Raw genomic sequence first — 53,987 nt, 5'->3', positions numbered from 1 at the left:
CTGCGATGCATAGGAAAAAGGAAGGGAGTGGGCACCTGGCCAAAAGAGCCAATGGGAAGGCCAGAACTTTTTAAAATTGAAACAACACTCCCCTTTTGTCTGTCTGGGGTTGTTCTCCTGGGGAGAGGCAGACAGGGTAGCTATGCTGTAAGAAGAAAAGGAATACTTGTGGCACCTTAGAGACTAACCAATTTATTTGAGCATAAGCTTTCGTGAGCTACAGCTCACTTCCTCAGATGCATACCGTGGAAACCGCAGCAGGCTTTATATATACACAGAGAATATGAAACAATACCTCCTCCCACCCCACTGTCCTGCTGGTAATAGCTTATCTAAAGTGATCATCAGGTGTGGTCAGGTATGAAAAATCATCAGTATCATGCCTAGAAACTACTCATTTAAAACCCCAGATATGTGAGTAGATCAGGAAATGTCTAGGAAGACACGATTATGTTTATTCCTTTTATTTTGTTTTGGCTTGTGGATTCCTCTGTGCTAACCCCAGGTACTTTTGTTTTGCTTGTAACCTTTAAGCTGGGCCTCAAGAAAGCTATTCTTGGTGCTTAATCCTTGTAGTTGCTCTTTTAAAATCTAGCAAGAGCGAGTTCCCAGATGTATTTTTTCTCTTTTCTTAATTAATAAAATTTACCTTTTTTAAGAACACAATTGGATTTTTGTGTCTTAAGAGGTTTGTGCACATTGTTTAATTAGCTCGTGGCAACAGCTGATTTCTTTCTCAGCTCTTCCCCAGTGGGGGCTGTGTGAAAGGGCTTGAGGGTACCCCACGGGGAGGAATTCCCAAGTGCGCCTTTCTGGGTTCTCAAAAGGGGGTTTCTGCACTTGGGCGGTGGCAGCATCTACCAATCCAAGGTCAGAGAAAAGCTGTGACCTTGGGGGTTTAGTACAAGCCTGGAGTGGCCAGTATTAATTTTTAAAAAAAGAAAAGGAGTACTTGTGGCACCTTAGAGACTAACCAATTTATTTGAGCATAAGCTTTCGTGAGCTACAGCTCACTTCCTCAGATGCATACCGTGGAAACTACAGCAGACTTTATATATACACAGAGAATATGAAACAATACCTCCTCCCACCCCACTGTCCTGCTGGTAATAGCTTATCTAAAGTGATCATCAGGTGGGCCATTTCCAGCACAAATCCAGGTTTTCTCACCCTCCACCCCCCCCACACAAATTCACTCTCCTGCTGGTGATAGCCCATCCAAAGTGACAACTCTTTACACAATGTGCATGATAATAAAGTTGGGCCATTTCCTGCACAAATCCAGGTTTTCCACCCCCATACACACACAAACTCACTCTCCTGCTGCCCTCTTCTGCACTCGAAGTGCCAGAGTGGGGAATCAGCCTCGACAGTCGCACTGGAGGGTCAGTCCACCTGCTGCCCGAGCACCATCCCCCATCTCCCGAGAACACTGTAGAGAGAAGGCCCGTTACTGGTTACACAGCCAGGCTACGCGCCCCCTGCCCTGAACCCTGCTCCCAAATAGCTACATTGAGCTCTCCATACAGCTCCAGCACCCGCTCATTGCCAGAATTGCCCCCAACAGCCCACTAGGAGTGGGGGAACGGCAGGAACTGACTGGGCACCATGGTGGGGTCTGGGGGATGTCCCCTTCCTCTGTACCCTGATCCAAATGGCTTCTGGGGCTGGATCCCAGAAGGAATTGTTGGGCCTGAGGCCCTCCAAATTCACAAGGGGATGGCATGGAGGGAAGCCCCAGGGAGCAGAGTAACTGCCCCCATATTGCTGAGCTGTGGTTCCAAACTCTCAACAGTTAGGCAGGGCATTGCTCCCAGGTGAGCCCCCAGGATGCAGTGCAGTGCTGCTGCTTCCCAGGGAAAAGTGGGTGCTCCCAGGGGATGCAGCAGGTGGGTGGGAGCTCCCAGGAATGGGGGGTGCTCAGAGGGGCACCCCCAGGATGAAGCAGGTGGATGGGTGGGGGCTCCTGGGGAATGGGGTGCACTCAGAGGGGAGCCCCCAGGAAGCGGCAAGAGGTGTTGGCTCCCGGGGAATGGGGGGGGTGCTCAGAGGGGCATCCCCAGGACGCGGCGGGGGGATGGGGGCTCCTGGGGAATGGGGGGTGCTCAGAGGGGCGCCCCCAGGACACAGCGGGGGGTGGGGGCCCTCAGGGAATGGGGGGTGCTCAGAGGGGCGCCCCCAGGACACAGCGGGGGGGTGGGGGCCCTGAGGGAATGGGGGGTGCTCAGAGGGGCGCCCCCAGGACACAGCAGGGGGGTGGGGGCCCTCAGGGAATGGGGGGTGCTCAGAGGGGCACCCCCAGGACACAGCGGGGGGGTGGGGGCCCTCAGGGAATGGGGGGTGCTCAGAGGGGCACCCCAGGACACAGCGGGGGGGTGGGGGCCCTCAGGGAATGGGGGGTGCTCAGAGGGGCACCCCCAGGACACAGCGGGGGGGTGGGGGCCCTCAGGGAATGGGGGTGCTCAGAGGGGCACCCCCAGGACACAGCAGGGGGGTGGGGGCCCTCAGGGAATAGGGGTGCTCAGAGGGGCGCCCCCAGGACACAGCGGGGGGGTGGGGGCCCTCAGGGAATGGGGGGTGCTCAGAGGGGCGCCCCCAGGACACAGCGGGGGGTGGGGGCCCTCAGGGAATGGGGGGTGCTCAGAGGGGCGCCCCCAGGACACAGCTCAGAGGGTGGGGCTCCCGGGGGGGGGAGTCCAGGCTCTCTGGTCCGCAGGGCGTGGGCGGGGACTCGGCGCCCGGCCCCGTTTCGCGCCCGAGCCGTGTGGCGGGTAGGGCGAGAGACGACGTTAACCCCGAAGCCTAACGACAGCAGGGCAAGGCGACGTCTCGGCCGCCGGGGACCCCGCGGGCGCGCCCGGCACGTGGCCAGGGCGGGGGCGGAGCTTGTCTGGCGGGCCGGAGCGGGCAGCGCCCGCAGCAAAGATGGCGGCGGCGGCTCAGCCGCTCGCCGGGGCCGCAGCGACCGGAAGGAGCGGACTGCGCCTGCGCCACCCCCGCCACGGTGGGAGCCGATTGGCCGGAGCGCTGCGCGCGCTGCGTGTCGGGCGCGCGGCCTGGGTGGCTGCTTGTGGCGCGCGGAGCCGCGCTGTGGGGCAGGAGCCGAGCGTGTCTGGCGGGGAGTCCGCGGCACCCGCCATGTGGAGCAGCCACGGTGAGGCGGGGCGGGCGGGCAGGGGGATGAGAGGAGGCGGCGGGGGAGGGGCTGGCAGCGCGGTGAGGGGGTGTCGTGGGGGAGGGGCGGGAATGGGGCGATGAGGTGGTAGGGGGTATCAAGGTGGTGAGGTGGTGTCGTGGGGGAGGGGAGGGGGCGGTGGGGGGTATCAGGGCGGTGAGGTGGTGGGGGGGAGGGGCGGGGGGAGGGGCGGGGGCTGGGGTGATGAGGCGGGAGGTATCGGTGGTGTCGTGGGGGAGGGGCTGGGGTGATGAGGCGGTGGGGGGGTGTCGTGGGGGAGGGGAGGGGGCGGTGGGGGGTATCGAGGCGGTGGGGGGGTGTCGTGGGGGAGGGGAGGGGGCGGTGGGGGGTATCGAGGCGGTGGGGGGGTGTCGTGGGGGAGGGGAGGGGGCGGTGGGGGGTATCGAGGCGGTGGGGGGGTGTCGTGGGGGAGGGGAGGGGGCGGTGGGGGGTATCGAGGCGGTGGGGGGGTGTCGTGGGGGAGGGGAGGGGGCGGTGGGGGGTATCAGGGCGGTGAGGGAGTGTCGTGGGGGAGGGGAGGGGGCGGTGGGGGGTATCAGGGCGGTGAGGGGGTGTCGTGGGGGAGGGGAGGGGGCGGTGGGGGGTATCAGGGCGGTGAGGGGGTGTCGTGGGGGAGGGGAGGGGGCAGTGGGGGTATCAGGGCGGTGAGGGGGTGTCGTGGGGGAGGGGAGGGGGCGGTGGGGGTATCAGGGCGGTGAGGGGGTGTCGTGGGGGAGGGGAGGGGGCGGTGGGGGGTATCAGGGCGGTGAGGGAGTGTCGTGGGGGAGGGGAGGGGGCGGTGGGGGGTATCAGGGCGGTGAGGGGGTGTCGTGGGGGAGGGGAGGGGGCGATGAAGTGTGTGAGGAGCTGGCAGGTGAGATGGGGAGGGAATGGGGTGATGAAGTGGGGGAGTAGCTGGCAGGGGGTGATGAGGTTGGGTGGTGGGCTGCAGGAGGGGTGATGTGTGGCGCAGGTAGTGGGTTCCTCTCTCTCCTGGTTGTGGGGCTGGCAGGCATGTGTCTCTCCCTTGTGAGGTTCCTGTAGATGGCTGAGCCCAGGCTGCTGCTCCTCTCCATGGCCTGCTGCCCGGCATCCCCATGAGCTCAGCTTTCTGGTCCCTCCTCTGAGCTTTGATGGGGTTTGGACTTGGGTGCAGGTTAAAAATACAGGAGGCTGGGGAGCAAGGCTTGGGGTGGGCGGAGTGTTATCCTCCTGTCTCTCCTGATGGAACCACCTCAACTCCAGTGTGGAGCCTCATGTTATTTGTCGGTGGTGCCAGCACTCACTGTTTTATCACAAGTCGAATAACATTTGGAGCTTTTTTAAAGCTCCGGTTCCTGGAGTTATGTGAACATGTGAGAATCTCAGCTTTCTCTCTAGTGGACATGGTTGCTGGAAAAAACCTGAAATTATGACTCCAAAAGCTCAAAAATTATAATGTAAATAACCCCCCCCAAACTTACTATATTTTGTCTAATTTTAAGCCAATTGCTTGACTTTTTTGGGTGTAATTTATGGCTTTTGAACATTTGGGGTTGGCAGCACTGTGTTATTAACCCTGATTCTTTCCCCTCTTCCCCAGGTGGCTTTGAGAGTGGCTATGGAGGGTCTGCAATTAGTGGGGGATACACACAGTCCCCAGGGGGGTTTGGATCTCCCGCAGCCACCCAGGGAGAAAAGAAACAGGTATGTGGTGCTTCCTAATCCAGATAAGGATTTGAGAATGGGAGAGTAGGGTTTAGCCCACAGGTGCCTGGTCATACTGGGGAGGTCCCCTTGGGAGTTTTAGTCTCTGCATTCCTGTCATGAGAATGAGAAGGGTTATCTACACCTCCCCTAGCACAGAACAAATTGTGCAGCGTTAGGAACAAACTTCCCAATATAACATTTAATTGGGAAGCAGTGATGGGAGGAGTACAGCAGCCTAGGAGCTACCACTGATTTGTTTTGTGAGTTTGGGCAAGTAATTTATACTCTACTTTGATTTCCCCATGCAGAATAGCTATTTACCTCACTCACAGGGTATTGTGGCTTAATTAAACTTCACAGTTGTGCTATAGCTGCAACCATCATTTTATGACTACTGACCTGGTTACACTAAACCTGGCTGAGCTGTGTCCACTCTGCATCCTCCTCCCCCAACAAAAGAATGTATAAAATACTCCTTTGTCTTAACACCTACCATGTTGCCTACTGTGTTTGTATCAGGGAAAACTAGGAGAGCTATCCCATATGTTCTCAGCAGAGGATAATGGAGCACGAAGGACATGCACCTGGACCAATACCAAGAGTGCATAGGAAAAGCTGTAAGGAAGGAGGAGGACAGCCTGTTACAACCCTGTTACGCAAACTTAGTTAGGCTGTCCCTTCTACGTAGTAAAAAACAAACCCAGTGTTATTACTTGGAGGAGGAAGACGACCGTGTGCCAGCCTAGGCCACCAGGAAGGGCAGCCCATACTTAACTGTTGTGATTCCTAAAGGTATCAATTTGTGAGTGAACTCAAACCATGGTTAGAGCTGCCTGTGGCACTAACTGGTCACAGACTCAGTTAAAAAATCATTATGCTGACATGGCCTCAATATTTGTAAATCACTTTGAACATCTCAGTCTCAACATGAGTCAGCAATGCAATGCTGTTGCAAAAAAAGCAAATGCAATTTTAGGCTGCATTAACTGAGGCATAGCATGCAGATCACAGGAGGTGATGGTGCTGCTCTACTCAGGGCTAGTTAGGCCTCAGCTGGAGTGCTGTGTCCAGTTTTGGTCACCAGTGTATAGAAAGCATGTAGAGAAACTGGAAAGGATCCAGAGGCGAGCAGCAAAGATGATCAGAGGGGTGGAGTGCAAGCCGTATAAGCAAAGGCTGAAGATTTAGATTAAATCTCAGGAAAAATTTCTGAACTGTAAGAACAGGAGGACAATGGAATAGATGCCTAGGGAGGTTGTAGAAGCTCCTTCACTGGAGGTTTTCAAAAGGAGGCTGGATAGCCATCTGTCTTGGATGGTTTAGACAACAAATCCTGCAGGGAGTTAGACTCACTAGATGACCTTTGTGGTCCCTTCTAACACTATGATTCTAGCAGGACCTTTGGTCTGACCCAGTGGGGCTAGTCTTATATTCTTATGATCTAAAGTGCTTTGCTGAGAATTAACCACAACAGTGTTACTGGTTTATGCTGACTTCATAAGAAACATACAGAAGTTATGGAGACACAGTCTTACTCTTTGGGTAAAAGTGCTTTTAGTACCTAACTTAAGACTTTAAAAAGTGTATTTCAGTATTTACAATTTGTGGAAAAATAAAATTTCTAGTTTTGTTTTTTCTTTTCAAAGATCAAAAGGTGAAATTTTCAGTCTTCTTTAAATTCTCTTTTGCAGAGATCCCGATCCCAGAATATTGTGCCATGTACAGTGTCTCAGTTACTTGCTGCTGAGCAGATTGATGAGACATTCAAGATCCGAGAAGTAGAGATCTCGCAGGTAAGTGAAAAATGCTGCTGAGTAGGTTTTTGTTGTGCAAATGGGTGGGAGAGAAGGTGGTGGTGTGTAAGTGTTAAATCTTAAACTTCTTTGGTCCTAAGTTTTTCCCAAGTAAACTGATCTCAGTTTGTTTTTCAATGCAGGTTGTTATCATGGGGATAATCAGACAGGCAGAGAAAGCACCAACCAACATCCTCTACAAAATAGATGATATGACTGCAGCCCCAATGGATGTGAGACAGTGGGTTGATACTGATGTAAGCACCAACTGAGGTTTAGCGTTGAGACACTAAGTGTGAATTCTGATACTTTCTTTCCAGGAATGATGGAGGAAATAGTATTTACCTTGTAAATGTAAACTAAGCCCATAGTATAGCTGATCAGCAGGACTACAGACTGATGTCACAAGTTTAAACTCAATTAAATATCTCACTGACTGCTTTTTTTAAACTGAAAAGACACAAAGGCCCAGATTCACATAGGTACTTAGGAACTCATGTCATAGAATATCAGGGTTGGAAGGGACCTCAGGAGGTCATCTAGTCCAACCCCCTGCTCAAAGCAGGACCAATCCCCAGCCAGGGCTTTGTCAAGGCTTACCTTAAAAACTTCTAAGGAAGGAGATTCTGCCACCTCCCTAGGTAATGCATTCCAGTGTTTCACCACCCTCCTAGTGAAGAAGTTTTTCCTAATATCCAACCTAAACCTCCCCCACTGCAACTTGAGACCATTACTCCTTGTCCTGTCCTCTTCTACCACTGAGAATAGTCTAGAACCACCCTCTCTGGAACCACCTCTCAGGTAGTTGAAAGCAGCTATCAAATCCCCCCTCATTCTTCTCTTCTGCAGACTAAACAATCCCAGTTCCCTCAGCCTCTCCTCATAACTCATGTGTTCCAGACCCCTAATCATTTTTGTTGCCCTTCGCTGGACTCTCTCTCCAATTTATCCACATCCTTCTTGTAGTGTGGGGCCCAAAACTGGACACAGTACTCCAGATGAGGCCTCACCAATGTCGAATAGAGGGGAACGATCACGTCCCTCGATCTGCTCGCTATGCCCCAACTTATACATCCCAAAATGCCATTGGCCTTCTTGGTAACAAGGGCACACTGCTGACTCATATCCAGCTTCTCGTCCACTGTCACCCCTAGGTCCTTTTCCCAGAACTGCTGCCTAGCCATTCGGTCCCTAGTCTGTAGCTGTGCATTGGGTTCTTCCATCCTAAGTGCAGGACCCTGCACTTATCCTTATTGAACCTCATCAGATTTCTTTTGGCCCAATCCTCCAATTTGTCTAGGTCCCTCTGTATCCTATCCCTGCCCTCCAGCATATCTACCACTCCTCCCAGTTTAGTATCATCCACAAATTTGCTGAGAGTGCAATCCACACCATCCTCCAGATCATTTATGAAGATATTGAACAAAATCAGCCCCAGGACCAACCCCTGGGGCACTCCACTTGATACCGGCTGCCAACTAGACGTGGAGCCATTGATCACTACCCGTTGAGCCCGACAATCTAGCCAACTTTCTACCCACCTTATAGTGCATTCATCCAGCCCGTACTTCTTTAACTTGCTGACAAGAATACTGTGGGAGACCGTGTCAAAAGCTTTGCTAAAGTCAAGAAACAATACATCCACTGCTTTCCCTTCATCCACAGAACCAGTAATCTCATCATAGAAGGCAATTAGATTAGTCAGGCATGACCTTCCCTTGGTGAATCCATGCTGACTGTTCCTGATCACTTTCCTCTCATGTAAGTGCTCCAGGATTGATTCCTTGAGGACCTGCTCTATGATTTTTCCAGGGACTGAGGTGAGGCTGACTGGCCTGTAGTTCCCAGGATCCTCCTTCTTCCCTTTTTTAAAGATTGGCACTACATTAGCCCTTTTCCAGTCATCTGGGACTTCCCCCCGTTCGTCACGAGTTTTCAAAGATAATGGCCAATGGCTCTGCAATCACAGCCGCCAATTCCTTTAGCACTCTCGGATGCAACGCGTCCGGCCCCATGGACTTGTGCACGTCCAGCTTTTCTAAATAGTCCCTAACCACCTCTTTCTCCACAGAGGGCTGGCCATCTACTCCCTATGTTGTGATGCCCAGCGCAGCAGTCTGGGAGCTGTCCTTGTTAGTGAAGACAGAGGCAAAAAAAAGCATTGAGCACATTAGCTTTTTCCACATCCTCTGTCACTAGATTGCCTCCCTCGTTCAGTAAGGGGCCCACACTTTCCTTGGCTTTCTTCTTGTTGCCAACATACCTGAAGAAACCCTTCTTGTTACTCTTGACATCTCTTGCTAGCTGCAGCTCCAGGTGCGATTTGGCCCTCCTGATTTCATTCCTACATGCCCGAGCAATATTTTTATACTCTTCCCTGGTCATATGTCCAACCTTCCACTTCTTGTGAGCTTCTTTTTTATGTTTAAGATCCCCTAGGATTTCACCGTTAAGCCAAGCTGGTCGCCTGCCATATTTACTATTCTTTCGACTCATCGGGATGGTTTGTCCCTGTAACCTCAACAGGGATTCCTTGAAATACAGCCAGCTCTCCTGGACTCCTTTCCCCTTCATGTTAGTCCCCCAGGGGATCCTACCCATCCGTTCCCTGAGGGAGTCGAAGTCTTCTTTCCTGAAGTCCAGGGTCTGTATCCTGCTGCTTACCTTTCTTCCCTGTGTCAGGATCCTGAACTCAACCAACTCATGGTCACTGCCTCCCAGATTCCCATCCACTTTTGCTTCCCCCACTAATTCTTCCCGGTTTGTGAGCAGCAGGTCAAGAAAAGCTCCCCCCCTAGTTGGCTCCTCTAGCACTTGCACCAGGAAATTGTCCCCTATGCTTTCCAAAAACTTCCTGGATTGTCTATGCACCGCTGTATTGCTCTCCCAGCAGATATCAGGAAAATTAAAGTCACCCATGAGAACCAGGGCATGCGATCTAGTAGCTTCTGCGAGTTGCCGGAAGAAAGCCTCATCCCCCTGGTCCGGTGGTCTATAGCAGACTACCACACTACATCACTCTTGTTGCTCACACTTCTAAACTTAATCCAGAGACACTCAGGTTTTTCTGCAGTTTCGTACCGGAGCTCTGAGCAGTCATACTGCTCCCTTACATACAGTGCTACTCCCCCACCTTTTCTGCCCTGCCTGTCCTTCCTGAACAGTTTATAACCATCCATTTAGGTGCCACTGACATTCTTAAAACTATTGTCCAGCTGCTGCCTAACCCTGTAGGTGCTTATGTTTCCACTGGTGAGCATGTACAAAGCCACCCAGTCCTGACACTACCCCATGGCTAATGAGCAGCTTGGAGCCCTCGTTCAAGCCAAAACTGCAGAGCAATTCTCAAATTAGGCTTTCCCCCACCTATCTTGCCAGACGAGCCCAGTCTGGCAGGTGTGCTCAGAGTATGTCTAACCCTCACAAAAGACTGGGGGTGGGGAAGGAAGCAAGTGAAGAATGTTCCAGGCTCAGGTGTGTGTGTCTGTCTGTCCCAGAATACCCAGTAGTTAGGTTAGGATGTGGGAGATACAAGTTTGAATCCCCACTTTGCCTGGTGTGAAGCAGGAAATTGACCCTGACTTGCCCACTATTGGTTACAACACCCTCCCAGTTATATCTCTGGCTTTTCGTGAAAGGGCTTATCTGACCTGGGGGGGCTAACTCCAGGAGAGGGCTCATGGCTGAAGATCCTGAGCGGAGACAGGTGCTTCCCTCTGGGCCATAAGCCCTGCCTCTTTCCTTTGTATTTCACTCTTGGCTGGCTTAGACATCTCCCTGCTCAGCTTACTGGCTTCTGAGAATCCCTGTCTTAGATGTGTAACTCTCCATATAAGATGTGAGAAGCCTGGGTGTCTAACTCAGGGCTGAGAATATCACTAAGTAGCAGGGATCTAGGAGTCCATCATTGCAATGCCTGGGCAATTCCTTTGTGAATCTAGCCACGAATGCCTGATCTGATCCCAGATATGTTGAGGTACTTCTTAGTAATACTTCCTTTGAATAGGTCTATTATTGAGCACTGGAAAATTCTCCTTTACCTATTCTACATGTACTTATTGCATGGGAGTTTTTGTGTGTTCTGAGAACAGAAGAGATCCCCCAGTGGATAATTTGGCTGTATCAAAAGAGACTTGTTATCAGTGCTTTATCTGACCTATGTAAACCTAAAAGAGCATCCCTCTCGCAGGGACATTTAGTGTTCCTGGGGAATTATTCTCTTGCACACCCAACATTGTAGTATATATGCTTCAGGATGTTGATGATGGGGCAAGGTTCTTAAAGAATGTTGTTCCTTAACCAAACTGAAGAAGAACATGAGCACGTCTTCCTCTTCCCCTTCCCTTTTTTAAAAAATAAAAACACTCCTGGTGCCTCTGGGGACTTAGTTTGATTACCTACTGGTGTCATACATGGCTGTGCTTAGGCAAGCCTAAAACATGTACACTGATGAGTTGCTTGTCTTATTCTCACATACACTAAGCCGGTTGGTTCTCAACCAGGGGTATCCTTAGCAGTACCAGGCGGTATATCAGCTCATCTAAATATTTGCCTAGTTTTACAACAGGCTACATAAAAAACACTAGTGAAGTCAGTACAAACTAAAATTTCATACAGATAATGATTTGTTTATACTGCTCAGTATGCTATACACTGAATGTTCCAGGCTTGGGGGGGGGATGTCCATCTGTCCCAGAATACCCAGTAGTTAGGACACTTATACAGGATGTGGGAGATACAAATTTGAATCCACACTTTGCCTGATTGGGTATAACTGGGAGGGTGTTGTCTCTTTGGCTTTTCATGAGAGAGCTGAAATGTAAGTACAATATTTTTATTCCAATTGAATTATAATTATATGGTAAAAATGATAAAGGAAGCAATTTTTCAGTAATAGTGTGCTGTGACGCTTATATTTTTATGTCTGATTTTGTAAGCAAGTAGTTTTTAAGTCAGGTGAAACTTGGGGTATGCAAGACAAATCAGACTCCTGAAAGGGGTACAGTAGTCTGGAAAGGTTGAGAGTCACTGTACTATGCTTATCATTTGAAGAGATGGAATCCCTCTCTATCCTGAAACCACTTTATCTTAAACTAAGGCATGTTTCTAGTTTCCTTAGACTCTCCCATACCAATATAGTAATGTAGGCTGGCATTGACTGACGCTTAAAAGAGACGTTACAACATATAACTACAGGCAATACCTAGCCAAGGTGAGCAAGTTTGAGACAATTAGACGCTGTAAACTTGAAGTGCAGTCAGCAGAATGAAAGGCGGTTTTATGTCTTCCCCAAGACCTGCAGTCAATGTATATGGCTGTACAATTGAATCTTCTTGTACAAAACATTTTTTCTCTCCTGTTGCTATATGAAAGACCGTCGAAATGGGGCAAACTGACTGTATGAAGGACATAGTGTAACTGACTAAACAAAGTGCTGTGAAATGCACAATGTAAACAAATAGAGACATGTTTTCTCCTACTGTTTCAGCTACAGTGATCATTAGGGTTACTTGTAACAACAGTAGTTGATTTAGTTGGGGATTGGTCCTGCTTTGAGCAGGGGGTTGGACTAGATGACCTCCTGAGGTCCCTTCCATCCTTGATATTCTATGATTCTATGAGTAGGTAAGAAAACTTCCAAACAGGAATGTGTAGCTTTTTTAAAAAAGATGGGTGTCTCTCTTTATGTAACTTAATGCTAATAACTGAGAAAGGAACTGCAAGGACCAAGCAAATCTTTTCTCCTTTTCTCTCCCCCCCCCCCCCCTTTGTAAGGAGGCAGGGAGTGAGAATGTTGTGGTGCCCCCAGGAACTTACGTGAAAGTGGCTGGTCATCTTCGATCATTCCAGGTAGAATCCTGTTCTTTACTTGTATGACTTCTTCTAAATAGTGAGGCTGAAGTGATTGCTGAAGGCTTGGTGCTCCCTATCTGCTGCTTCTAACAGGGCCTGCTTAGGGATTCTATTGCATCCTGTCTGGGAGCCTGATTGTGTTCCACCCAAGTCTCTAGCAGCTCCATTGGCTTCAGTGAGGCTTGATCAGGTCCCTGGTGAAACACAGTTCAGAGGCAACATTTAATTTTAGACAAACCTTGTCACCTACCAGCACAGCCAATGCCTGCCTTCAGGAATCTGTTCCCAGCTTGGCTACTAACTATTCTGCCTTCTTACAAATGTTGCATTAATAGGTGCCCATTCCAGACACCCTGATAACAATTCATATCAACAAACATATTGCCATCCAACATGACATGCACACGATTCATTTTTATCATAGATTAGTAACTAGTTACACCCACCCCTGCCACTGTATCTGCAATAGTAAACGTAAGGGGAAAATCTCTCCCCTCAAACTGTCCCCTTCTCAAATGCAAGAGAGAGGAGAACCTTCAAGTCATGCTGCATGGCTCAACAAGTTGTTTGCTACTGACTAAAGTAATTGGCGCCAATATCTAATCTCTCAGCATCACTTTGACCTCTCATAATGTCGCTCATATGATGCCTTTGTTTGTATGGTAGTAGTTTCCAGAGGCTCCACTCAGGTTACTGGGGAACCCATTGTTGTAGGCACCACACAAATGTATGGTTCCTGCCTCAGCAAGACTGCAGCCGAAGAAAGGAGCTGAGCAGTCGTCATTTCAGTAACATAATAAGCACTTATATGGCACTGTACATGTAAAACACAGTACAGATACTAGTTTGCTTGAAAGCAAGCCTCTGCGGTTTTTTTCCCCCTCAAACTTCTGACTTAAAAGAAAAGGCATTATTTTGCCCCTCTGTTAATACAACTTTAAAAAGGGGATGAGTTCTAATTCTCTATATAGTATTAACACTGCTTTTAAATGGGCACTGGTATACTGGACTTTCCAGGATTCTTTCTCTGCTGTGGACAGCCGCTGCCACCTTGACTATACAGTGCTATTGGGATGGGGTGGTGGTATATCTTTGAGATAAATTACTCCCATGAAGGTCTGTCACATTCATATAATGTGAATCTGTTCCTGGGGAAGTTTCAGATTAGGGCTAACTTCCATAACTTTGTCACTGATTTTATGGAAACAAACACCATTCTCATCACTGTCCCTCTGCTCTTTAGGGCTGTGGTTGCAATGTGTTTTTGCAGATACATTAAACACGTTCCTAGTGTTGTAATCTCCCCAATTGCTTTTTTTCCTCTCCAAAAGAATAAGAAGAGCCTGGTAGCATTTAAGATCATGCCTCTTGAAGATATGAATGAGTTCACCACACACTTATTGGAAATCGTCAACGCACATATGGTCCTCAGAAAAAGCATCATGGTATGTCCTTGTATCTCTTCTCTGCTCCAGCCCTTATGCAGAAAAATGTTCCAGGCTGCCTCCATAAGAGGTTCTTGGAGGAAGTGGGGTTTAATGTGGCAGCATAGATAACTTCAGGAAGTAGGAGGTTGCTGTGATCATGATGCAGTCACCCTGGCTTTCCCAGAGAGATTTTTGCCACTGTGGTATAGCCAACCTCCACTAGTCTCTATTTGGGATCACTCTGTCTTATTACTGTGGCCTTGAAGTAGCTTGTGACCACAACTGTTTTATTCTGTAATTTTAGACAACATCAAAAATGCCTCAGTCTCTGGGCTCCTTTGGAATGGGTGATATGGCAAGCTATGGATGTGGTAGTAGTGTGCCAGTGAATGGACTTACAGCACATCAGAGTCAGGTATGTGTGAACAGTAATTTGCCATTACAGCAATACAGCAATCGCTGAGTGATGATGAATGCAATGTGATATAGGACAAATCAAAGATTGGTTATTACATAAAGGTCATATTCTAGCCTTCATCTTTTTTGTAACCCTTCCATTGACTGGTGGGAGTTCAGCCATAGCCTGAAGGTAGTAAGTTGTGCTAAACTTATGGCAGACTCATGAGCTGCAACTAGAAATGGAATTCGCCTCTCCCTGTGGAAGGAATGTCTCTTCAGACTCTCCAGTAATAGGAAAAGTTGCAAGCATTCTGCAAATGGAGGCAATAAATTTGTGCTCAGTAATAGCAACATGCATGGAGTGGAGGCAATGCTGTCTAGAGTTTTTTACCTAAGTCTGTGGGAACATGAAATGGAAGAGTCTGATGTGCTCTTGAGTCTACTGCTAACCATGTCTATAACTTCTTACTTTGTCAGGTGTTAAATTTGATTAAAAGCTGCTCTGATCCAGAAGGCTTGAGCCTGAAGGAGCTGAAATCCCAACTACATAACATCAATATAATAACAATCAAGTAAGTATATAGAGACAAAGGATGTTCTGGAAACCAAAGCTGTCTTCGCTGAACCTACTTAGTAGTACCTGACAAACAGAGAGTGTGATAAAGAAATGCACTGGCTCACTGTAACATGCACTAGTGCTGGGACTCCAGATGTAGCCTCACTTAACTTGATGGATGGAACAGCAGTGAGTGTTGGGGCATACATCCCATTAATTCTTTCAGGTCAAGAATCTTTTTCCTCAGCATATCTGTGTAGAATTAATGGTGCATTGCTATCACCAAGGTATTAAATCATAGAATCATAGAATATCAGGGTTGGAAGGGACCCCTGAAGGTCATCTAGTCCAACCCCCTGCTCGAAGCAGGACCAGTTCCCAGTTAAATCATCCCAGCCAGGGCTTTGTCAAGCCTGACCTTAAAAACCTCTAAGGAAGGAGATTCCACCACCTCCCTAGGTAACGCATTCCAGTGTTTCACCACCCTCTTAGTGAAAAAGTTTTTCCTAATATCCAACATAAACCTCCCCCACTGCAACTTGAGACCATTACTCCTCGTTCTGTCATCTGCTACCATTGAGAACAGTCTAGAGCCATCCTCTTTGGAACCCCCTTTCAGGTAGTTGAAAGCAGCTATCAAATCCCCCCTCATTCTTCTCTTCTGCAGGCTAAACAATCCCAGCTCCCTCAGCCTCTCCTCATAAGTCATGTGTTCTAGACCCCTAATCATTTTTGGTTGCCCTTCGCTGGACTCTCTCCAATTTATCCACATCCTTCTTGTAGTGTGGGGCCCAAAACTGGACACAGTACTCCAGATGAGGCCTCACCAATGTCGAATAGAGGGGAACGATCACGTCCCTTGATCTGCTCGCTATGCCCCTACTTATACATCCCAAAATGCCATTGGCCTTCTTGGCAACAAGGGCACACTGCTGACTCATATCCAGCTTCTCGTCCACTGTCACCCCTAGGTCCTTTTCCGCAGAACTGTTGCCTAGCCATTCGGTCCCTAGTCTGTAGCTGTGCATTGGGTTCTTCCGTCCTAAGTGCAGGACCCTGCACTTATCCTTATTGAACCTCATCAGATTTCTTTTGGCCCAATCCTCCAATTTGTCTAGGTCCTTCTGTATCCTATCCCTCCCCTCCAGCGTATCTACCACTCCTCCCAGTTTAGTATCATCTGCAAATTTGCTGAGAGTGCAATCCACACCATCCTCCAGATCATTTATGAAGATATTGAACAAAACCGGCCCCAGGACCGACCCTTGGGGCACTCCACTTGATACTGGCTGCCAACTAGACATGAAGCCATTGATCACTACCCGTTGAGCCCGACAATCTAGCCAGCTTTCTACCCACCTTATAGTGCATTCATCCAGCCCATACTTCCTTAACTTGCTGACAAGAATACTGTGGGAGACCATGTCAAAAGCTTTGCTAAAGTCAAGAAACAATACATCCACTGCTTTTCCTTCATCCACAGAACCAGTAATCTCATCATAAAAGGCAATTAGATTAGTCAGGCATGAGCTTCCCTTGGTGAATCCATGGGAAGGTGTGTGCTCATCCTGAACAACTTTGTTTCCCTTGCAACTGGGCTTGCTGTGGAGGAAGGGCTGCTGAGTGGGCTGGGATTCTGTATTGGTGGGATACTCACTCTCATCCATTATTTACAATAGAGGTTAATTTGAAAAGACTTCTCTAAAACAAAGGTGCCCTTTTAGCAGGTAGCTGTCACAGAATGACTTCATCTGAGGACTTAATAGGCTTAAAGGTGAATTCCAGAGATCTTGCTAAAAACTCAACTTATCTGAGAAGATTCTCGGAAAGGGATGAGTCTATCCCAGACAGAACAGCACTGTCTTTAAACAGTTTGATATCCTGAAATGTTTGTTTACTATGCACTCCCTGGCTTCTCTGCCACAGCAATATTGTACCCCCTGCCCTTCCCTCCCTCCACGTTAACATAGAGCAAGATCCATTATCTTCCCACACTTTCCTTTCACACTGACCAGTTTCTCATGCTTGGTGTCAGCCCAGATCTAAACATTTCTTAAAACTTCAGCAAGATGAGCTGAGTAGCTGGGGTTGAGTGGGACACCGATGAGCTGTATCACCTTGTAATACTGTTTTTACATTTGTGTAAGTTACTTGTGACTGAAAGTAGTATGGACAGTATGTCTGTTTCTGTTACGTATTTGAATTTGAAGCCCATCTTGCATATCCTGGATATCAGGCAGAATTTAGTGAGAATTTAGTGGCTTCTTTCTTCCTTACTGTCTCTTACCCTCTCCTCGCCTGACCCAGCCTCCCTGAGTGTTGGGAAGGTGGTGGGGCTCAGCATGTCATTTTAAATCTTGCCATTTTCCATATCCCATCTCAGTTTGCAACAGGTAGCCATAGCTACTTCCTCTAGCTGAACAATGTTAAAAGTGGTGGTGTTTTCCTCCCATAGATGGCAGGGGCTGGAAGCTATTGGGTGGGCCACGTAGGCTTGCCCTTGGGAAGGTGTGTGCTCATCCTGAACAACTTTGTTTCCCTTTGACACACGGAGCAACTGGGCTTGCTGTGGAGGAAGGGCTGCTGAGGCATTTGCATGGGATGCTGGAGGAGAGCAGTGGCAATGATCTGAGGACATGCACCCCAAAAAGAAGCTGTCGATAATGAAATGGTTGTTTTTTCTTCCTCAGGCAAGCGGTTGAATTTCTTAGCAGTGAGGGACACATCTATTCCACTGTGGATGACGATCACTATAAATCTACAGATGCCGAATAAAGGTGCTTCTGAGAGTTGCCCTATCTTGCTGGGTTTGGTTCCATGCAAGCACCAATCTATGCTGTAATTACAGTACTATGTGTACATATCTTAAAGTAGCTCTACCAAGCTTTTCTCTGCAGAAGGTGATCTCTGCTACTTACATCTCTTGAAAGTTGCAGTTACTCTGTGAGCAGCCAGAATTCTCAAAACAAGAGCAGCAAAGTAAATGTACAGTATTCCCCTAACCAGACTCAAATAATATAATGAGACAGAGTGACTAAAGCTTAACCAGGTGTTCGGGGGAGAAATGACCTCCGTGTGAAGAACTGGAAGCTTCAGAGCCTTTGTTCATCTAGTATCCGTCTCATACAGCACCACTGGTAAGAAGGGGAGAGAGTGGGTCTGCGCAGCCTTGTCACTGGCAGATTGTTCTGAAATGGCTTCTCAGCTTGGCCAGCCTTCAGCCTGTTTAGTTGATAAAGGTGGGATATTCTTAGCCTGCCCGAATAGTCTACTTTCTGCACTTCTTACATCTATATTTGTATTACAGGATGATCCTGTTAATGAAACTTTTGATATTCCAATAAAGCTTTTTAGTTTGTGATGGATGTGCTTGTGAGCAGTGGCGGATTAATGATTTTGCTGCCCCAGGCCCTGAAATAATTGCCCCCTTCCCCCCACCCCCCGCAGCTCCCGGCCCCCCCCGCCACAGCTCACCTCCAGTCCGCCTTGTCCCCTGAGCACGCTGCTGGGTCCTGCTCCTCCCTGCCTGTGCTTGTGCACGAAACAGCTTCGCGAAGGAGGGGAGAAGCGGGGGGAACGTGGCATGCGAAGGAGGGGAGGTGGGGCCGGGGTGGGGGTTTGGGGAAGGGGACCAATAGGGGCAGGGAGGGGGCAGGGAAGGGGTGGAGTTGGGGCAGGGCTGGGGGTGGAGGGTGCAAACAGGTGCTGGGGGGAGCAGCCTCTGGCTGCTATTATAAATTTGCCGGCCTAGGCGTTAATACGCCGCTGCTTGTGGGGGGGCATTCTCAAAGGTAGAAAAGCTTCCACCTTGATGGAACTTACCCCTGGCATATTCCCTGAACTGAATAAACAGGTTCTGTACTTTCTCCCACTGCAATGGAAAATGCATGAGGCCTTTGGAGTAAACTTTTTTTAAAGGGTTAAACTTTCACAAAAACTGTGAACACAGTAGAAAGTTCAGAAACTAAATGTAACACTCCAGGATTTTTGTCTTTATTAAAAACAAAGACAACTTAAAAAGTTCCAATTCTGCTGATGACCCATGTGGTGCTCACTACACAGTTCATCATGTTGAACTTTTTTCTCTCTTAAAAAAAAAAAATTCCTACTTTAAAAACAAAAATAAAGCACTAATATTTAGGAAATGCCAGAATTAAGGTTGCCTATATAAACTCTGCTTGAGCCCCCTGGTGCTTATGCATCATCAGAACTATTTCTGTGACCATTTCATTTTTTTTTTTTCCACAGGGCCTGATTTTTCTTGTTTTTCAGCACTTTGTGTATTCACAGCTTCCCCCTGACTTCAGTAGCAAAAATGAGTGCTTGTCAGGGCCCATGTATCTCATGTTGGGCACCCAGAACGTGAGGAACACATAGTGACCCTCTGGGAGAAGTTTGGTTTAAATGACTTGCCCAGCATCAGGAAGAGCTATCTGGTGGAGGCTAGAATGGAATCATTTTCCAGGGTAGCATTCAACTGCTGTAACTATGAGTCCCCTGCCTCATTTGCTACTACCCACCTTCCAACTTCTGCAACAAACAAGGCTGGGATGCTATAGATAATAGCGTCCTTCACTACACAACCCTGATTGAGTCTCTGAGCAACATCTGTCCTGTGCACTGAATGAGGCAAGGGTCCTGTGACCAAAAAAAAAAAAAAAAAAGGGGTGGGGGCATGTGTTCATGTATTACAGACTATCATGATTGAACCTGGGTTGTAATTGGCAACCTTAAATCTGGCCGTTCTACATTTCAGTTGCTTCAGTTTGCAATGTTAATGTTTTCGATGTAGGCCTTTTGTATGTAAACGAGAGCAAGATTTTACTGTTCTTTTGGCACCTCAGAAGCTGTCCAGCTTCGGGAGCTGGATTCTTCCTTGTTCACACATCAACAGAACTGGCTTTGCCCTCTAGTGTCTTCAGATACTGCTCTCAGTTACACCTGTGCAAGCCCACTGAATGCAATATTCTGTTCAGGTTATTGTAGCAGCAGAGGTGTAGCCAAGGGTATAATTTTGAGGACAAGTGATGTACAGGTGTAACTGGCAGCTTTTGGGGTATGGAATCTAGTGATGCACAAACCAGAAGCACTAACTTGACTTTCGTATGTCTGTACTGCAATAAAAAACCCACAGTGCTGAGTCTCAGCCTGACTCAGCCAACTCGGGCTCACGGCTTGGACTGTTGAGCTAAAAATTTGAGCTTCAGCTGGAGCCTGGGCTCCAAGATCCTCTGCCCCATCACCTAGCCCCAGATCCCAGTATGCGTTCATAGACTTGCTGGAGAGTAGACAAGAATAAATGTGGAGCTCTACGATGATGATGACATTGTTAAAGTCACACTACAGAGTATAATCCTCCCTTTGGCTGGATGAATAGCAAAAGGGCCTTGCTTTCAGTCAGGTGGAGGGGTTAGGTTTCAGATCTCTTTAGATTTCTATTTCTACCTGTTCCTCAAAGCAGTCAGCAGGTGTCTTCCAGCCTTTCTTCCACTAAGCCTGTCATGCCTGCATTGTGCCCAGATACCAGGGGGATGTGGAAGGTGGGGAAGTGTTCTCTTGCACTGCATGATGCTACCGTTGAATAACCTAAAGTTTTACACCATTAAAATCAAACAAGCCATCCAATTATTTCTCTTCCCTCTGCCTTGTGACAGATGCATTTTGTTGCATAGAGAATATTGATCCTGAGGCTTCAAGATATTTTACCAAACTAAATAAAACTGCTGGGCTTGTATTGTGACACTTTTTATTGTGTTTTTTGCCACCTTATAAATGAGAGCCAAAGACCAAGGGCGCAGCAGGGTCATTCACAAGCATCACACTGGGCATGCCAAAGGAAGACAGGGCAACAGGCTTGCTCACAAGCACACGGTACCCTGTGAGCTGAAGGACAGGTGGAACATTAGCACCAGTTGTCTCCAGCTGTGATCAAAGATGTAGCCTCTGGCTGTCTAAAAATGGCTGAGACAAACCAAATCACTGAAAATAATGGGGGAGGGGGTTCACAACTGCAGCTTTTTACAGTGTTCGCAAAAGGAGAAATGAGTTCAGCGGGAGCTGTAGAGTGTCTGTTAATTCCAGCCCCTGGAAGTGTTTCTCCATAGTGCCTTGGTGTTTGAGTTGTGTCCTCAGAGAGCCAGGGCAACCTCTCCAATTACGTAAATGTGTGAGTAATTTGTGTGGGTCCCAGCTGTAGCCAGCACTGCACTGTACAAAATATGCTAAACAAACCCTAACTAACCCAGTTCACTGCATGCTGGCAGCTGCACTGATTCTCATCCAGGAGATATTCTGAGGCTTACATTGCCAAACCTGGATGCCTAAAGTTAGGTTTCTAAATCAATAGTGAGGCACCGAAACAAAGTAGCCCAATTTTCAGCAGGGTCATGTCCCCACATATCCCACTGACAGCAGTGAGAGCTGCTCAGCACCTTCCATAATGAAGCTGCTTCTATTGAGTCTAACTTTAGGCACACAGGGTTGAAAGTTTTGGCCGGCCTTGATGACCTACAATATTAAACCCCACCCAGAACAGCATGCAGCAGCTGCAGAAAAGTCGTCTTTGTTATCCATGCAGTGAGGGTGAAAGATCACTCAAGCGCTACCCCACCTCCTGGTAGATGGCTGCCTATGGGCCTGCTCAGGGTGTGAGTGCACTCAGGTGAGGCTCCAGGGGTGACGCGTTTCCAGCCCCTTACAGATCTGAATCAAGGTGATTCAGATCAAGTATAAATGCAGAAAGAGAGCTCTAGCACCAGCACCCCATCCCAGAAGTTTACAGTGGGGTATACAGGGGTAAGAACAAGTGTTTTCCATCATAAACAGGATTTACAGTTTGATTCAATGGCTCTCAGCACCCCCACTATACAAATTGTTCCAGCAACCCTGGTTCCAAACTACACAGCTAAGGACAGCACTCCCCTTACCATAGGACCAACAACACCAGCCCTCTGCTTTAGTACATAGAGGACAGGGCAGGTCTCTGAATGTGCAGGCTCGCTTGCTTGCAGCACAATGGAGCAGTGACTGCTGGAACCCAGCTGTCTCTTCAGGCTGCACCGGAAAGGGCAGTTGGAAGCCACTTCATAGGACTCAGTGCTGCATTTAGCTTTTGTGAGTGCTCATCTCTGAGTTGAAGAGCTGGAAGTGGCTTTGGCGTAGGCCAGCATCTTTTCATGTCCTGTGGGCTGGAGTCCTAGTAGTGAAGAACAGCCTTCTGCATTTTATCAATTGTTTTTATAAGGTCTTCATCAATTACTTCATAGTCATGGTCAGAATCCTCGCTGACATTTGCATCTAAAAGGAAGAGGAAAGAGAATACCATGCAGGTGCTGTGACAGCGTTTGGGATGTCCTGGATGACTCCATGTGCTAAGATACTAGGGAGGTACGGACTATAGAAACCCTTTAGAGAGGCAGATTCTTGATCTCTCCTTCTTCCCTGCCAGTGTTGAGAGGCCTTGCGATGCAAGAGTAATACTTTTATCTGAGTACAACACTAGCAAAGGTGACTAACAGCAAATATCCCAGGAGCAAGAGCATAAAAAGCCATGAGCAATATAGTGAGTTTGCATGTTGCTAAGAACGCAGCATGTGTTGTGCTCAATTAGACCAATAACCTATCCAGACTGGTGTCTGGCTTCTGTCAGTGGCCAGTATCTAATGCTTTGCGGGGGATGACAAACAAAACCATTCCATGAACCTAGAGCCAGTTTTAGGGTTAGTGGGAGGGCTGTTAGTGGGAGGGCACATACTTTCCAGCCCCTGCGGAGATCGGTTCACACCCTCAAGCATGAGATTTGTTTTTATGACCGTAGCCTACTTCTCTGTATCTGCACTGGCATGAGGGTTACCCCTTGCTGCATGCGCTCCCTGAGTGAACAAGACAGCCTGATTTCTTCCTACATTATATTAACAAAACTTTAAAGAATATGAAAGTTGCAAAATTGAGCACTCAAAAGTTAGGAAGCATCAAAATTAAGGTTGTGTGCCTGGACAGCCTCAGTGAGGTGAGGGGTGGGTGGGTGTTGTTCCTGTTTTACACATAGGGACCAGAGACACAGAGAGGTTAAGGCCAAAATTGTTATCTGGTCCACTAATTTTGGGTGCCCAATTTGAGATGCCTAGACCCTGCTTTCCTAGAGTACTGATATGCATTTTATAGTACCGTATATGTTCAAGCACAGATCCCACTGACCCTAGATCAGATCAAAAATTTCCTGCTGAAAATGGTGTTTTCTGAAAAATGACTATATATTCCCATGAAAAATTTAATTTTTGTCAGCAAAAATTTTCTAAACAAAAATTGTAATCTAATTTCTTTTCAAATTAAATTTTAATTTTAATTTTTGAAATAATTTTTTTTGAGCCTTCAGGTTTTTTCCCCCTTTCTCACTCTTTTGTTTGTTTGTTACTGAATGCAGTAGAATGAATAAGGTCTAGAATTTTTTTCCCTCCCTTTTCTCCTCTGTAAGTTGTCAAATCTTTGCCAACTTTAGAAAAGTTACCAAGGGACAAAAGGAGAAATGAAACTGTCATTCTATTACTTGGCAGCTTTTTCAAAGTTGAAGAGTGCCCCAAGGGTCGGTCCTGGGGCCGGTTTTATTCAATATCTTCATAAATGATCTGGAGGATGGTGTGGATTGCACTCTCAGCAAATTTGCGGATGATACTAAACTGGGAGGAGTGGTAGATACGCTGGAGGGGAGGGATAGGATACAGAAGGACCTAGACCAATTGGAAGATTGGGCCAAAAGGAATCTGATGAGGTTCAATAAGGATAAGTGCAGGGTCCTGCACTTAGGACGGAAGAACCCAATGCACAGCTACAGACTAGGGACCGAATGGCTAGGCAGCAGTTCTGCGGAAAAGGACCTAGGGGTGACAGTGGACGAGAAGCTGGATATGAGCCAGCAGTGTGCCCTTGTTGCCAAGAAGGCCAATGGCATTTTGGGATGTATAAGTAGGGGCATAGCGAGCAGATCGAGGGACGTGATCGTTCCCCTCTATTCGACATTGGTGAGGCCTCATCTGGAGTACTGTGTCCAGTTTTGGGCCCCACACTTCAAGAAGGATGTGGATAAATTGGAGAGAGTCCAGCAAAGGGCAACAAAAATGATTAGGGGACTGGAACACATGAGTTATGAGGAGAGGCTGAGGGAGCTGGGATTGTTTAGCCTGCAGAAGAGAAGAATGAGGGGGGATTTGATAGCTGCTTTCAACTACCTGAAAGGGGGTTCCAAAGAGGATGGCTCTAGACTGTTCTCAATGGTAGCAGATGACAGAACGAGGAGTAATGGTCTCAAGTTGCAGTGGGGGAGGTTTAGATTGGATATTAGGAAAAACTTTTTCACTAAGAGGGTGGTGAAACACTGGAATGCGTTACCTAGGGAGGTGGTAGAATCTCCTTCCTTAGAGGTTTTTAAGGTCAGGCTTGACAAAGCCCTGGCTGGGATGATTTAACTGGGAATTGGTCCTGCTTTGAGCAGGGGGTTGGACTAGATGACCTTCTGGGGTCCCTTCCAACCCTGATATTCTATGATTCTATGATTTGAAACACGACAGACTGGAAAAAGAAAGAAAAAAAGGACTGTGTGAGGAAAACCCTGGACCACATTCATTTTATTGCACTCTGGCAAAAAGGGGGAGAACTAAATTTTGAATATTCAAATTTTTTAGTAAAACAATTTAAATAAAGTTTTTACAAAAAGTGCAAAATGGGTCCATTTCAACCCTTTGAAACAGGAAGAAATTCCAAACGGCCCAATGTGTTGCAAAGTGGTTTTTCCATTTCTTGGTCAAATCTAATCTCTATGCAGGCTGATAGGGGCTGGAATGTTGATGCTGCAGAGGCAGGGGAAACCCCCTAATAACGAACTTCCGGGCCCCTGCAATGGTCAAACACTCCCAGACCCACTCTCCAGCTCCTGGCTTCTGGTTCCCACTGCAGGAAGCAAGTAATTGTTTCCCACTCGCCTTTTTAGAATTGTATCCAACATTGCGTCCCAAGCAATGGGGGCATCATGTCACAGCCCAGTAGCTCGCACCATCAGAAAAGTTTCCAGCCTAAGTTTTCCCTTAGCTTAATCAGATTAGTCCTAATAATTTTGCCACAGTGCATCACTCTGTGCACTTCCTTTTCATCCTTTGTGCTACAGCAGCATGTCTATTGGACAGTCTTACCTCTGGCCTCTTTGAAGGGTTTAGTAGGCTTAGGGGCCATCTGCGAGCCAGTGTGATGTAGCGAGTACTCATTCGGGGAGCTCCGGACAATCGGCCGACTCCTCGCATTCCTAGGCTTGGAGGATGGCGGCACAGACTCCTCGGGTATGCACTTTGACTTGGACAAAGGGGGCAGTGGCTAATGGGAAGAGGAATAAGATGGATTTTAAAAATGAAAGGCTGTAGTCCCGTCTGTTGAAGATGCTGGTAGCGGGGTGTGTGGACTGCAAGCAATGGGATAGTTGCCAAGAAAATCCAGTCCCAAATGGACACCAGAGAGCCGGGGTGCAGGATTTCTGCTAGAATTTCTGCAGGGAAGTGGGGTGATCAGCAAGGACTCCAACCTCTGCAGGGGTCACAGAATCATAGAATCATAGAATATCAGGGTTGGAAGGGACCCCAGAAGGTCATCTAGTCCAACCCCCTGCTCGAAGCAGGACCAATTCCCAGTTAAATCATCCCAGCCAGGGCTTTGTCAAGCCTGACCTTAAAAACCTCTAAGGAAGGAGATTCTACCACCTCCCTAGGTAACGCATTCCAGTGTTTCACCACCCTCTTAGTGAAAAAGTTTTTCCTAATATCCAACCTAAACCTCCCCCGCTGCAACTTGAGACCATTACTCCTCGTTCTGTCATCTGCTACCATTGAGAACAGTCTAGAGCCATCCTCTTTGGAACCCCCTTTCAGGTAGTTGAAAGCAGCTATCAAATCCCCCCTCATTCTTCTCTTCTGCAGGCTAAACAATCCCAGCTCCCTCAGCCTCTCCTCATAACTCATGTGTTCCAGTCCCCTAATCATTTTTGTTGCCCTTTGCTGGACTCTCTCCAATTTATCCACATCCTTCTTGTAGTGTGGGGCCCAAAACTGGACACAGTACTCCAGATGAGGCCTCACCAATGTCGAATAGAGGGGAACGATCACGTCCCTTGATCTGCTCGCTATGCCCCTACTTATACATCCCAAAATGCCATTGGCCTTCTTGGCAACAAGGGCACACTGCTGACTCATATCCAGCTTCTCGTCCACTGTCACCCCTAGGTCCTTTTCCGCAGAACTGCTGCCTAGCCATTCGGTCCCTAGTCTGTAGCTGTGCATTGGGTTCTTCCGTCCTAAGTGCAGGACCCTGCACTTATCCTTATTGAACCTCATCAGATTCCTTTTGGCCCAATCTTCCAATTGGTCTAGGTCCTTCTGTATCCTATCCCTCCCCTCCAGCGTATCTACCACTCCTCCCAGTTTAGTATCATCCGCAAATTTGCTGAGAGTGCAATCCACACCATCCTCCAGATCATTTATGAAGATATTGAACAAAACCGGCCCCAGGACCGACCTTTGGGGCACTCCACTTGGTACCGGCTGCCAACTAGACATGGGTCCCCTTCTTTCCCAGCTCTTCCTGTGCTCTGCTGCCTGGCTGAGTACCACTGTGGTGGAGTAAAAGAGCTGCTCTGCCCAAAAGGAGGATAGGCAACAAAAGCATATATCACACACACACACACACACACACACACCGCCCACCCCCTCCCTCGTATAAGAAGAATCAGATCGGTACCTTTGGTTTCTCAGTGACCTCTTTGGCTCCAGGTAGCTGGGTCCCTGCTTTGTCCCTGAACTCCTTTCTTTTGGGGGGCCGTGGTGGGGGAGCCTCATTGCTAGGCATCAGCTTTAGCAAATGATAATAAAAGGATTCTGTCAGCTCTTCGACTTTTGACCTGTCTGTCAGGGGTGTCTGTGGTGGGGCAGGCTCCTCTGTGAAGAACAGGGCCATGTCCAGCCACTGAGGGGGGATCTGGAAGCTCACTGACGGCGCCTCGCACAAGCTGGTCACTAAGAAGGGCTCAGTGATTCGCGCTTCCAGCCGCAGAGCGGAGAAAGAGCCCAGAACATCATTGGCAAGGGAAGAATCCTTGGTTGTCACCTTGACCTCGCAGGGCAGCTGAAGCTGCTCCACTATCTCGGGGAGGCTGTATCTCCTGCTGTCGCTGACCTCTTCCACAAAGCCGCCTTCCAGGTGCAGTGGCAGCATGAGCTCCTCGCTCTCCTCGTCCTCGCCGCTGCTCCTGCTGCACAGGAGGACGTTGATGGACTTGTGTTCTGCCTGCCTGCGGACCTGGGTCTTGGCCAGGTGCAGCACCTCCAGCCGGTCCCCCATGCTGAGAGATGGCAGATCCTCCTCGGTGCTCTCACAGTCTTTAGTCACCACCACCCGCAGGCACTTACCCATCCCCAGACTCGTTGTCAGGTCAAAGACTGTGGGGAACTCCCGGGGGCGTCTTCGAAATTTGCCCTGGTAGGTGCTGGAGAGCAGGAAGTGCCGGGAGCCCCTCCTGCCCTTGCTGGACGAGGCGAGAATCCTCCAGGCACAGCACTTGCCATGGATTTGGATCTTCTGCCCCTTCTGCAGGCGGGGAATCCAGTCATTCTCGAAGATAGGCAGGTTCTCAGGACCCTCCAGGATCTCAGCCTGCATGGGGAAGGCCCCCTCCAGCCCCAGGACCTCACTCAGCATCAGCGGCTTGATGAAGTGGATGTGTTGAGACTCCTCAGTGACATCCTCCACATCCACTTCCAGGGTGGAAGGGATTTTCACCACCTCCTTCCGCACTGCAGGGGGGAGACGCGCATCAATGAGAGCCAGCAGTCCCAACCCCAGCCAGTGTCACCCCATTGACCCTGGTGATGGACCTGGGAATCAGGCCCCAGACGCTTTTGCAGCCTACAATAACCAGGGGTTATCTCCCTGCCAGGGAGACCCTGGGTCTCCACTGCTGCTCTTGTCCAGGCTGAGATGCTGGCAGGATGCACTGACCCTGGCTCCAATACTGGTTTAAACTCAGCATGGCAGCTGCCATCTTGATACCCTGGGGAATGAATAGGGGACATCCAGAGCTGAAAGCATGAGCTGCTGTAGCATGAGCTAAAGTTTCTACCTGGGCTAGATCAGAAGCCTGTCCTCTCTGGATCGGCACAGAGAGGTCCTGTAACACATTGATCAGTGGGTACAGAAACACAGTGTCTAGTTGCTTGCCCCCCTTGGGACAGAGTGCGTGTGTGTCTAACTACCTAGCCAATATGGACAGAGATAAATGTGTTATGTCAGCGGTTCTCAAACTGTGGGTTGTGACCTGATTTTAATGGACTAGACGATTACATAGTCCCTCCTGGTCTTGGAATGTGGGAATCTATGAATCCAGGCTGGCAGTTCCTAGGTTCCCATGTAAATATCAGCATCATTACCATTCCATTGCTCATGTGAAAAAGGAGAGTGCGGGGTACAATTTACTGTGACTGCTCAGTTTGATGCCTTACATGGGTGGTGCTTGGGAGATGCCATGACTTATCCCACCCCCCAATCAAGAAGAAGCTGAGCCCAAGGAGCCCCATCAAGGTGAGCCAGGGCCAAGGAGCCCAGAGGAACCCAGGGGCAACACCGTCATATTTTGAAGACCTGCGCAATTTACTGTGGGCAGCAGCATCACATATTGGTTACACACACAGATGGGGCTTGGGAAAGTACTTCCATCTGGCTATCCAGTCTGGCCCACTGGCTTAGATTGGCTGATATGGACTATTTGGGTTCTTAATAGCTTCAGTTAATGATTTAAATAAATGCCTCAGTTCACTGAAAGGAAAGTTCTTCCCCCAACAAAGTCACCCAGAGACAGCAACACACACATTGAGATGGGCACACACAAGGGGGACCACCTTTGCTGAATGGAAATAAGGAAAAACGACAACTTTAGGGGACACTAAGGGACATTTTAGGGAAACACCATTTCCCTTTGCACAGCATGGATTGTTCTCTCAAGTGTACAATACAATTATCATAAGCTTCAACTTAAAGTTTAAAACGTACTAATGATCCGTTTTAGTGCATTTCAGTACATCTTACAATAAGGGCTGGGTGATTGCCTTAAAGGACAAATCAATGAAATAAGGGGCTGCCCCTTAAAATAAAGGATGGCTGGTCACCCTAGCACACATTGAGACTCCAGGACACACCTCCCCCACAAACTGACCCAGAGGCACGGAGCCATACACACATCACTCCATCCAGCTCTCTCTCTCTCACATACCCGCCCCCCGGCTGCATCTGTACTCACTGTGCATTATCGCCTGCACCTCGTACACGGGGCAGAGGAGCAGTGAGTGCCTGCCGAGGGCAGAGCATTTCAGGCGCTGGCCCCTCAGGGCTCCCGACTCCAGTACCTGGCTCAGCGTGTAGCTCGGCTGCCCGCTGCACTCACAGAACTGGCCCTGGAAGGAGAAGGGGAGGCAGAACGAACGCTGCCCGTTCTGCCCCGTGGTTGTGCAGTTGGCAAACTCCTGGCCCTCATGCCTGGCCACTGAAAGCAAGGAAATGGGCTGGCCCTTGGGAATGAACTGCCCATCCACGGTCAAGTCAACTGCTGAGGCGAAGGTGAAGGGCATGTCCTGGAGCCCTGCTGGCCTGCTCCTGGCGAGCTTCTTCAGGCTCATGTATGACAGCTTGTCTCGGCTGGGCTGGAAATGCCCTGCAGGAGGGCCAGAGGGAGCTCACTGTTAGTGGGGAGGTAGGGTTGCCGCGTCTGGGATGATCCTGAGCCCATAACACTGGACAGTTGGCTGTGAGCACTGGAACCCAGGCAGGCTCCCCAGGACGGCTGCCTCAACAAAGGGATGGTGCTGGGAAACCCTGGCCAGGCAACCCTGAACCAGGGACCACAGGTGCCAACTTTTGTCGGCGCCAGAGGATGTTTGCGCCCTCCCCGCACCCCCACCCCATTGGATCCCTCCCAAAATCCCCACCCCAGCCCCGCCTCCGCCCCCAAGCTTGCCACGTTCCCCCTCCTCCCCAGGCTTGCCGCGCGACACAGCTGGGAGGGAGGTGGGAGAAGCAGGACCCAGGGCGCGCTCAGGGGCGGAGGCGGAGCGGAGGCAGAGGTGAGCTGGGGCGGACGGGCGGGGGGGGGGGAGCTGCCGGTGAGGGCTCTGCACCCACCAAATTTTCCCCGTGGTGCTCCAGCCTCAGAGCACCCACGGAGGTGGCACCTATGCCAGGGACCCTGGGAATGAGGAGCCTCAATGGAGCCTCGTCTGTACGCAAGCCTGAGCCAGGCTCAGATCCCAGCAGCGCCTGCGTGAAGGCCTGCCCCACCCCACCACCCACCCCACCAGGGCAGCGGGGCTGGGGATTAGCCACACCCGCCTCCGCAAGTGCGGCCAGAGTGGGGTGTGGCCTGGAGGCGATGGGCATGTGGGTGGGGGGCCGGTGCAGGGGCGTGGGTGGGCGCCCCTGGGTGAGGTGGGGGGTGTGGCCTGCGTGTGGTGGCCAGGATGTGTGTGTGGCTGGGGCATGTGTGTGGGACCTAGGGTTGCCAAGCTTCCGTTTTTCGACAGGAACATCCGGTCAAAAAGGGAACCTGGTGGCTGCTGACTGGGCCATTGAAAGTCCGCTCGGCGGCGCAGCAGAGCTAAGGCAGGCTCCCTACCTGGCTCCGCGTGGCTCCAGGAAGCAGCTGGCATGTCCCTGTGGCCCTTAGCTGCATGGAGGCTCCGCGCACTGCCCCCACCCTGAGCACCGGCTCCGCAGCTCCCATTGGCCGGGACCGTGGCCAGTCAGAGCTGCGGGTCTGTGCCTGCGGGCGAGGACAGTGCGCAGAGCCTCCCTGGCTACCCCGGCGCGTAGGAGCCAGAGGACATGTTGCCGCTTCCAGGAGCCGCCTCAGGGAAACAGTGCCTGGAGCCCACACTGTACCCTGAACCTCCTCCCCCAGCGCTGAGCCCCATCCCACACCCCAGCTCCCTCCCGGATCCACTCCACACTCCCTCCCCCAGCCCTGAGCCCTCTCCTGAACCCAAACTCCCTTCCAGAGCCTGCACCCCCTTCCACACTCCAAACCCCTTGGCCTGGTGTGGGTTCTGGGCTGGGGCAGGGGTTGGGGTGTGGGCAAAGGGGGGAATTCTGCTGCTTCCGGGAGCTGCGCGGAGCCAGGGCAGGCAGGGAGCTTGCCTTGGCTCCGCTGAGCCACCGACTGGACTTTCAAAGGGCCAGTCAGCAGTGCTGACCGGAGCTGCCAGGGTCCCTTTCGACTGGACACCTGGCAATCCTAGACAAGCGTGTTCGGTTTTCTGCAATCAGAAAGCTGGCAACCCTTGCAGGGCCTGTTTGTGGTGGGGAGGCACTGTTCGGTTACATGTGGCTGGTGTGTGTGGGGGAGTGACGCCTATACGTCATGGCAGGATGCGTGTGTGGTCTATATATCCGGGTGGGGTGGGGATGGGAAGAGTGTGTGTGTGCTTATGGCTGGGGTGAGGATGGCCAGTAGATAATGGCAGGGGTGGGGGTATGTGACGAGGCTGGTGTGTGTGTGTATGCTGGGGTGCGAATGGCCTGTAGGTAGTGGTGTGTGTGTGTGTGAGTGTGTAAGGGGACTGTTGGCACCTCACTAACACTCATTGGGGGGTTTTGGTTGATCGCTCCCAGCACTAAAAGAAAGGGGAAGGGTGGATGGGAAATCAGGACCCTGAGACTGACAGTCCCCAGGAACAATGAGGAGAGGCCAGTGCTCCAGGTCAGCCTGATTAACAGGGTGGGCAGGCACATAAGGGAGTCAGGAGGCCGGGGGGTCCCGGTCTCCTGTGAGCTGGAATTGCCTGGAACAGAGTGGGGCCGAGCTAAGGGGAGAGCAGCGGCCCGAGCTGAGCAGGGGAGCAGAGCCGGGCCAGCCAGAGAGCCGGAGAAGCAGCCCAGGGAGCAGATCCTGTGCTGGGAGCAGAGCTGCAGCCACAGAGCAGGGTGTGGTGAGCAACTGGGGCCAAGCAAGGGGGGCCTTGGGCAAAGGGCCCAGCGCAGAGAGACACCCCCAGCCAAGGGTCCTTGCAGGCCAGACTGGGAGGGGTATCTGAACCCGACGGGGGGCTGACCCTGGGAAGAAGGGTCCCACCACCCAAAGCCTGGAGGTGTGTGGCCAACACCATTGCAAGCGTCCAACCCGCAGCATCCCTGCAGCACGGCCGGGGCCTGGGACTTACAAGGAACAGACTCTGAACTGCCCTGACATTCCAGAGACACTGTTTGTGATGTTCCCTGCCACAGAGCGGGGTGTGTTGGATCATATTAAAGAAGTTCTGTATTAAAATCACAAATGAGTTTGATTCCCCAGAGTTTAAATTCCAGGGTATTACTAATTAAGAGGTCTCTTGGTTTTTGGTGCTGTTTCTCTCCCTCTATGTGTGAAACTTGCAATGTGCTAACTGTGTTAGTACATTCTAAGACAGAGTCTGTTCTCAAAGCAATTCACAGAGAGAGAGACTCAAAGCAATACTCTGTAACAACAGAAACAGCACCCAGAGACTCCCCACCCTTTTGTTGTATTAACAATTGTGATTAAAATAGAGATAGAGGATGTATGTAGATGGATGCTTGGTGTGGATAATAACTGAATGATCAGGGAGGTTCCAGACTAAGAATCCAGTGTCCATCAGCTGAAGAAGGCGTCAAGTGGAAATAACCAGACGACCCCCCCCCCCCGGAGGGCAGACTGGAATCCACCCAACAGCCTCAAGGATGGGAGAACCAAAGAACAAGATAACATCTTGGAGCCGTCAGGAATGTGCTATCTGCTGATTGATTCAGCAACAGCATGATGAAGCAATTCCCATAGACTGGCATAGGAAGAAATTCCTATAAAAATAGACTCTAAAAAGTGAGAACTTTGGGGTCTGATTCTGCAAACCAACTTCCAGGAGCATCAGATGAGCATCTGACAAGGCCCTGCTCCCTCCTCATGTCCAGGCCACCTGGCCAGTGACTTGGCATGAGCAACTCTAAGGCTGGTAACTATGATAACAACCTTGCAGAACCTGTGTGTGTGTGTGTGTGTGTGTGTTTGTATGAATGAATGTGAGAATAAATATGAGATTGAATGGAATGTTATAGCTATAACTAACTGCTTACTATGATTCTTTCTGTATTCACAATAAATGTGGTATTTTGCCTTTTTCCCTTTAATAAGATCCTGCTGGTTTTTATTTTATTGGTACAACATTTTGGTGGAGAATTGCGAAAGGGGGAATATTAGTAAAAAACCTCAGTTATTGTAAATATTGGTGTGCACACCGCCAGCTCTAGTGAGCTAGGCATTTCTATTAGGTTAACCAGACCTGCTGGCCTCCGAGAAGGTAGCAGGGGACCTGCTGGCCTCCGAGAAGGTAGCAGGAAAAACAGATTAAACCAGACCTGCTGGCCTCTGAGAAGGTAGCAGGGGACCTGCTGGCCTCCGAGAAGGTAGCAGGAAAAACAGATTAAACTAGACCTGCTGGCCTCTGGGAAGGTAGCAGGGGACCTGCTGGCCTCCGAGAAGGTAGCAGGGAAGAACAGGTTAACCGGACCTGCTGGCCTCTGAGAAGGTAGCAGGGAGAAACAGGTTAACCAGACCTGCTGGCCTCCGAGAAGGTAGCAGGGAGAAATAGGTTAACTGGACCTGCTGGCCTCTGGGAAGGTAGCAGGGGACCTGCTGGCCTCCGGGAAGGTAGCAGGGGAAAAACGCATAGATTAAGCTATGATTTCAGAATCTAGGCTGTGTCACTTGCTAAGTAATACCAGCAGTGAGAAAGAGATTGAAATATCCATGTTAAGATGTTTAAAAGAAAACAGGGTAAGCCAGTACTAGAGGGAGGAATGGAGTCAGAAGGAACTCCAACCTCACCTTTTGTTAAAGAAATTACACCTTTTAAACAAATCCTTCAAAAATTTGGGCACAGTCCTTGGACTAAACAAGCCCTAGTTGATGTCTGCACTATTTCGGACCTAGAGGATAGATTGGCTCAGTATATCCTCATATACAAACCTTCTAGTGCTGCCAAAAGAGATGCAGCAGCAATTTGGTTGTTGTGGGAGGCATGTAAGGATTCTTCCCTCCGCTTGTCTTCATGTAAAGAGGAAAAGGCACAAATGGAAAAGGGAGCAGACAATTGGAAGGTGCTGGCTACAAATATCCAAAGCCAGCTGAAAATAGTGAAAGAGGCACTTCAGGAATACAAAAAGAGCAAAAAAGTTAACTCTGCAGAGGCTGGAGGGAGGCAGGTAAAGGGGGAGAAGGTCCTATGTACGGCACCCCCAGGCATAATTACAAAGAGAAAAGAGAGTAAAAAAAAAAAAAAGTTAACTCTGCAGAGGCTGGAGGGAATTAAGCAGTTAAACTTTGTATTTCACCCAAACAACTTTTAACCAAAAATGTTAAAAAGGAAAAGTGTTAGAGCATTCTTGGTTTCTTTGCAGCCATTCTGAAAGAAAAATGGGCCTTTTTCCAAAGGAATGTCTGTAAATTAGCCAGGCAAAAATAAACTATCTGATTAAAATCATTTGACTGGACAATTTAGTCAAATTTGCTAAAAGAACATAAGAGGGTTCTATTGGAACTTAACTGCCTCAAATGTATAAAGGGAATGTAAGATGTAAAAAACAGAGCAGTGTGGAAGGGATGTTAAGGAAAAGAAAATGTGTATGTATCTGTCTGAGTGTGTGTAAATATGTAAAGTTCTAAGGACCAGTTAGTTTTGTTTTTGTTTTAAATAATGCCACTAAAAATCCATTTGACTCTTTAATTCAAAGTTGCAAAACTGACAGACCTTTTTGCTAGACACAGGTAATTAGTGTTGTTTGGCTTTGGGATTTGGCATTTAACCCTTAAAAGGTAACTCAAATGCTTTACAAAATTTAAAATGTTTTTAAGTTGTGGCTGCAGCAGGGCAGTCAAAATCAGGAGAATATAAAAAAAAAATTTGGATTCTTTTTGTTTGTTTTTTGTTTGTTTGTTTTTGTAACAAAATAGCAGATGAGAGTTGTAGTAAAAAAAAAAAAATTAAAAAAAGACAGTGCCTCTCTGAAGCAACAGCAGGGGTGAGGTGCACAAAACAAAAAGAAGCAATGTTAGAAACACTGAGTCTTAAAATGGCTCTGAGTAATCAGACTGTCACTTTGATAAAGGTACATGAAAACTCTGTAAGCAAAAAAAGAAATAGTGACACCTTATGTAAAAATGGATCTGGATAATGTTATAGAAGTTAAACTATGGAAGGAATGTGCATTTGCCCCAGAACATGTGCAGGGTATATTGTAGAAGGGGCAAAAGAAATGCAAACATACCATGCTACTTAATTGAAATGCTATTAGGGCTCCAAAGGGAGCCACAATAGGTTGGGTTTTCTTTTTCAGATTGCTGTGTGTTTTGGAAGCAGAAGTTAAAAGTAATCAAAACTCTGGTGAAAGTTGATTGTGTCCCTTTTAAGATAGAGTCTCTGAGCTGCTGATGGCTTTAAATCCAAAAGCAGGAAGTTTCTGTGAAAATGCAAATTACCTAAATGATAAAGGAAGGAAAGAACTAGCAGCACAAAGGAGCTGCAGATAAAGGACATACCTGGTCAGCAAACAAATTGTCTAAATAAAAGGCATGGGATAACAAGATAATTTTAATAAATTTAATGATAATAAGTATCCCTGTAACAATGTATAGTGTGTATGATTTTTGGAAAAATCCTTTAAGGTCGTATGGTAATGATGCTTCTCAGTTATTACCTGTAAATAAAACTTAAAGCTTAACACAGCAGGAAAAACATTATAAACTTGGTCTGCTGTATAAGAAGGAAAACTCAGGGATTTAATGACTAAACAGTGGGATAATTTCCCCATAACCCTTAAAAGATAAAAGCCTTTGAAACCTGGCCTGCCTATAGAACAAAAACAGGAAAATATGGGGGCAATTTCTCTGTTTTGCCTGCAATCAGCAAGGGTATTTGTAAAAGAAATATTTTAAGCAATAATCTGCCACCCCAAAAGGGGTAGAAACATGTTCTTTTTGTCTGTCAGAAAATCAGGAAAAGCTGCCAGCTGAAAAGCAACCCAATACCATGAATCTACTGTCACAATAGAAATTGTGTTCTGTGTTCTATGTTTTGTCTTGTGTTTTGTGTTGTTGCTAGCACTGTTGTGTGTTTAAAAAAAAAAAATACTGAAGACCTGCAGGAACTTAAAAATAAATTAAGCTTTCTGTCCCAGCTACAGGACAGCCTGATACAAAAACAAGTACATGCCAATGTAGACTTGGTCCAAATTGGTCTGGGTAACCTAGAAGGCCGATGGAATCTTTAGTAATGGCTTAATACTACCACATGGCTTATCCATAAGAAAAAAAAATATTAGAAATAGGAAACTACACAGCCATAGCTATGGGATGCACTGAAATGCAGATACTTGCACTAGCTACTTTGGAACACAAAATGTTCTGGGTCCTATTGGGAAATATTAAGGGTTTGGTGCATTTGTTAAAACAAAGAAAGAGATCATTGTTTGACACTTATCAATATGAATGGATGCAATATGTTTCCAGTATTGTAAACCAGACTTGTTAATGGGAGAAATTGTTGTCAAAATTGCACACCAACAGTCCCTGGAGGCAAAGGTATTGAAGGTTAACCCACTCCCCATATTACACATGGGATCCTTCTGGCTACCCTGGACCTTGAGCCAGTGGGCTGGGGAGGGAAGGAAGCTATTGGACACTAGATGTTGTATTGAATGGACTCCTCAAAAGTGGGTGTGCCTCACCTTGCCTGTTGCCCCAGAACCTTGTAGTAAAGATACATCACTAGGATCATGTATGTGGCATGAATTGGAATCACAAACTCAAATTGCCTCACAGTACTTTCTCTTGAATAGGCTACATAGAAAGTGACACTGACGATTATAAATCTTAGTGTCAAAAGGGGGATTATGTTGGATCATATTAAAGAAGTTCTGTATTAAAATCACAAATGAGTTTGATTCCCCAGAGTTTAAATTCCAGGGTATTACTAATTAAGAGGTCTCTTGGTTTTTGGTGCTGTTTCTCTCCCTCTATGTGTGAAACTTGCAAGCTGCTAACTGTGTTAGTACATTCTAAGACAGAGTCTATTCTCAAAGCAATTCACAGAGAGAGAGACTCAAAGCAATACTCTGTAACAACAGAAACAGCACCCAGAGACTCCCCACCCTTTTGTTGTATTAACCATTGTGATTAAAATAGAGATAGAGGATGTATGTGGATGGATGCTTGGTGTGGATAATAACTGAATGATCAGGGAGGTGCCAGCCTAAGAATCCAGTGTCCATCAGCTGAAGAAGGCGTCAAGTGGAAATAACCAGACGACCCCCCCCCCCCCCCGGAGGGCAGACTGGAATCCACCCAACAGCCTCAAGGATGGGAGAACCAAAGAACAAGATAACATCTTGGAGCCGTCAGGAATGTGCTATCTGCTGATTGATTCAGCAACAGCATGATGAAGCAATTCCCATAGACTGGCATAGGAAGAAATTCCTATAAAAATAGACTCTAAAAAGTGAGAACTTTGGGGTCTGATTCTGCAAACCAACTTCCAGGAGCATCAGATGAGCATCTGACAAGGCCCTGCTCTCTCCTCATGTCCAGGCCACCTGGCCAGTGACTTGGCATGAGCAACTCTAAGGCTGGTAACTATGATAACAACCTTGCAGAACCTGTGTGTGTGTGTGTGTGTGTGTGTGTTTGTATGAATGAATGTGAGAATAAATATGAGATTGAATGGAATGTTATAGCTATAACTAACTGCTTACTATGATTCTTTCTGTATTCACAATAAATGTGGTATTTTGCCTTTTTCCCTTTAATAAGATCCTGCTGGTTTTTATTTTATTGGTATAACAGGTGATGTGTTTCCTTTAACCGTTCCCATTTTTCCTTATTCTTTTTAAAATTAATTGTTGATTAAACAACTTGTGTTTGTTTTAAATTGATGTAATGATCAGTGAGGCAGGGAAGTGCCCAGTGCAGAGAGAGTACCCCGGGGTGGGGACACCCTAGCCCCTGTCCTAGGTGACCACAGCAGAGTTGGGGGTCGAGCCCCCCAGGAATCCTGGGCCCATCCTTGTTGGGGTTGCGAGGACTCTGCCAGGCAGGAGAGTGGAAGGGGAGTCCTCAAGGGCAGGGAGGCCTCTGGGTAAAGGAAGTGGGAGCGAGGATCCTTTTGCTAGCCCACTTCACTGGGATAGTGCAAAAGCCACGAAAGTTCCCCACAATAGTGGGACCAATCTCCCGCTTACATATGGCTGGGGTGCGGATGGCCGGGAGGCAGTGGTGTGTGTGTATGATTGGGGTGTGGATGGCCGGGAGGCAGTGGGGTGTGTGTGTATGATTGGGGTGCGGATGGCCAGGAGGCAGTGGTGTGTGTGTGTATGATTGGGTGTGTGTGTATGATTGGGGTGTGGATGGCCAGGAGGCAGTGGGGTGTGTGTGTATGATTGGGGTGCGGATGGCCGGGAGGCAGTGGGGTGTGTGTGTATGATTGGGGTGCGGATGGCCGGGAGGCAGTGGGGTGTGTGTGTATGATTGGGGTGCGGATGGCCGGGAGGCAGTGGTGAGTGTGTGTGTGATTGGGTGTGTGTGTATGATTGGGGTGCGGATGCCCGGGAGGCAGTGGGGTGTGTGTGTGTGATTGGGTGTGTGTGTATGATTGGGGTGCGGATGGCCGGGAGGCAGTGGGGTGTGTGTGTATGATTGGGGTGCGGATGCCCGGGAGGCAGTGGTGAGTGTGTGTGTGATTGGGTGTGTGTATATGATTGGGGTGCGGATGCCCGGGAGGCAGTGGGGTGTGTGTGTGTGATTGGGTGTGTGTGTATGATTGGGGTGTGGATGGCCGGGAGGCAGTGGGGTGTGTGTGTATGATTGGGGTGCGGATGGCCGGGAGGCAGTGGGGTGTGTGTGTATGATTGGGGTGCGGATGGCCGGGAGGCAATGGTGTGTGTGTGTATGATTGGGGTGCGGATGGCCGGGAGGCAGTGGTGTGTGTGTGTGTGATTGGGTGTGTGTGTATGATTGGGGTGCGGATGGCCGGGAGGCAGTGGTGTGTGTGTGTATGATTGGGGTGCGGATGGCCGGGAGGCAGTGGGGTGTGTGTGTGTGATTGGGTGTGTGTGTATGATTGGGGTGCGGATGGCCGGGAGGCAGTGGTGTGTGTGTGTGAGGGGGAGGATGGGGTGTGGCTGGGTGGGTGGCTGGGTGCCTACCTGCAGTAGGCTAAGTGGGCATGGGGTGTCCCAGTTTACCTGTGAAGTTCAGAGGCAGCTCCGTTGCTTGCCCAGTCTCTGGATCCTCACAGGTGATCTTCTGCAGGCGAAGGCCAGTAATCTTTACCAGGTCCCCGGTTGATAAGCAGCACTCTCTGCCGCCCATCTCGTACACAGACCCTGCAGGGGAACGGGGAGGCGTTCACAGGTGTGTCTGTGGTTGCGGTCAGACTGCACTGGACCCGCACTGTCACCCAGCAAGGCCCTCGCCCCCCAGGAGGTACCACACCCTGGAGAAGGCCCCGCCGGAGAGGAAGGACAGCCCAGCCCTGCTCTGCCACAGACATCCTGCGAGACCCAGCGCCTCCGAACTGCTCAGGTGCCTAACTCCCATTGATTTCAGTGGGAATCGGGTGCCTAGTTACCTCTGGGGTTCTGGACCTTAGTCTCTCTGGGCCTCAGCTCCCCATCAGTAGAGTGGGGCTAGAGCTTTGTTGCACCACACGGGGGCAAACACAAGAAAGACTGTGAGGTTCCCAGATATGCCAGTGCTGGGCCCGCATCAGTTCCCACCCTCGGCAGCCAGAACCTGTTGGCTAACCAGCGATAGCCGGCGGAGGACGGCCACCAGGCCCGGCAGGAGGGGGGCGGCTGCACAGGCCTGCAATCCAGGCCAGGGAGCATGCTCCTGGGTGGGGCAGGGGACCCCTCCAGCCAGCAGTAGGACTGAGGAGGGCTGAGAAGGGGGTGGGTGTGGAGCAAGGGCAAGAAGGTCTCCCTGTGGGCAGTGACTGTGATCCCGTGAGCCTTTCCCCTCCGGAAAGAGGGACGTTCACATTAACGGGCAACACTGGGGCCGTGGCTGCAACACGGCAGCTGGGGGGAGAGGCGGCACTTCCTGAGCCGGAGAAACGGCGAGCTGGGAGAGCACCCTGCAGAGACTGCCCCACCCAAGGGTGCGGTCACTGCAGACAGCAAGGCCATGGGAGCACTAGGCCCAGGCCTTCTGCGGCTCAGGGGTTGAGGGGCCCCACTGCAAATGATGCCGGCTCCCAGGACCTGGGTACCAGCCCGACCTGGCCTGGACACCAGCAACTGTAACAAAAGTCTCGACCTGAGCGGGGAGACAGCTGACAGAGAACCCCCAGGCTTCCAGGATGGAGCCACCTGTGGCGGACCGGTCGCACCGGCTGGAGGCGGGGGTGGGGGGCCAGTCGAGCCGGCTGGAGGTGGGGGTGGGGAGCGAGTCGTGCTGGCTTGAGGTGGGGGTGGGGGGGGACAGACGAGCCATCTGGAGGCGGGGGTGGGGAGCCAGTCAAGTTGGCTGGAGGCGGGGGTGGTGGGGCCAGTCGAGCCGGCTGGAGGCGGGGGTGGGGGGCCAGTCGCACCGGCTGGAGGTGGGGGTGGGGAGCGAGTCATGCTGGCTCAAGGTGGGGGTGGGGGGGGACAGACGAGCCAGCTGGAGGCGGGGGTGGGGGGCCAGTCGAGCCGGCTGGAGGCCGGGGTGGGGGGCCAGTCGAGCTGGCTGGAGGTGGGGGTGGGGAGCCAGTCGAGCCGGCTGGAGGCGGGGGTGGGGGGGGCCAGTCGAGCTGGCTGGAGGCGGGGGTGGGGAGCCAGTCGAGCCGGCTGGAGGCAGGGGTGGGGGGCCAGTCGAGCCGGCTGGAGGCGGGGGTGGGGGGCCAGTCGAGCCGGCTGGAGGCGGGGGTGGGGGGGCCAGTCGAGCTGGCTGGAGGCGGGGGTGGGGAGCCAGTCGAGCCGGCTGGAGGCAGGGGTGGGGGGCCAGTTGAGCCGGCTGGAGGCGGGGGTGGGGGGCCAGTCGAGCCGGCTGGAGGCGGGGGGGGGGGGCCAGTCGAGCTGGCTGGAGGTGGGGGTGGGGAGCCAGTCGAGCCGGCTGGAGGCGGGGGTGGGGGGGGCCAGTCGAGCTGGCTGGAGGCGGGGGTGGGGAGCCAGTCGAGCCGGCTGGAGGCAGGGGTGGGGGGCCAGTTGAGCCGGCTGGAGGCGGGGGTGGGGGGCCAGTCGAGCCGGCTGGAGGCGGGGGTGGGGGGGGCCAGTCGAGCTGGCTGGAGGTGGGGGTGGGGAGCCAGTCGAGCCGGCTGGAGGCGGGGGTGGGGGGGGCCAGTCGAGCTGGCTGGAGGCGGGGGTGGGGAGCCAGTCGAGCCGGCTGGAGGCAGGGGTGGGGGGCCAGTTGAGCCGGCTGGAGGCGGGGGTGGGGGGCCAGTCGAGCCGGCTGGAGGCGGGGGTGGGGGGGCCAGTCGAGCTGGCTGGAGGCGGGGGTGGTGGGGCCAGTCGAGCCGGCTCGAGGTGGGGGTGGGGGGGAGCCATTGTACCTGCTGGAAGTGGGGGAGAGGAAGTGGCGAAAGTAGCTGAATTGTGGAGGCTCCTGGGGGGCACCTCTTGTTACCCCGCAAGGTGAAGGCAGGGCTGTCGCAGCCTGGAGGAAAGTGCTGGAGCGGCCAGCAGGCTGGTGGTGTGAAGGGGCTAGCACCCAGCCACCATGACAAGGCTCCCTGTTGCTAGAGGCCGGGGGTAAAAAGGTGACTCACAGTCCTGGGTACCTCAAGAATTGTCACACCCTGCCCTCCCCCAGAGCTGCAGGCTGCCGGCCAGGCGTTCCCTCATATGTGCAGTGAAGCACACGGCCTAATGGCTATTTTAATGCTTATGGGAAGCTGCTGACTAATTTTTCTCACACTGAATCATTTCCAGTTCTCATTCAGTGCCACTGAGACTAGCCACCCCCACGCAGAGCCAAGAGTTCTGCTTTTTCTGCGCCCTGCGTGGGAGTGATCCAGCAGAAAGGCTCTCAGCATCACAGCTGGTAACAGACTGTCAGGGCACCCCTGGGATGATGTTCTCTGGATCATTCTCCCTGCGTTGGCTCGAGCCAGGCCCCGAGTTCGTCCCAATGGCACAAGGACAGGAGATCAGTGCCTCCTGGTCCCGAGCAGCTTGTGGGGCTGCTTCCATCTGAGGCTGGAACTGGTTCCTCATTCCTAGTGCCTTATTCAGAGGCCAAAATGTTGTAAAAGTTCATCAGTGTAAGATTACATAAATGTCACCAAACGTGTGATTGGATTGTATAACTGGCTACGTTAGTAATTAATGCGTTATTAATTACTTACTGTCCAAATAAGGAATTGGCCCTTGATTGGCTGAGTGACCAAATAACTCTGGGTCACCCCAGGTGCCATGGCCCTGTGACCATCAGAAGGAGCTGGACATGCCACTCATTGTCCCAAAGCATTTTCTTTGGCCTGTGTCACAAGCGCCTCACCTCCGAAAACATACCTACCTGCATGGGCGGTGGGTATCGTGGGCCGGGGAAGGCTGTGCGTCCCCAAACAGCCTGGCCTGGCCCTGCCCACGCTGCACCCCCAGCTCCCCTCCTGCCTGCTCTTCTCTTCTGTGGCTGAGAGGCTGGAGCAGGCAGGCTGGGGCCTCAGTGTGCACAAGACCCCAGGGCTGAGGCCATACCATGCAGCCCATCCTCCCGGCACTGGGGCTGGGGACACATGGGGTGGGGGCGGCCGGGCGCTCCGGGCTCCAGTCGGGGAGGATGGGCAGAGGAGACTGGGCCTCGGGCAGAGGGGGAGGGGCTGGGAGCTAGCCTCCCCCAAGGGCGCGTTGACCCACTGCCCAGGCCGACATACGCACACAGTTATAGTTCGCAAATTATCCTTTAACAAGGACCTGGGGGCTCAACTCCCATAAGTGACAAAGTACTTCTTGGGCCACCTCAAAATGACATGTCCTTTGCCCCATCTGCGTGTTCTGAGTGCACCCCGACTGTGGAGTCTGCTGCTGAGTGTTTGCAGCGTGGGGCAAGAGTGGGCTTGAGACAGGAGGAGAACCTCACATGTGTTACAGTGGACAAATAGAGCTGGGCAAAAGTTCCCCGTTAAAACTCCTTTTCATCATAAAATTGGGTTTGCCACTAACCAGATTTTTTTCGCAAGAAGTGTCTGTTTTCTGGAAAAAAAATCAACTTCTTGTCCAGATATCTAACCCCTGAAAACGGAGACATTCATCTCCCAGTGTGATGCTGTGACAAAAAGCACTAATGTGATCCTTGGAGACATGAGTAGGAGCAGAGTGATTTTACCTCTGTACACTGCATTTGTGAGCCCAATACTGGAATGGTGCCCACAGTTCTGGGGTCCACATTTCTAAAAGGATGCAGAAAAATTTGAGAGGGTGCAGACAAGAATCACAAAAATAATTCAAGGTAGGGTGACCAGACATCCTGGTTTTAAAGGGACTGTCCCGTATTTAAGCCCTCCTGCAGCAGTCCCGACTTTTTCTTAAAAACGGACAAATTGTCCCATATTTTCCGTCTCCTCCCAATCAGTATTGGCAGGTCCTGCTTCTGGCTGGATCCCTGCTCACCAGTCTCCTGCCCACCAGTGGTGAGTGGGCGGGGGGGCCAGTGGCTGACAATGGGGTGGGTGTGCAAGGCTGTTGGCGGGATGCAGGTGCAGTGCGCGGGGCCGGCCACTCTTTGTGAGGCCAGGGTCACAGACACAACACTCAGCAGGATGCGTATTTTAAAAGTTGTTACAGAATCAAAAACAGGGTCATTCCCCCCCCCCCCCCCCCCGTTCTGAATTTGTCTAAGAAGAAAACAGGGTTCCTATTGATGTGTTAATTTGTAACTGTCTGTATAATTTCTGTGCAACAGTTTGGGACAAATTGTTGGAATACTGGGTTTGAGTTATTTGTTTAGTGTATGATTACTTAGAATGAAAATGCAAAATAGAAATGGGGGTATGATATTTGGTGGAGTTTTGCTCACTATTAAACTCCAGCTGTGGGAGTAACAGATCCTTATCTCTCCATGACAGGATAATGGTCACATGTGACTTGAGTTGACCTGAGAACTATTTTGTAATTTACTGTCAATCAGAACATAGTTCCTTATTTAAGTGCTATTTGTTTCCTTCCTCCATGGACCCTGTGACTCCCCTCAACTCCCTTCCTCCACGGACTCTGTAACCCCCTCAACTTGCTTCCTCCAAGGTCTTTGTGACACCGCACCCCGCAGCTCTCTTCCTTCACAGACCTTGTGAAATGCCCCCAACCTACTTCCCTTGGGATACTTCCATGGACCCTGGGTACCTGCTTCTGTCCCCTCACTCCATGGACCCTGTCATAAAAATAAAGGGAAGGGTAACCACTTTTCTGTGTACAGTGCTATAAAATCCCTCCTGGCCAGAGGCAAAACCCTTTCACCTGTAAAGGGTTAAGAAGCTAAGGTAACCTTGCTGGCACCTGACCAAAATGACCAATGAGGAGAGAAGTTTCTTTCAAAGCTGGAAGAGGGCGGGAAAGGGTTCTGTCTGTCTGTGTGATGGTTTTGCTGGGAACAGATCAGAAATGCAGCCTTCTAACTCCTGTTAAGTTCGTAAGTAATCTAGCTAGAAAATGCATTAGATTTTCTTTGGTTTAATGCCTGGTGAAATAAGCTGTGCTGGAGGGAATGTATATTCCTTTTTTTGTGTCTTTTTGTGACTTAAGATTTTGCCTAGAGGGATTCTCTATGTTTTGAATCTGATTACCCTGTAAGGTATTACATCCTGATTTTACAGAGGTGATTCTTTTACCATTTCTTTAATTAAAATTCTTCTTTTAAGAACCTGATTGTTTTTTCATTGTTCTTAAGATCCAAGGGTTTGGGTCTGTGTTCACCTGTACCAATTGGTGAGGATTATTATCAAGCCTTCCCCAGGAAAGGGGGTGTAGGGCTTGGGGGGATATTTTGGGGGAAGATATCTCCAAGTGGTCTCTTTCCCTGTTCTTTGTTTAATACGTGTGGTGGTGGCAGCATAGGGTTCAAGGCCAAGGCAAAGTTTGTGCCTTGGGAAAGTTTTTAACCTAAGCTGGTAAGAATAAGCTTAGGGGGTCTTTCATGCAGGTCCCCACATCTGTACCCTAGAGAGGTTGCAGCCGATGAAGTGAGCTGTAGCTCACGAAAACTTATGCTCAAATAAATTGGTTAGTCTCTAAGGTGCCACAAGTCCTCCTTTTCTTTTCACAGAACAGTCTCTCTCTTAACACATTGTCTTTAATGTCACAAATGATTCTTATCTCTGACGAGAGACTCTGTCAGCTCACCAAAGTCACAGGTTTTAATGAGTCTTCTTAATTCTGAGATATATTGTCATCATAAAGTGTCATCACTTTTTTCATGCATGTTAAAAATTTGAGTCTCTCATGGGGTCTCATTCCTTTTTGGCATGCAAAAATGTGGCATTCCTTACATTTGGTCTGTAGTTTACTAAACTTCATGATTTCATTTTCTTCAAACTTAAAGTTGCTATAAATATCCAATGCTTCCTCCCCAACAATATGCAAAAAGATTGATGGCTTCTGTTTATTATTTTTCTCCTCTGCCCCTATAGCTGCTAAATATTAGTCTCAAAACTCTGTCCAGATTTTTTCTCTGCAACATTTCCTGGCAGTTGCAGACTGGATGGAGGTTGTAACACATCCATGTTTGGCTTTCTTCTCTTCTTAAGCCTAGCAGACCACTATTGGGCTAATAAACTATGTACACAAGCCTTGTTCTTTATTTGCTCCTCCACATTCTCCCCTTTCCTCTGTCTTCAGTTTCAAGCAGAGGAGTTAACATCAAAATGTACTGCAATCACCCTCTCATCCAGCTTTCCTGTCACCCTGTCCTAATATTGGGGTTCCTCAACTCAGTGAACGAGAAAAGAATAAACTTTTATGAAAAAACTAGAGTGCATCAGTGGTAAACTACTATGCGTAACTCCCCTTAGTTCTCCACCCTCCGCTTCCAGGGCTTGGCTCAGAATTCCTATATTCAGAATACTGTCCCTTGTGAGGAAGGTTCTGGAAATTATAATCTTTCACAAACATTGTGAGCGAGCAGTAAGTGTGAAGAGCACAGCAAGCATGCAGAGTTTATAAACTACAAGGCCAATGGAGAGCTGAAGATGCCATAACTCTATTCTTTTACTATCATGTAGCGTTTTCTATTGTGGTCACACTAACGGGGAAGCGATGAGGGGGGGAGGGATAGCTCAGTGGTTTGAGCATTGGCCTGCTAAACCCAGGGTTGTGAGTTCAATCCTTGAGGGGGCCATTTAGGGATCTGGGGCAAAAATTGGGGATTGGTCCTGCTTCAAGCAGGGGGTTGGACTAGATGACCTCCTGAGGTCCCTTCCAACCCTAACCTTCTATGATTCTATGATAAGCTGGTTGGGCCCAGGTTGCTGGCCCCTGCACAGACTCAGTTGAGCTCACAGTGTCTGCCCCCAGGAGCTTACAAATTATAAGAGTACGGAATGGATCTGCTGAAACTTTACAAGTGAACCTGTTCATTAGTTTAGGAGTCAAAATGAATTTAGAAACGGGCCCTTTAAGAAATTGGCATCTGGTGTCAGATCTTTTCCTTTCCCCTAATGATCTTAAAAACAGAATAACATGGAACCTTCAAACTTCCCTGATAGTTAAAAACTTCTCAAATCTCATGCATTAACTATATGAATCGATATTTCCATCTTGTGATTCTTCATAATTGAAACTTTGTCTTTAGCAGGGCAGATGAATAATGTTCTACCCCAGGGGTTTTCAACCTTTTCCTTTCTGAGTCTCCTCCCATGCTATAACAACTCCATGGCCCACCCGTGCCACAACAACTGGGTTTCTGCATCTTCAGTAGATTGAAAGTCAGGGCCGGCGTTAGGGGGTAGCAAGCAGGGCAAGTGCCCAGGGCCCCATTGCTAAATTGCTCAAGCTTTGGTTTCAGCCCCGGGTGGCAGGGCTCAGGCTTCAGCTTCAGACCCAGGCCCCAGCAAGTCTAATGCTGGCCCTGCTCTCCAGTTTATTTTGGTGGACCCCATGTAAGCTGCTCACGCTCCCCCTGGACCTCCGGACCCCTGGTGAAGAACCACTGTTCTACAGCAGCTTCCCCAAAGAACTGCCCTCTTTCAGAACAGCTTCCATCTCCTGTTGTCTCAGTGGGACTGAGGCCACAGGCTGCCTTTAGCAAAGATGGTCATTGACTTTTTCACTGGCTCCTCACAGTGTTCCTTCCCTGCCCCTCCAGAGTACCTGCCTCTGAGGGCAGTTTGGCTCCTCTCCCATTGGGAGAAATGGGGTCTGGCAGACACTTGCAAAGATGGCAATTCCTTGGGAGTCACTGTGAAGGAGATTTTATTCATAAGCTTCCGCTGAAGGAGACAGCTTCAGTTATTAAAAATAACAGTGAAAATGGCCATTCAGCCTAAATACTGCTTTCAAAAAGTACCCATTGTGCCAGATCTACTCAGCACTGGCCAGGGGGAAGCGAGGAGGATGGAGCAGGGAAATGTGGGGGACAGGAAGGGGGTTCTGTGTGTGTGTGTGTGCGAGAGAGAGAGCAGGGGAATGGGGTGGGGAGGGGTGCAGGAAGGAGAGGGAAGCTGGTGTGTACATTCCAGTTTTTTGTTCTGGCAATGCCAGGGTTGGAAGCCCTGGACCTGGCCAGTCCATCCTGGAGACTTTGTGCTGCTCCAGAGTGGGGTAAAGCAGCCAAAATGCCCTGGGAATCTGGCCTGAAAAGCTAATCAGAAAAACAAGTGTGGAGGTTCCTTTAATTTTAAGAGTTAATGCTAACAACCCTCTTCAGAAGGGAACATCACAAAGCTCACAATTGTCTGCCCCAAGTGCAAGGGGCATTTCTCTGACCTTGCCATCTCTAATATAAACATCTCGTAACAGGTATATATTTATTTAAACAAAAACACACCCTACCAAACCAAGACACTTTTCTGCATAGGTCACCCTGTCGGGAACGGCTGAGAGAACAAGAACACATGACCCATGTTCAGTCATGTAGCTTAATCTACTCCTGGAAAGTGCTCAGATACTATGGTGGTGAGTGTGGTATAAATACCTATATAGCATAGAAGGGAAATCTCTACCCATCAATCTCTGACTAGCAGGGATTAGGATGAAGCCTTAATGGGGCAGATTATCCCACATCTGCCTCCTGTGGTGTTTCTCACACCTTCAAGTTTGCGGGTGACACTAAGCTGGAGGGAGAGGTAGATATGCTGGAGGGTATGGATAGGGTCCAGAGTGACCTAGACAAATTGGAGGATTGGGCCAAAAGAAATCTGATGAGGTTCAGCAAAGACAAGTGCAGAGTCCTGCATTTAGGACGGAAGAATCCCATGCACTGCTACAGATTAGGGACCGAGTGGCTAGGCAGCAGTTCTGCAGAAAAGGACCTGCGGATTGTAGAAAAATGAGGCCCTGAAATATAAACCCTTGTATCAGAGGCCCGGTATGAGACCTGAGGCCTGAGTTAAAGGAATGGTCAAGACTTTGCTAACATAAAACAAAGTTAAACTGCGAGCCAGAGGCAGGCCCTGCTCACAGAAGTTGGCAAGAAGAAGGCTGCTAATTGGACGTATACACATATCTAAAGAGGATCAAGCACTAATAGGATAAACAGGTGCCAGGATGGCACCAGAACAGTCCAGTACGAACACATTCCACAGAGATAATGAGGAACAGGCCGACCCATCCTAAAAGACAGGGTCAAAAGGATAATATGATGGATAGACTCATTTGTTCGAACCAACATGTACCAGGAGAGAAGCAGCACCCCAACACGCAGAGGGGTTGTACCTCGATGCCTCAGGAGTGATGTGTAACTTGTTTGTACCTGTGTATAAGAATGCACCCCTGAGGGGATGCCTTTGTCTGGCCTAGGGGGCAGTGGAGAGTCTCACCACTGACTGAGCCGGTCCGTTGTCAGGGGGCACACATTCGTAGTATGTCTTGTAGCGTCGGCAAGGAACTATTACTGTGCTTCGTTTGACAATAAACCTGGCTGGGTGCCTTCGTACCTTATCAGAGACTGTGGTCATTGTGGGTTCCCTTGGGGTCTGCTGTGTCAGCTATCTGCGCAGAGCCGGGGCAGCACACAGGGGGAACGCACGCACACAGCCGACTGTTATCAACATTGACCAGAGCAGAGCACCACACCAGTGATGTCTGACATCAGGGATTACAGTGGATGAGAAGCTGGATATAAGTCAGGCTTGACAAAGCCCTGGCTGGGATGATTTAGTTGGGATTGGTCCTGCTCTGGGCAGGGGGTTGGACTAGATGACCTCCTGAGGTCCCTTCCAACCCTGATATTCTATGATTCTAAGTCAGCAGTGTGCCTTTGTTGCCAAGAAGGCTAACGGCATATTGGCCTGCATTAGTAGAGCATTGCCAGCAGATTGAGGGACATGATTATTCCCCTCTATTTGGCACTGGTGAGGCCACCTCTGGAGTACTACATCCAGTTTTGGGCCCCCCACTACAGAAGAGATGTGGATAAATGGGAGAGAGTCCAATGGAGGGCAACGAAAATGGTTAGGGGGCTGGGGCATATGGCTTACGAGGAGAGGCTGAGGGAACTGGGCTTGTTTAGTCTGCAGAAGAGAAGAGTGAGGGTGGATTTGATAGCTGCTTTCAACTACCTGAAGGGGGGTTCCAAAGAGGATGGAGCTCAGCTGTTCTCAGTGGTAGCTGATGACAAAACGAGGAGTAATGGTCTCAAGGTGCAGTGTGGGAGGTTTAGGTTGGATATTAGGAAAAACTTTTTCACTAGGAGGGTGATGAAACACTGGAATGGGTTACCTAGGGAGGTGGTGGAATCTCCTTCCTTAGAGGTTTTTAAGACCCGGCTTGACAAAGCCCTGGCTGGGATGATTTAGTTGACGTTGGTTCTGCTTTGAGCAGGGGGTTTGACTAGATGGCCTCCTGAGGTCCCTTCCAACCCTGATATTCTATGATTCTTCTGAAGGTGCTGGCCACTGCTGGGGACAGGAGACTGAACTAGACCAGCCATTTCTGTGTTGACTCTACAGCTCTTCAAATCATCGCCCATGAACATCCTCGCTGGGTTTGTTGTTAATGGTCATGGATGGACAAGGAAGGTGAGATAATATCTTCTTTTGAACCAACCTCTAATTCCGAATGAAGCTGGTCCAGTAAAAGATATGACCTCCCGCACCTTGTCTCTCTGATAGCCTGGGACCAGCACCGCTACAACAATGCTGCAGTGGCCACGGATGACATTTTTAATTTAAAAAACAAGGAAATTCTTCCAATGAAGTTAAGGCTGAGAGGACATGTCAGTAATTTAGGGTAAAACACATTCCAGGGAGGGTGTAATTATCCCAACCAACCATTATAAACCCAGACAATTCAAAGTTAGTGTTAAACTGAAACAAAATCTAAACATGCTGAAATATGGAAATACACAGCTAGGGTATGCAAACAACCTTAATTCTGCCCTGTAGGGAGATGTGCGGGTTGGCACGCACGCGTGCACATACACACAGGCACACACAAACACTCATGGATGCACACACAGACAGAAAAAATTAGATATGCCTTTAAAGATCAGTTTGATCTAATATAGGGCCACAACCCTACAGTGACTTAAATATAATACCTCTTAAGCTTAACCAACACCATAAAACCCATATGCTGTCACTACAGGGCAGAGCTCACTGCATATTTTCATGCTGTTACGTATTCTTAACTCCTTCTTAACATTGCTTGCCTCAGCACTAGCTGGTCTCCCTCTCCAACTCGACCTCTGCCCCCGGGAAGTGTTCCACCTGGGAATTGGCAGCCCCAGCTCAGCAGGCAGGTCTGTGCCCTTCTGGCACAGTGCCGCTGGTTTATAGGGACTCTGGAGCCAGAGGCCAATGAATTGTCTCATGCTGCTGCCCATTGTGCAGTAGCTGAAAACCTTCCCCATCAAATCAATAGCAACAGCTCAGTTCCTTCATGCAGTCTCTGTCCTTCCGTTACGGGGTCAAAACTGCTTGGGGAGGGGTTGTGTTTGTCACTGTTCAGATTGTATTAATTTCCCTCTGTTGGCTGGATGGGGGGTTACATGGGCAGAAGAGGGCCAGTATAACTTCAGCAGAGACAGGCTTTTGTGGGGGGGGCGGGGTGCATGGGGTTTCAGTGCATTGCAATGGTCAGATCACAGCCCACTCCACAAGCTGCTTGGGTACAAGTGAGGGCTCCCTGCCGATGCATTGGCAGAAGGACCCTTCCCCATTGCTGGGTGTTGTCACCACAGTACCTCCTGCTGGTGCGGGAGGTGACGCAGAGCGGTCGCTATCAAAGCACTCCACGCTGCGAGCACAGAACGAGGTGAGGCTGGGCTGGGCTGGACGAGCCCTGTTCTGCAGTGACTACAGGCCGCACCCTGCTTCCCCGGCTCCTGAAGGAGTTCAAGGCTTTGCAAATCTGGGTCTCCAGGCCCCACTCCACTGGCACCAGCAGCAGAGACATCCTGGCTGTGGCCGGGGAGAAGGCAGGTACTCACCTTGGAAGTACACCCCGGAACAAACCTTCAGCACCCTGGGCAGGGATGCAATGTCCAGGGACAAGATGTACTGCTGGAAAGAGAGGGGCTCCATGGCTCCGCACCCTCGCTGTGGCTCTGCTGGGATCCGAGTGTAAGGGGAGACCGGGCACTCTAGGCTTCGCTGTATCTTTCACTTCTGTTTTTGACTGAAATAATTTCCTTCCCCAAGCAGAGGCGGATACTGCTGGCAGTGCTCCAAGCCTCTTACAAAGCCCTGGCTGCCTCAGTACCGGGACTTCTACCCCCTCCCTTTAGGCTCCCGTGCATCATCCCCACCAAACAGTATTTTCACCCCCTGCCACGGCCTCACATGCCAAAATTCATAGCCCCCAGCAGGGCCGCTAGACCGAGCCCCTGAATGCACAGCGTCCATCCAAGCCAGCATTTACAGGCTTGTTCAATGGCTTTTGCCTCTCCTGCTATAAAAACCATTCCAGCGCTCTGGGTGCTTGGGCCTTTCTGTGCTGACGCTGCTGCTCTGCTTGGAGGGGTTTTGGTCTGTGAGCCCTGAGATGAGGAACTGGGTGCATTGGCTTAGCAGAGGTCCTGGTATCTCGGCCTGTCCAGACCAGACAGTCTCCGCAGTGTGTCTCCCTGGCTCGCGCTGCGCCTGGCTGTCTAGCCAAGGCCGAGCTCAGAGTGCCCTGGAATAGATGCCAACCTGCCCCTGCCAGGGCCAGCTGCGACCACTCTGGAGAAAAGCCTGGGGCCCTTGCAAAGGGAGGGATTGGAAGCAGGGGAGGGATGTGTGTTTGGTGTTGCCTAATACAACCTGCAACCCACTGCACACACCCCAGCCCTCCATCTGCCTCTGGGCCCCCTAGCTCCACTCGCCAGCCCCCCCATCTTCCCCTGGAAGGATACCCAAGGCTCTCCTCCCAGCTGGGGGGCCCGCTGGGTCTGCGCTGTGCATGGCATGGAAGGGGGCATGTGGGGTAGGGCTTAGAGCAGGGGGATGCAAGTCAGCACGTCCAGCCTGTGCCCCTCACTCTGCCCCAGCCTTCCTATAGGAGCTCGCGTGAGTCACGTCCCCAGGCTGTCCAGAGAGTCAGGCGCTGTGGTGTGGGGCCCACTTTTCCTGCCCTGGGCCCTGCTGTGACATTGCACTCTGTATGATTTTATGACAATATGCTAATGAGTGTGAGTATAATGTAACTGGAATATGCTTCATGCAAAAGGTCTCTTGTAAGGTATCATTACAAAGCTTATAATCTACGGAGTGTGGTCATCCTATTTGTATGTATGTATCACTCTTGTATCTGAAACTAGAAATATGAAATATAACTCTGAGGGCCTATTGTAATTATGCAAAGTGTGGGCCATTAATGGTGGTTTGGAATCTTGATGGCTCCCATCAACTAGGACAATTGACTGTAGATGGCTCTGTTTACTTGTAAGTCTTCCTGTATACGTGTGTGCTGGCAAGTGGGTAATGACGTCTTACAGTGACATGTGATCATGTCAGCTGACCTGGAATCCATCTTCAACCTGGTGCTTTTCCATTTAGAAGGAGGGGTGGGAACCCAGAGAGGGACAAAGGATTCCTGCCTTCTGCAAAAGATATATAAGGGAGTGTAACAGAACAAAGGGGGCTGCAGTCATGAGAAATCCCCTAGCTCGCACCTGAGCTGGAACAAGGGCTGTACCAGGGGAAAGGATTGTGCCCAGACTAGGAAGGCAACCAGTCTGTGATAGAAGCTTATTGCAACATCTCTGAGGGTGAGATTTTATCTGTATTCAGTTTTCTTACTGTACTAAGCTTAGACTTCTGTGTTTTATTTTATTTTGCTTGGTAATTCACTTTGTTCTGTCTGTTATTACTTGGAACCACTTAAATCCTACTTTTTGTATTTAATAAAATCACATTTTATTTATTAATTAACCCAGAGTATGTATTAATACCTGGGGGGAGGGGAGGCAAACAGCTCTCTCTCTCTGTGCATATTTCTCTATCAGTGTTATAGAGGGCGAACAATTTATGAGTATCTAAAGCTATATACAGGGTAAAACGGATTTATTTGGGGTTTGGACCCCACTGGGAACTGGGCATCTGGGTGTTGGAGACAGGAACACTTCTTAAGCTGTTTTCAGTTTAGCCTGCAGCTTTTGGGGGATGTGGTTCAGACCTGGGTCTGTGTTTGTAGCAGGCTGGCGTGTCTGGCTCAAACCAGGCAAGGCCGTGAAGTCCGAGGCTGGCAGGGAAACCGGGCTCAGAGGTAGTCTCAGAACATCAGTAGGCAGCTTCCAAGGGGTTTCCTGTGACCCAGCCCGTCACACCCTCCGTTTGGGAGCAGCAGAGGCCGTTGTGTGAGGTCCCCTCACCCCAGAAGGGCTGACGAGGCTGTAGGGGCCCAGAGGCTGTAGGGGCCCGGGAACTGGGGTGCCTCTGGTGAGGGAGGGGGACAGGCCTCCTGTACCA

General features: G+C 49.8%; 2 protein-coding genes across 3 annotated transcripts; one reads left to right on the top strand and one right to left on the bottom strand.

The window, feature by feature from the left end:
- The first annotated feature begins 2,801 nt into the window (after positions 1–2,801).
- Positions 2,802–18,257, top strand: RPA2 (replication protein A2). 2 transcript variants are annotated; one of them, XM_084652352.1, is made up of 9 exons: positions 2,802–3,154; positions 4,758–4,861; positions 6,556–6,657; positions 6,801–6,914; positions 12,433–12,507; positions 13,842–13,955; positions 14,242–14,352; positions 14,814–14,908; positions 17,583–18,257. In XM_084652352.1, the coding sequence occupies exons 1-9, from the start codon at positions 2,926–2,928 to the stop codon at positions 17,665–17,667; spliced, it is 1,029 nt and encodes a 342-aa protein (XP_084508478.1). In that variant the 5' UTR covers positions 2,802–2,925; the 3' UTR covers positions 17,668–18,257. The 2 variants fall into 2 exon arrangements, with proteins under 2 accessions (XP_084508478.1, XP_084508477.1); XM_084652351.1 differs by lacking the exon at positions 12,433–12,507 and having other exon boundaries at positions 2,999–3,154.
- A 2,364-nt stretch (positions 18,258–20,621) lies between these two features.
- THEMIS2 (thymocyte selection associated family member 2) lies at positions 20,622–51,694 on the bottom strand. Its single transcript, XM_084652600.1, has 6 exons — positions 51,527–51,694; positions 39,211–39,351; positions 29,216–29,626; positions 26,665–27,716; positions 25,074–25,251; positions 20,622–22,188 (listed from the first exon to the last, which is right to left on the bottom strand). The coding sequence occupies exons 1-6, from the start codon at positions 51,618–51,620 to the stop codon at positions 22,088–22,090; spliced, it is 1,977 nt and encodes a 658-aa protein (XP_084508726.1). The 5' UTR covers positions 51,621–51,694; the 3' UTR covers positions 20,622–22,087.
- Between the last annotated feature and the right edge of the window lie 2,293 nt (positions 51,695–53,987).

This window comes from Lepidochelys olivacea, assembly GCF_965140295.1.
Source record: "Lepidochelys olivacea isolate rLepOli2 genome assembly, chromosome: 19".
NCBI classification, from domain to species: domain Eukaryota; kingdom Metazoa; phylum Chordata; order Testudines; family Cheloniidae; genus Lepidochelys; species Lepidochelys olivacea.
This window is presented reverse-complemented; position numbering and strand designations above follow the sequence as displayed.

Excerpts from the sequence above, each read along its gene's own strand:
- RPA2 (XM_084652352.1), top strand. The coding sequence starts at position 2,926 with ATGGCGGCGGCGGCTCAGCCGCTCGCCGGGGCCGCAGCGACCGGAAGG. Across the intron at positions 6,658-6,800 it reads GAGAAGTAGAGATCTCGCAG|GTTGTTATCATGGGGATAAT; the intron begins GTAAGTGAAAAA and ends TTTTCAATGCAG. Across the intron at positions 13,956-14,241 it reads TCCTCAGAAAAAGCATCATG|ACAACATCAAAAATGCCTCA; the intron begins GTATGTCCTTGT and ends CTGTAATTTTAG.
- THEMIS2 (XM_084652600.1), bottom strand. The coding sequence starts at position 51,620 with ATGGAGCCCCTCTCTTTCCAGCAGTACATCTTGTCCCTGGACATTGCA. Across the intron at positions 27,717-29,215 it reads GGTGCAGGCGATAATGCACA|TGCGGAAGGAGGTGGTGAAA; the intron begins GTGAGTACAGAT and ends TCCCCCCTGCAG. Across the intron at positions 22,189-25,073 it reads ACCCTTCAAAGAGGCCAGAG|ATGCAAATGTCAGCGAGGAT; the intron begins GTAAGACTGTCC and ends TCTTCCTTTTAG.